Source organism: Arabidopsis lyrata (genome assembly GCF_000004255.2).
Source record: "Arabidopsis lyrata subsp. lyrata unplaced genomic scaffold ARALYscaffold_3, whole genome shotgun sequence".
NCBI lineage: Eukaryota > Viridiplantae > Streptophyta > Magnoliopsida > Brassicales > Brassicaceae > Arabidopsis > Arabidopsis lyrata.
The window spans coordinates 14,451,235-14,522,422 of NW_003302553.1; the positions used below are offsets into that span (position 1 = coordinate 14,451,235).

Here is a 71,188-nt window from a genome sequence, read left to right on the forward strand (position 1 = left end):
GTGAAGTTAGGACCAAGAAACGCGTACCTTAGCCCAACATGAAGTGGTTTGAGTTCAATCTTTGGAGCTTTCAACTCGCTCTAAACATCGTAGTCCTCTGTTGTAGAAATAACCATAGCTCTCTCTACCTCATTCCCTGTAAACTCTGCAACTGCTACCACTTTTGTCAAACATTCTAGCAAACCCGGTAGTCGCGTCTCCCGGGTACCCAAACTCACTCTCTTCCTTAATCAAGACATTCTAAAGAGGATCTTCTGTGTTCAACTCTTCTAGGAGCTCATCAGCTAGCTCATCCATGATATCTACCCAAAATATCTGACCCTCATTGGTGGGTTTAGACATCACTCTCTCCACGTTAAACTCTTGAAAAATGTCACCAATCTGCAACTTGATTCTACTCCTCCTCACATCTATCAGTACACCTGCAGTGTTCAGGAATAGTCTACCAAGAATGAGCAGATCTCTCGGTTCATCATCAAGCTCAATGATGACAAAGTTGGTCGGGATATGGACAGTGGCGGATCTAGCAATATATTTTACCGGTGGCAAAAAATTATATATAGATTAATTTCTATCTTTTAAAATCAATTAAGAAATAAAAAAACGAATAATTCATGTTAAATAAGAGAAAATGATTGCATTTTAATAAGGAAATATGAATTGACCTGTGAAAAAAGGAAACAAGATAGTTCTAAATGGCAAATAACATTCAGTTTTGAGCAATCATTATCTTAATGGGAGCAGAAATTATTTTTTAAAAGGGGCAATCTATTTACTTCTTAAATATCTATAAGGAAATTAGAAAATTTAAGGATGGCAACTGCCCCCTACTTACTATATATAGATCCGCCCCTGGATATGGAAGTTCCCAACTCAGATGTACACATCCTTAAACAGGGAATCAAACAGAACGATCCGCAAGTATCAACGACATCTTCGTTAGAGTGAATTTGGTGATACCTAGTTTCTTCGAAACCGATAGAGTCATCAAGCTTACACCTGCTCCTAAATCGCATAGACATCTACCAAAAGAGAAATCTCCAATCGTACCAGGCAACACAAAACTACATGGATCTTCTCTTTTCACAGGTATAATATTCTGGAGAATAGTACTGCACTCATGACTGATCAATACAGCCCCTTCTTCAAGAGTCCTCCTTTTAGTCAAAATGTCCTTCAGATGCTTCTTGTAGACCAGGGCATTATGGACTAACTCAAGAAATGGGAGATGAACCTGAAGCTGTTTCATAATCTTGTCAAACTGAGCATACTCTTTCTCCCTCTGAATCTTCCTCAAGCGGCCTGGGAATGGCAGCTTAGGCACATAAGGTGGCGTTACAACTTTCTCAACCTGCTTCTTCTCAGGAACTGTTTTTTCAGCTTCAACTTCTTCAACCAATGGCTCATCATCAGACTTCTTCCCAACATCATCCTTTTCTGAGTCATCAGAAATGGTCTTAGCCTTTTCCTTCTTCAGAATTAGGTTGAGTTCTTTGCCACTCCTCAGTGAGATGGTATTCACTTACTCCTTACCATTGTTGTCGTCTTTTAGGTTCGTGATCGGCTTACCAGGAAGAACCCCCATTGGTCTTATAGATACAGATGCTGTCTATGCTACTTAATTCTCAAGTGTCTTAACATGTGAAGCTAGTGACTCAAACTTTCCATGAAGATCACTTTACATGCTATCGACCTTGATATTAATATCTGTAGCATTCTTTTATTGTCCCTCAAGAAGCTGCTGTATCATAAGCTTCATCTCATTGCCTCCTGAAGAAGATGCAGAATTATTACCTGAAGGTACTTGGTAACTTCCCTGGAAGTAGTTAAACTGTGATTTATGCTGAAAACCTCCCTGATTGTACCCATTGATGTGCATCTTTGGCTTAGGCACGAACACCTTATTGTTGAAATTTCCCTGATCCTACGGATCCTCTTCGTTGGTGCTCCTGAAAGAAAGGTTAGGGTGATTTTTGTAGTTCTGGTTGAATCCCCTGTTCTGGTAGTTTCCCTAACCATTGATGTAGTTCTGCTTAGCCTGAACATCCTCTGAACCATCCCCAATGAACTCCTGGTACACCTGAGCTTCACCGCTATCATCACAGAAATTAATAACCCGCTGATCTCTCTTTAGGAGCTGCTCAACCTTAGCTGTCAACCCAGCAATCTGTTACGATTCTCCTCCTCCACCTCTATACGACCTATCATAGTCAACATTATGGTTACTGTTTCTGGCCGCAAAATTCTCAATAAGCTCTGTAGCTTCTTCCTCAGTCTTGGTCATAATATCTCCATTACTAGTAGTATCTAGTGCCATCTTGTAGTCTTTATCGACTCCCCTGTAGAAAGTATTGATCAAAGTGGCACGTGAAAAATCGTGGTGGGAGCATTCCGTGTAGTAGTCTTTGAATCGCTCTCAAGATTCATGGAACGATTCTGTACCAGTCTACTGAAAAGAAGAGATCTTATTCCTTAGAATGGATGTCCTGGACTGAGTAAAATACTGTGACAGAAATAAAGCCTTGTAATCTTCTCAGCTTCTCAAATTCTCAGCGTTCAAAGACTTTAACCAGCGATGGGCTTTGTCAGCCAAGAAGAATGTGAAAAGTCTGCATTTGATGAGATTATCTGGCACTCCATTCATTCTTCTTGTGCCGCATATGTCCTCAAAGTTATCCAAATGGTAGCCTGGATTCTCTAAGGAGAGACCGTGGAACTGATTCTGCTTCACCAGAGATAGCAACCCGGTCTTATCTCAAAATCATTTCTGTTGATTGGTAGATGTTGGCTCGACATTAGGAGCATCATGATCCCTTAGATTCTGTTGAGCAGGCGTAGGCGTAGCATTCGTTGCAGCTAAACGAGCGGCATTAGCAGCAGCCACACATTCAGCAGCTACACGGGCAGCGGCAGCATTTCCACCAGCAGCAGAAACATTATTGTTTCCAGGATGTGGGGTATCTTGAAACACTCCCTGATGATCTCCAGCAAGTGGGAGTCCATCTTCATTCAGAAGGTTTCCTACATCATCTTGTTCAGCCATTTCAGCTTCTCTTTGCTCAGCTAACTTCTTCTTTCTCTTATTTGCTCTTTCAAACTTTCTGATATCCTCTTAGTAATCTGCTAGATGTGACGAGCCTTGGCTGCGGGTCATACACCTAAAAACACCAAAGAGAAAACGAAAGCGAAAATCAGTAAAAGAAAATAATAATGTCTTAGACTAAAAACTAATCCTAAATCCTTAGGTAACGCAATTGGTCCCCGGAAACGGCGCCAACTTGATTGCTCGAGTAATTATCCGATACACTTAGCCGCAAGGCAGTATATGCGGGATCGATCCACAAGGACCAAAGATACTCTAAAGATATGCGAGACTCGTTCTTAGCTAAAACGCAATGGATGTTTGGTTTTGGGGTTATCAAGCAGAACAATAAAATAAACAACGAAACAAAGATTGATTAAACGATAAGATAAAAGCGCGGGTCTTAGGAATTTTCTCAGGGATTGAAGAACAAAGCGAAATCAATAAATCAAGGGTAATTATTTAAGAACCGTTCTAGAACATGGATCACAAAAATAGACTAATCCTCTCTCAAGGAATCAGTCCCGGTTACGGAAAATTTCTTCTTTTTCTCTTTGGTTTCAGAGCGACAAGGAAAAATTCTCAAGTTTTCTAGATGTATCATGTGCATACATAAAATAGGAGAGATACCTGTGATATCATCAAGAGAGTAGCCCAAGGCTTTTCTGTACTTTCTCAACTCACATAGTAACAGGGCACTCTCCACATTGTTCAGCTCAACATTAATTATCACAGGGTAGGTGAAGTTAGGACCAAGAAACGCGTACCTTAGCCCAACAGGAAGTGGTTTGAGTTCAATCTTTGGAGCTTTCAGCTCGCTCTAAACATCGTAGTCCTCTGTTGTAGAAATAACCATAGCTCTCTCTACCTCATTCCCTATTTTATGTATGCACATGGCGGTTCTCCATTTACACACTGAAAACTTTGATAGACTAATCAATCCTCTCTCAAAAATATAATTTATATTCTTAAATCAGCATTAAACCCATTCAAGATGAAGAAACCTACAGAGATTACCCAGTTTATAATCATTCAACCTAATTCAAGCATTAAACCCATTCAAGATGAAGAAACCTACAGAGATTACCCAGTTTATAATCATTCAATTTACCAATCCATCAATCCCCTTTATGAAATCCTTAAAACCCAACTAGATGACTACTCACTCATAGCAAAAGGAATAACACAAAGAGATGAAGAAGGCATAATTGAAGTGCAATAAATATAAAAGAAAAGGGATTAGAAATCTTCTCCAAAGTGTCAAAGAGGATGAATCTCCAATCTCTATAGTAGCTTACAGAAGAAAAGTCTCAAAAAATTGCAGAGAAAGAAGCGTAAAAACGAAATTAGGTTTCTGGGGTTTTTATACCCAAAAGTACAGAAAAAGGAAGACAAATCCGGTTCTGTTCGTAGAGAGGGTGGATCGATCGATCCCAAGTTGGCTGAATATGAATTCTTGATGGAAAAAGACCGGATCGATCGATCCCCAGTGTGCTGACTCCGGTTTTCAATTCCCGCGATCGTTTCTGGTCCGAATGAGCCCGATAATGTCCAAAAACATCCGCGTCCCGCTTAATCACCTAAAACCTGCAAAAGACTCAAAATGCAACCGAAAAGATGCAAAAGACAGACTACGACACGACAAATGACTCAAAACGCGGACTAAATAAAGACTCAAAACCGTCAAAAACACAACACATCACGGAGCTCCACCACCTTTAGTAGACGAGAAGAGCCTTTCCTCTTCGCGCTACTGTCACCATGTCGTAGTTATACAAAGAGAAGAAACCACCACCCAGCCGTGAAACCCAAGGATGGGAGACAAGCCTAAACTTTGCAAGGACTAGAACCGCCGCCTTGAATCTCCGACTGCCGGGAAAAGGAAACTCTTCTTGCCGCCACCACCAAAGTTTTCTCAAGCAGAGGACTCGTGTTGGAGAGGTTGAATGAAGAAACGTTAAATGCATCAAATTCTCCCACAGTTACCGTGCTCGAAGTTCAAATCGGCCAAATCAAAAAGGAGGGGATCCTTCTCTAATCACCGGCGAAGATTGTGTGAACAAAAGAGAAAGATTGGATTTTTTAGGGTTTGTTGCGGTTGGTAACTGGTAGAGAAAAAAAAAATTCCGCGTCGAATTCACGCGGAAAAATCCTCTACGTGATGACATTTGATTTTGTCGTAATTTCATGATATATTAGAAACGACAAAATTAGCAGTTCTTATTTCGTTGGAAACATTTTCTATAAATGTGACGAAATTATTTGGCACAAATCCTTGGAATTTGTATTGCCTTATTGCATGTTAATATTAAAAACAATCAACGGGTTTCTAAAGAGAGATAAGAATGTTTATAGGATCTCAATGTGTGGGAGTTGAGGAGTACTAGTGAAGCAAAATATTTGTTTAAAGACCAATGCTTCGGTTCACCTCTAGGGGTGAATCCTTTTATTCACTCCTTTTTATTTTAACCAATCAGAATTTACCACATAAGAAACAAATTAAACTCATTTAATTATTAAATCTAATTCCTAACCAATATTTTATAAACCCAAACTGATATATAATCTCGTCTAACTATAAAATCTAAACCTTAATTCTCTTTTGTAAACCCAAACTGACATTTAATCGTAAAAAACCTAAACCCTAATCATATTTACTTAATCCAAACCGATATTTAACCTCGTTTAATTGTAAAATCTAAATTCGTTTCTAAACCCAAACCGACATTTAATCTCGTTTAATCATAAAATCTAAACCCTAACCCTTTCTAATAAACCCAAACTGATACATAATTTCGTTTTAGTGATAAATTAGATTTTATAATTAAACAAAATTCTTTCCTTATTATTAGGTGGTAGATTCTGATTAACTGAAATAAAGGGGTGAATATAAACTTCAAATAATATTTTTTTTGTTTAAAACCATTAAGTATGGTTCAATTGTAGCTAGGTAGGTCCAACGCACGATCTTGTCGATTAATTCATTTTGAGGCTTTTGTTTTGCCCAAACATAATGAAGTAACATGATAGATGAGCAAAACATATTATGAGATTTTAGACCTGATCTGGGTTTCAATCCAAAAAATTAATTCAGATCTGGATTTGGATTTTTTTGACCGGGTTTCAATTTATAAATCTTTTTAACCTAAATTTGTCATCCGAAATTAATTGAAGCTCAAAAGAGTTATTCCTGAGGAATGGTGTTTACATATGTGATATGGAGAGGTTCTGTTCGAAATTGTCGTGCCAGATTATCTATTTTTAAATTAGCACTACGAAAAATTAAAGATAAATAAAAACTTGAGAATTTTTCCTTGTCGCTCTGAAATTCCTCCAAATACACTGAAAAAGCTGGTCATTCGGTTGGGGAAGACAACATCTTCACAAGGTCAGAACAGTCTGTAAAGAACGTTACCTCTTGATTATCTGCACCAATCATACACTTCATTGTCCAAAGAAGGGCCTCGACTTCTGCATGTAATGGAGATAGACTTCTACGGAGGTTGGCTGCTCCCATTGTTGGCGGTTCTCCATTTAGTGATGTACAATACCATCCTGTCCCAGAGAACTTGTCGCTTTCTTTCCATGATCCGTCCACAAAGCACCGGTATCCCGAATAGTTCGAATCAAGTGAGGCACTTCAGCAAAACTCTGATTTTCATTAGTAATCTCTAATTGAGTTGAATGCCACAATTGTGCCTCTTTTTCCGCTAACCATAATACCTCTATTGGATCATTATCTATATTTTCAAATATTTTCTCATTTCTTGATTTCCAAATATACCAGATAATCCATGGAAAAGCTGAAGAATCGAATTCTGCAGGTATTCTTCAGAATAAGTGATCTAGATTTGCAAAAATAGATTCCATGGGGAAATTCCCAAAATCTGTAGGAATCTGTGAAAGCGCCCAAATCTGCTGTGCCGGGTGGCATTGGAAGAAGTGTATGATTAATTGTTTCCTCTGGTATGCCACATCTGGCACATCCTCTATCACAGTCAATTCTTCTTTTCCGCAAATTTTCCGTAACCGATACACAGCCCGTCAAAATTTACCACAACAATGTCTTATCTTTGGAAGGCACTGCACTTGCCACGAATGTGCTTTTAACAGTGTGATGTTTGGGCCCATATAGGCTACATTGATTTCCAACTATTCTATCCGTGAAGTATGATATCCCGATTTAACAGTATATTTTCCTGATTTTGTAAAATACCAACCCAGAGTATCTTCCTTAGTTGGCGCACCCACAGGTAAGGCACTTATTAGCGTGATATCTTCTGGATCAAAGATCGCCTGTATTTAACCTAAATATATTTGTTGACCAGAAATGAAGATTTTTATTTATTTATTTTAAACTATGGTATTAAGCCTTACATATATAATTAGGATTCTTTATAAAATGCATTTATATATAAAAAAATTAACTAATATTTGTTTGGATTTTTTTACAAAACTAACTTTTTATATGACAAGACATTTTTATCCTTAATGGAAATTTTACATCTTTAATAAACTAAAAATTGCAAATAAACTAGTATTATTATTGTTTGAGATAAAGATATGTTATTGACTTAATATTTTTATTATCAAATGTTTTGGTATTTTCATTTTAAGTGTTGGATAAATTAGTAGTTATTAATTTTTAATGAGAATATCTTAGTAAATGAATACATGGAAAAGAGTAGATTTCAAAAAAATATTAAAATGGTGTATTTTTCTGAAATCAACAATAATTTAAAGTATTTTTACAAAATTCCTCAATATAATTTTCTTATTCAAAATTTTTTTTAAAACGACGTTGTTTTACGAAACAAAAATTTTATTTCGACCTACACGTGTCAGTTGAGTTAGCATTCGTAACGGTTGACCAATATATATTAAGGATGATTCTAGGGTACACACAAATTTGGGAATTGGAATATGTAATGTAAATTTTTTGGCGTTTGGATACAAATTAGTATTAAAATGCATTTTAAAAATCATAGGTGTCGAAAAGTGCTTTTTTCCCGGAAACTAGTAATGCATATGTTTATAATGGATCTGATTGGTAACCTAAAGCTGTACACAAAATTTAGCCGTAGCTGAAACGGTCAACCTTTACGGAATAGTAAAAAAACTGTAAGAAGTAGTACATAAAAATGTACAAAATAGCTGAGAATAACGCTTTTGATAACGCTTTTAGTAACGTCTTTATTATTAGTAATTGTCAAAGCGATATGTCATATACCACATCATGGTTCACAATCAAAGCCAATATAGGTTTTAACATCTCACTCTGCACCAAAATCCAATATATAAGATGAAGAAGTATATTTTCAGTGGCATCCTGACTTTATAAAAAATTAAGAAGAAATTGATAGAGAGATTGGAAGACAGACTAGAGAGTGTCAAATTCAATGATTGTGACCTTAGTGTTGCACTTTGATCTCATATATGCTCCAACCATCACTACTCCGTGTCTCACGCAATAGATTACAAATATAACAATCCACTTACTTATCTCTTTATGCACTTAGAAAATAAAAATAATTCGTTTGCTTTTATTTAATAAAAGTGAGATATCAAATACAAAAGAAACAAGACTAAAGAATCAAAGTATAGAGAATATATTTTTCCTTTTTAATGTGTACTTTCCATGGACACGACATAAACACACTTTTTTATTATTATTACATTAACACACATGTTTAGGACGATTAAGCTTTTGATAAAAAAAGTGATTCATACTGTGAAATTTTGGGCTTATTTCTTGGAACACCATATAAATATTTTCCAATACTTTTTATTTTATTTTCAAACTTCAGCTTGCTAATTTGTACACTTACTTTTGATATCAACTCGTACAAAAAACATTTTATGTGTTTCATGATTATGATTTAGAAAAATAATGTAAACATATATTTACGACATAGCATACACTATTAAACAAACATTCAATATTGATTCCCTTTAGCGGCAAAATAAAGATTTTTTTCATGGATTATGTTTTAGAAAAGAAACGTAAACATATATTTACATATGCCGCTAAATATAATATCGTATATCATATTTCGAATTCTATATTGATCTTAGCTTCGTAAATATAACGAACAAACAATTGGCTTCAGTTTCTCGTTTGTAAAAAAAAGAATAAAAACACTAATAAAGAGGTCATGGATTAGAGTCTACTTGGGAAAAGGAGCACTTTCAAAGGAAATGGCGTATAGCCTGACTATCGGCCTCGAGAGATTAGGAAGTTTTGATCCAAATTTTGCAGTTATCAAAAAAAAAAAAAGTATATTCTTACATGACCTTATTGTTTAAGTACGAGGAAGTTATATAAAGCATATTTGTAATCTTTAATTGGTCTAATTATCATCGCATATTAGGGCTACAATACGGTGGAAAAGTTCCATTTCAAGAATAATGTGTTTTTTTCGAGAAAGGGTTTCATGCCCAAGAACAACGATGTGTTGCTCAAACAAAGAATTGAGATGACAAGAAGATTCGACGGTCCTTTGATGTTCAGTCTTGTCAAATCATTGTTGTGTTCTAATTTATATTCCCAATAACTTTTGTTTCGAGTGTTATTTTTTGCTTGCACTGTTACATACCCAATTGTTGGACCACCTCTCTTTGAACTAAATGCACCCAATTTTGACAATCTCGATTATATGAACCATTTTCGATGTAAACTTCAGCTTGCTAAATTGAACACTTGCTTTGAAACTAACTCGAATACAAAAACTCTAAAGTTTCTTCATAGATTATGTTTTAGATAAACAATATTGTAAACATACATTTTCAATATATCACACCATTACAAATTGCAGAACTTTGGATATGAGCCCGGATAGAGTATATGGTATCATCTAGACAAACCCATTAAACAAAAGGCCTGCCAACTACTATGTTATGTTATTCTTTAACAAAAAAAAAAAAAAAAAAAAAAAAAAAACTACTATGTTATTTATACCATAATCAATATATATAATTTATTTTAACTATATATGAATTATGTTTTGGCATCCATCCAATATCCTAAGAAAGTTTTGAGAACTCGAAAAAAAATTTGACCACTCAGTTTTTATTTATATTCTTAAGCTAATTAAAATACAATAAGTTCTAATAACCTGGAAATAATACTAGAAACTAGAAAGTTTAGAATATAATTAATATCTTCATAAATTTTTAAATAATATATCAAAATTTTATATATTTAAATACTAATATATTAATATATTCTATTCCAGTATTGGCCCCTAATACAAGAAATAACATATTAGTATTCATCAGGTTTACAATTCAAGTAATGGTTATAAACATAAATTTTACGGTCAATTTTATTCCAATAAATAGTTGTATTACTAAGACTTCGCATAAAATGATAGTAATTTTAAATTAGCAAATGGGGATAGTGGGAGATTAGTAGGTAACTGGTAGAAAGTTCAGAGACTTTATACAATCGTTAGCTTATCTGTCAAATTGACTCTTACAAACAATGAAGATCAATATGGTCTCAGATATTTTTGTCTGCCCATTTATAAATATATAAACATGCACGCCTAATCTAGATATAAAACTATTATAAGAAACTAAATGCGCAAGCTGTATCCAAATGATTCAAAGTGATTGTTGGGGTCGGATTTCATCCCTTAGTACCGAGCCAGAATTTGAATACTTTAGAGCGCACCTCGGTACAACGTGCCAATCACCTCGGGGCCGTTTGGCAATCACATCGGGAAAGCATCGCAATCGCCTCGGAGGATACCGGGATCACCTCGGGAACGCTCAGGATTGCTTCGGGGTAAGATCTGTCAGATAGCTCGGGTACCCGAGCCCATCATCTCCGGGTACCCGAGCACAATCATCTCAAAGACGCCTCGGCTCGGGCTGTGTGTCACGACGTCGCCCTCCGAGCTACCTGAGATGAAGTTGTCAATCATCCGAGGCAAGGACTTAGTAGAATATTCACCTCCGAAGTACCATTTCCAAGCAAAGGATCATTTCCGACGAAGAAGGATCATTTTCGAAATGTTCGGAAATGATAAAGAAGAATCTCGTAGGATCAACTCGAATCAGGAAATCTTCCAAAAGACTCCGAAGAATAAGGAAAGTATCCTAATCCGCGATATTCTACGCCGACTTCAAGATAAATGGAAATCTTCCGAGAATATCGCTGGAGAGGCGATTTATCATCCCTATATAAAGAGACTCAAGGCTCTCACAGAAAAGGCAAGCAAAATCGCCCTAGATTTTAGACTACACAAAGCTTTTAAGCAAAAACACTTTTCTTTTACGATCTAATCCTCTGTACAATCAAAGTTACTTTATTCATCAATCATATCAAGAACACCATCTTTGGTTACCACTTGTTCTTTTGTTCTTTGAGAATTCTCGCAAATTGTACCCCTAAAATAAAACCTTAGACAAATCTCGATAATATACAACTACCGTAGATGCAATTCCCAAAAGACTTAAATTAACCATAATCATCAATAATATTAGATATACGTAATTAACACTCTAGAAATTTCTAAAATTGTATATGCATGCTAAATTGTGAAAACTAGAGTGATTGGAAATCGTCGATAAAAATAATGTAATTATCTTTCTTTCTTTTTTTTTTTTTGTCGTGAAACTGCAATATCCATGCCACTTAGCTTGATGCTATAAATGTGTTGGGGTGCTTTCACGTCCACGGCAGATGATTAGTCGTGATCTACAAATAATTCAAATGTGATGCAAAACTTGTAGAATAATTAATATCCACCTTATAAATCTCCATTATATTATTAGACGTGATTTACATATACTTTATGAGACTGATCCACTAGGTTGTGAGAAGACACAAAACTTTGAATACGAATAAAGCAAGAACTTCCATTGATTTTTTTTTCGTTAAGTCTTTATTCGATTTCTATGATACTTGTAAAGAGTTTCCACCACTTGAACTAAATCATGCATAGAAAGAATTCAATCATATATCAATGTTTCATTTTATAACTGGTGTTACGATACACAAAGATATCTTAATAGCCGTAAATTTTCGAAAAACATTTAGCCAGATTATTAAAAACGCATATATAATTGGTCCAATATGATACATCTTAAAAGAAAATACAATACCAAATATTTATTAAAAAGAGAGATCGGGCATTTTCCATTTAAGGAAACGAAGTACAAAAACGAGCGGTGAATAACGCGTCTTTCTTTAGACGACGAAATGTTGTTCATAAACAAAAGAATGTCACATTGGACCGCTCTTCTTGCTTTGATTTGATCGAACAAAACAAAACAAAAAGACTTTAAAAAAAAAGTAAACTCAAATTTTTCTCCCCAACGAAAAGACCATCTAATATTTTTCACAAAAAAAAATTATATATTTTACATTACGAAAGGACAAACGTATTAATTATTTACATTAGATTTAATTAAAAAAAAAAAGAATTTTAAGAGTAGGTGAGACTAGAAAATTCAGTACCGTTCCCCACCTGCCTCACTTCTCAACGGCGAATCCACTCCATTTCTCAATGTTCTCCGGTGGTTTTCTCTTGAATTCCTCGGCGACTTGGCCGTGGGAGATGGCGACTTGGTCGTCGGCGATGGAGACTTGGCCATTGGTGATGGTGACGACCGGGGATGATTACTTTGTTGTTGATGATGATGATTACTACTCTTACGTGGCTTATTACCAACACGACCTTCATCTTCTTTATTGTCCGAGACTGACTTGTCCGGAGTGTTTGGCACCGTGTAAGTGAATGTCCCCATAGGAATATCATTGTAGTCTTTAAGATCATTGAGTATAGAGACGACGGCACTCATACAAGGCCGGTTCTTGGGTCGGTGGCTTAAACATTGGTAAGCCAATGTTGCTGCTTTTCTTGCTCCTGTCTCTGAGTACTGACCTTCAAGTCTCGGGTCCATGATTCGACATAGTTTACGTGGGTCATTGAGCATTGGACGAGCCCAGTCCACTAAGTTCTGTTCCCTCGATGATCTCTTTTTGTCTACTGATCTCCGTCCAGTCAAAAGCTCGAGCAACACGACTCCGAAGCTGTACACGTCACTTCTTGCTGTTAAATGACCGGTCATGATGTATTCAGGAGCCGCGTAGCCTTGTGTGCCCATCACTCGCGTTGACACGTGAGTATCGTCTCCTTCTGGTCCGTCTTTGGCTAACCCGAAGTCAGAAAGTTTCGCCGTGTAATCCTGAAAACAAGATTTGAGATGAGAGCTTTTGTTAGAACTTTAGGAATTGAAAATTGAAAAATAAGTGATGAAGGAATAGTTGTTCTGTTTTTTTTTTTTGTTTGGTCAACAAGTAAAAATTAATTAAAACAAATACGTTTTTTGCTTACCGAATCTAACAAGATATTCGAGGCTTTGAAATCCCGATAGATAACGGGATTTTCGGCTTCGTGTAAGAATTGAAGTCCTGTTGCAGCTCCATGAGCGATCTTCATTCTTGTTGACCATGGAAGCGAGGCAGAGTATCCTGAAAATTTAAAAAAATTCTGTTAGGACAGGAATTCATAGGAAAGTTGTCATAAATTTAGTTCCAACAAATTTTTGTCTGAATAAGAAAACATAGAGAAAGAGAATGAGACTTACTTCTGAATAGTTGATTCTCTAAGCTTCCACGAGGCATGAACTCATAAACAAGAGTTCTATGTTCTTCCTCACAACAATAACCAATCAATTTCACCAAATTTTTGTGCTTCAATTGTCCTAAAAACATAACTTCCGTCTGAAACAAAGATTAAATTCATTATAAGAGAGAGACCCATCAAATCAAAAAGATAAATATTTAGGGGAAAAGACACTAACCAGCCATTCACGGTGACCTTGAAGACCTTCAAGATCAAGCAATTTAACAGCAACAGGCTGAGCTTTAAGACCAGGACGTAGCTTATCATCGATGAAACCCTTATGAACAGGACCAAACCCTCCTTCACCGAGGAAATTTGTCGATGAAAAGCTTTGTGTAATGACTTTAAGCTCAGCTAAGGTAAACACATGAAGATCTGATCCGGCCAAAGAAATCGATAGATCTTCTGATAAAGTGTTGGAACTTGGATTGCTCATATCAAGAATCGATAGTCTTTGAAAAGAGCTCTGTTTCTTGATGACGTCATCTTTTCTTTTAGGTTTCTTTGAAGAAGCCATTAGGGTTTCTGGATCTCCTAAACATCCAACGATTAATGATCTCCATGAAACTTTCTTCTTCACCGCCATTGTTGATTTGTGTTTCTTTTCTTCTTCTTCTTCTTCTTGTTCTTGCTTTTGGTTTGGAATGAGAGATGGAATGGTTTTTTAAAGAAAATGAGAAGAAGACTTTATAATATAAAGTTTTTGGTTATATTAACTCGGTTTCTAAAGGTCACGAGGAGGGAGAGAGAGGAAGAAGACTTTATAGATTACTAATTTCAATTCAAATTCACCTACTACTACTACTATTGCTACTATTTAAAACAAAAAAATCATTCTATTGGGGTGGCTTTATATTTGTCCTAACCGCGGTTTGACATTGTAAATTTTTTATAACACACGCTTATTTTATTCTTTATTGATAGTAGTTTCTAAGAAAATTATTAACGAGTTGATTTTTTTAGTCAGTAGTGGGTGCTTCCAAAATTGTAGACGATGACAGCTTTTGCCCTCTTTCTCTAACGTGTTATCTTTTTACGTCAATGGACCATAAACATGTGATTCTGATGCAATGACGCCAAAAAAGTTTCTGATAAAATAAAATTTTGTTTAGTATTTTTGGGAATATTTTAGATATTTGAGAGTTTGAGTATAAATTTAATAGAAACAATAATAAAGCTATTTTGTTTATTTGCTTCTATTTTGTTTTTGTCATTTCTAGTACAAGCTGGATAGGGTGGTGTGTCCTGGTCAAATTTGACTACTAGTTTTCGTTAATAATCACGATACCGTTTCGGTAAAATATTTAACATACTTTTGCTTTAGAAAATAAATATACATCTTAAATTCTGTTAAAATCTTGGATGGTATCAAATTAAAGAAACATCACATATTAATAATAATGGAATATCCTTTTAGTTTTCAAGCTTTATTTAAAAGATGTACAAAGCATTATCTCGATTCTAGAAAGGGATAGACGGATAGTGATTGAAATTTATTCTTTCCTATCAAACTGTTATTAACCTATTTCCAGTTGTACCAAAGAAACAGTAGTCTAGTGATAGTACAAGAGGAAATTGTTTTTTTTTTTTTGTACGCCAGATTAATTCTCTATTGATAAAAAGATTACTCACTTATTGTTTAAATCGGAGTATCTAAAATCTGTCTTCAGATATTGAGAAAAATTATGGACTAAAGCTCCAAAAGACCCATGATTAAGAAGAACTAAAAAAAGATCTTTATTTCCATTTTTCTTGCGTTTTAAACAAAGAAATAGTTCAAAAATATGAATGAAGAGACTATCTTTTGATTTAGTGTTCCTTCTCACTTTTTCGAAGTAGGCAATGACTATTTTCCAAATAGAGACTTTGAGAGAACATTTCTAGGGTTTTGTGAACTTTTTATGGTTTAAGGTTTTGCAGTCTTAGTTCATCATGAGGATGAACTACTAACAATCTAAACATATATTTCACATTTCTACAATAAGGTAACAACTAAAATCTTGATGTCATGCCTATCTACAAATAATTTGAGAACGATAATATTATTTAGAAAGAGTCAACTTAAAATATGACACTCCCTCTCTTGTCCTTCTTCTCCAAGCAACATAGTCAACAAAATAGTTTGGTCAAAACTAAGAAAACAAATGAAAAATACTCAGAAATTTACATTTCAACAAACACTCTTGAAAACAAAGATGAATAAGAGAGTTTGGTAGAAATGCAATATATATTATTATAGATAGACAAATGTGTCAATCTTCTAGAAACACATCGTTTTAGATGTCAATAATTAGAAGAAAAAATAATTATAATGAGAACAAAGGTGAAGAAAGATCTCAAACGCGTTGTCTGAAGACGGCGACTTATTCATCTCTGAACTATAAAATATTTTGAGAGATTCGCTTTGTTTCAGTTTAAGTTGACATTTACTTGGCCTCACGGAATGGGTCCCACTTCATCATATTTTGGATCAAGACTTAAACTCAAAATTTGTTTTAATCCAATCATCTATCATATCTAAAGTTGTGATTTCGGCCTAGTTCTTCTTTGCTGGTATAGTTTTTTGGAACTCTTGTTCTTTTCTTTTTTTTTTCCTTTTGTTCAACTGGAACTCTTGTTCAGTGACATAATCTTTATCTACTATTGGAAGAACCGTTTTCGGTTATTGTAGATTTTTTCGTCCTTTTCGGTTAGCCGCTATATCAAACTTTTTTTTATATGGTTTAGATGCGGTCGAGGTGGTTTTTAGTAGATTCTCGAATTTAGTGTTTGAACTCTTTGTATTAGTTTTGGATTTGGTCCCTTCTGGTTTTTGGCTTCCCTATTGCTCAGGGTACTGTAGATACTTTTTTTTTTGGACTTCTTCGAAAATATTCATCGACTTCATTTCTAAAGTAAAATCTATTCCGTTAACTGTGGGGTGTTGTAACTTTTCATTAATTTTCTAATCTATTTATTAGATAACAAAAAAAAAGAGCTATTATTTCTGTTTTAATTTTCATGTCTTCATCCGTACTATATATTCACAAATCATAACGACAAGTAGACAAAAATATGTATTTATATTCCCTTTTCTTTTGTTAATATAAGATATATCATATATGTTTATTCTTTCCGACCAAATTTCTTTTCTTTGTTAGATTTCTTTCTTTTATTTTTGTTTGATGGTGTGATTGGAGAGATACAATTGGATAGCAAATCAATTGTATAAACAATATATCAAGAATTGTTAGTTGTTATAGAAATTGTTAATTGTACAAATATTCAAATTAAGTTGTTTTTGTTTTGGGTCATATAAATGTAAAACCACAGAGGAGTAGATATTGTAAGATTTGGTAACAGAAATATGAGAATTAAATAAGTAGGAAAGAGAAAGAAATTAAAACCATACATATCCTTCTTATTTTGTTTAATTTACACAATATGCCACTACAAAAACACGGTTCAGTACGAGATACTGTACACGTGATACTGTTCATCAACCTCCTCACAAAACTATTCATTTGAATTCGGGAACACTATTTATCACCGGATTATACACAGTATTTTGTAATTTGTATGGATAACGATTTGATTAACATGTTAACTAATATAATATCACGATAGATTCGAATAACTATTTGATTAACATGTTAACTAGTATAGTATCTCGATAAATTCATATATTATTTGCTAAATGTATATTTATCGTGTTAAACCATTTAATATCATACAAATTAATAAAAAATCAAATATTATGAATTTTTTATTATTTTTAATAAAAATTATTAAAAGAGATTATTTATAATGATAGTGATAACAATAATATTAACGGACTACACATACTTGTAACGTGCTAAGATATTAAATACATCATTTTATAACAAGTTACCTATATTTTTAACTGTTAAAATACTTATTTATTCTTAATTTAGTTCGGTAACTCATATATAGTACAATATTATACTTGTTAATCGTTAAGTTATAACTTATCGTGTCCATTGATGTTTCTCTTGACGTGATATTCCACATATCATCTTCATCACCATCATCAGTAATATCTTTCCCGCCGCTGTTACGAGTCTTACCCTGAAATTGGAAACACCACCACTTACAAACTATTTTTACCAGTAAGAATTAACCACTATTTTGCCGAATATTGAAATCACTACTCGTCTTGGATTTTGTATTTTTCAAATTGAAAACAGTTCACCTTGATCTTCATTTTCGTTGAATCGAAATTACTATTAATGATCCCACCAAAGGAGACAAATCGATTTATTGACTATGGAGGAAGTGAGTAACATACCATCAAAGACAACATCGGAATGACACATGCAATTTTTCTTCATCGTCGAATCCAAACCACCAACGTACATAAGTCAACCTCACAACTCTTCAATTTTGCTTCTCCAACTAGATTCACTTATCTACAATTTTTATTTGATTTTATTATAATTTTGCAATTATTAAGCTTTTGTTTATTTTGTTTCATGTCGTAAGTGAAAAAAAACCAGAGAAAGAAAAGAGAAACATTAGGAAGAGAGAGAGTTTTAAGGGTAAAAATGTCCAAAAAATGATGATAGGGACGTATGTACAGTGAACAATTGGTCAAACTAATTATCAAGTTTTCCATGTATAAATAGTGGTAATACTCTTTTGTTTTTTGTGCACCAAGTCTTCATGTTCTTCCGGACCTTAGGAAGTTTCCAGAATTCAAATATTTATAGCGAAGACACTTCTACATTTTAGGATTAGAAAGAAAACCAACATATCATGGTTTAATAACATGATAAAGTTTAAAGATTCCATTATTTATAAAATGGGGCTGGATTGAAGCAATCCATAGTCTATAAAACAGCAAGAGTCGTGACACCCACATTAAGTAGTCTTGGTACTTGCCTAGCAGTAGCACAATATCAGCTCCAACATAATTTTACAATATTTTTATTTATTAATGAAACTGTATTTAATTTTTGGTTTTCTATTTTGTACATAACGCATAAATATATTATTTATTTATGTGGATGCGAAATTCAGATTTGTGTGTATTATGTTCATGAATAAATTTGATAACGCATACATCAAAATGAATTGACACCAAAATGAAAAATACATTAGCAAATGTATGTGTTTATTTTTGGTTATTTCAAAGAGGACATAAAGAAGATAATATCTAAGAGGACATAAAGAAGATAATATCTAATTACAGTTTTTTTATCCGTGAAAAAGACCCCTTCATGTTTCTCTTTTAATTTTTCTTATAACATGCATCACCTCTATTACCTCTAATTTACATGAACTTTTTATGATAAAAAGTATAATTTTACACGTGCATAAAACAGAAAAATGGGTAGAAAAACCCTCACTTTTCTTTAAAATATATATATATATATATATATATATATATATATATATATATATATAAAACTCTCAACTTTTTTGTGGGTTTTTAAACTCTCACTTTTTTATAAATGGTCAAATAAACAATTTAATGGGTAGAAAATATCAAACGACTTTCTTGCAATCCGTATTTTGGGATTTCAGGCATCTATTTTGGTTTTATAACACTTTTAATTCCTTCGATAAAGAAAAATGCTTAAAGTGTTTAAAGTGACATGTTGGATATACATATTTTAAACATCACAACTTCGAAATTAACCCTTGTAAAATAATTACTAATTAATAGAATTTTTGCATTATAATAAAAAATCTTACAATTGTATGCAAACAAAGTTCAAAATCTGTACTATTATTTTAGCTCATTTTCATGAATAAATAGAAGATTTTTGTGAAATTTATACTATCTTTAAAGAAATTTGATTTTCTTACAAGTTATACACCACCTTTAGACCGGAATTTAAATGCAACTGAAGAAACAGTAAAAAGTTAACAACTACTATTAGACTATGACATAATTTATTTATTTATTTATTTTCCTAAAGACAAGGTAAGCTATGGACGCTAAATAGATAGCAATACCTGCGAACCCAAGAATTCCACAGAAGATGACGGCGACAAGCATCATATGACTATGGAGAAGCAGCTTGATGAAACTGGTTACTATATAGTATATGTTTATTCCCATGATGAGTAATCCAATAATCCAAGTCAAAGCTGTGATCCAAATTGAGTTGACGTGTGAACCCATCTTGGTTTTGCAGCTTGTACATTTCAAGAGGGGAACCAGCGCGAACGGGAGCTCAAAGGACAAGATCACCGAGGCAATGATGATTAACTTTCCGGCTCCAGCAGAACCACCAATGAGAGAAACGATTAGACTCGGGATTATAGCTAAACATCGTGTTAGTAAGTTTCTGAGCCATGGCTTGAGTTTTAGGTCAAGAAATCTTTGCATTATGTATTGTCCGGCATAAGTTCCGGTTATCGTCGAGCTCTGACTATGACATAATTTAGTTTATAAAAATAAGACTAATTATAATTTTAAATCACATATAAATGTTAGGCAAAACAATAAAGGCAGCTTCAAGGCTCAACCTCACTCGTTGAACTAATCTATCTACCTTGCAATTTTAGTAATCAATTTAAGTTAGTGAAAACTGAAAAAAAAAACACAACGTGAGACTCATGCTGAATGGGCGACGCTGGAGAGAGCGGAAGAGGTGCAGATCAAACAGGAATCGAAGCAAAAAGAACCGAACCAAATCCAAACCGAAATTTTAAAATATTCAAACATATCCTAAATTGTAGAAACAAAATCACCAGAATCGAACTGAACCAAAATATTTTGATCACCCGAAATATAATTATATAGTCAAAAATATTAGTTATTTTTAGACTAAATAAACAAAAAATATCTTAACTACCAAAAAATATATGGAAAAAAACAAAAATACCCAAAAATATTCCTAAAATATCCGAAAATACATAAAAATATCTGAAATACCTCAAAATATCCGAAAACAATTACTCGAAAAAATCTTAAACTTCAGAACCGAAAGAACCGGAACTGAAACTGAACCCAAACCAAAAATTTTCCAATTCCTATATGGATCCTAAACTCTAGAACCGAAAATACCGGAACCGAATGGAATCAATCCGAATATCCAAACGTCCAGCCTACAACAGAGAATGACTCGTTTATTCTAAAGACTTGGCAAAAAAAAAATTATTGTAAAATTTTTAAGAAAGATTATAGAAAAGGTCTATCAGTGAATGAGCGTTTTGTAGATTGGACACATCTTGGTGAAAGATTATATCAATATGAACAAAGTAGAGATAATAAAGACTCCTTGGATTAAAGTAGAACATAGATTTTAGCAAATTAAAATTATAGAAAAAGCCACTCAAGAACATCTTACGAAATAAATTGAATATTAGAAAATAGTGTTATTTAGAATTACATTATTGTTATTATAAAGCTTATTGTAAAACATTCTTGGGCAATTTTGGAAACAATAAAAATACTCACCAGGTAAAGTCTAATGAAAAGAATGACTAAAACTCAGGAAGAACCATCAAACATCAAAGAAATCATTGGAGGAGGAAACACAATATGGCAAGGCTTCAATCTTGTGGTGGTGAGATCAAAGACAAATATATGGTCTGGATCTTTTCTGCCATATCTATATTGAAAAAGATTGAATTTCTTTTGAGCCCGAAGATGTCTTTAGCAACAACAATAATAGCTAGCCATATCTAAGATCAATGCCTCATCGACTAAAGAATCAATTATTTTCCAACGACGCTTGATATAGTTTATCTTGTAGATGCAAAAGATCCATCTTTTGGGCACTAGCTACTTTCAAGACTTCTCCAGATATAGTGAGTGCGATATTTAGCTTGTTGTCAACATACTCTTTTTTTTTTTTTTTTTTTTTTGCCAATCAAACACCATATATTAATTCACGGAATAAGACTCTCTTCTAGAGAGAGCCAATCAGGTACCGTCGAACTTACATGAGAAAAACAGAACCCGCGATTTCTTGCACATTTCGCAAGATAATCGGCGGAGGTATTACCACTACGAGGGATATGCTTAAGACTGAAAGTAGTAAAACGATCCCTGTAATAAGTAAAGTCCTTCAATTCTGTGGAAAACGTAGGCCACTCTTCCAGAGCACAGGTCATAGCCAAAAGATCGGAACAATCCGTCTGAATGAGGATACTCGTCATTGGGATCGCCAGTAAGCACTTCATCGTCCATATGAGAGTATTCAGCTCTGCATGAAGGAGAGAAAGACTTCTACGCGAGCCTTTTAAGCCTAAGTGTAGCAGTCGTCCTCCCTGAAGAACAAGCCACCCGTGTCCACTTCTAGTCTCCGTCCCGAGCCAAGACCCATCAATGAAGCATACCGGTCTGTCCTCTAGGGATGACGACTCTTGCGTACTAAGTACCAACTGAGACTGGGGGTCTTCTCTCTGATTTGCTCGTCTCCACGCTCCTTCCTCTTGAGTTGCAAGATCTAGCGTTTCCTGAGGTGGTACGCTCAAATTCTAGAAAATCTTTCGATTGCGCGCCTTCCAAATATACCACATAATCCATGGGAATACTCTAAGGCTCTCTTCATCCGCACCCGCCTCTTTAACCCGCCAATACAGATAATCTAAGTTATTGTAGAGCAACGCCGAGGGAAACAGCGCTGGGGAAGATGGGATGTTGGAGAGAGCCCAGACTTGTCTAGCAGGAAGACATTCAAAGAGCAAGTGGTTGATTGATTCTTCTTCTGCACCACATCTTGAACATCCTTTATATCTACCAATATGGCGATAAAATAGTCGTTGGCTTGAAGCCAAGCATCCAGTCACACATTGCCACACAAAATGTTTTAATTTTCGCGTAGTTTTTAATTTCCAAGCTTGCGCCTTTAGTGTCTTAACACTAGGTCCCTGAGAAGGGTGGTCACGAACAGGACGAGAAATACGTCTCGCGATCTTGTATCCAGATTTGACGGTATAATTACCAGACTTTGTCATTGTCCAACAATAACCATCACTCGAGACAATACGACTCGGTTTAATCCCTAATATAAGGGTAATTTCCTCCGGGGGAAACAATTCCCGGAGACAATTCATCTTCCACTGTTTAGATCCAAATTCAATCAAGGTATTGACGCAAGCGAAAGGGTCTCTCTCCACCGCTAACCCCTTAGGTGGGCGTGCCGGAGTATCTGGTATCCATGGGTCTGTCCAAATGTAGGTACCGAAGCCTGAGCCAATGGTCTTGCGGATACCATGACTAAGAACGTCCTTGCGGATACCATGGCGGCCTTTCTCGAATCCTATCTAAACCATTATTTTCGGGCCTGCTCTCAACAACTGGCGACAAAGGACGAGGGTGGAAACCATCGATCTCCCTCTCTTACCTTCTGCTCGCACTTCCACTGACGGATCTGATAGCCCAAATTCTTCTGGCTTTAAACTCTCAGTGCTCTGCCTCAAGCTTGGACCATGGCCACCGCGTGCTACCGCCGATCTTACTGTCATCGGTGAGGGTCTCTGCTACGCAAACCTTGCCGCAAATCTCGAACAGCCGCCGAACTCAACCACCACCTTGGTTAGCCAAAGAGAAACTAGGTTTTCCTTTGGTGGGCCTTGCATTCAATTTCGGCCCAACAAGCTTTAGAGGACCCAAGCCCATGAGATGTGAACCAACTTCATTGTTTAACAAGCCCAGGTCTGCTACTCTTTTCACTTTGTCGAGCCTTAAACAAGAGTCGTGTCGTTCTCTCACTGCGTATGGCCGAGGACACCATCGATTGGAGAAATCACTTCCATTGTTCGGGTTTTACTTTCAACATCTACAAATCCCGGTAACATCTTCATCTATGGGTGTGAATTCTAAAAGCTTAAGGAACTATGGTATTTTGATCCCGAATCTAAATTGTCGGAGGCTTGAAAGTGGTCTTGGAAGTTCTATACCGAAGTACCACTCTCCCACAATTTCATATATCGACCAGAAGCACTGCTAGAATTTTTTTTTGCTCACAAATTTTTGAAGTCTCATGATACATTAGCCATGAATTCAAACGGCCAACGGTTTGCTTATGGCCTTGGTAGCTCTTTGGCCAACAATCATTCCTTGACAATTCTATATAGCGACTTCAATCACCACCCTTTTGCCAACTCCTCGAATGCCTGGACCCTATCATGGTATGTTTATCTTCTTCATGTGTCAAACCTAAGACAAGCTTTGTGTGGAATGCTTAATCTCCATGGAAGGTATCCATGTGAGAGAGGATCCACCTGTTTCGTTACAGTTTTACACCTATCACTTTATGAATCATGGCTTTAACTTCACATGTCCCCATCACCTGGATCTTATGCTTCAAAGGTTATTCTGCGAATTCTCGAAGAGATCTAAACCTTATGCTTTGGTTGTAAAGCAATCCTCAATCGACTACATCACCATAGTCTTCCGAATCTTTGTTGTCGCGCTACTTTGGGTAGTTCATCTTGCTCCGGCGAGAATCAATGCATCGATTCTTTCATCAACGTCACAAAGTCTCATGACCGTGACCATTCTTTCGTCCTTCGAATCTTTCGAGGATGATCTCTCGATTAACCATGATCTCACATGTGTCAATGTGCTCCCAAGCTCTTGCCTCACAGCTCTCTTGGTTTCAAAATCGATGAACTTTATCTATCTTCTTATGGCATTGGGGAATGTCTTCTATTGTACCGCTTTAAAATTTGGATCACTTAAATCCTTTTCTTTGTACTTGTTCTTGTTTGGATGAATGAAAGCAAGTGTTTTGACAAAAAAAAAAAAAGATATAATTATTCTTCGTTTTTTTCTATCAAAGAGAAAGTCTTGAAAAACAAACTCAATTGGAGCATAATCTTCAAAAATACCTTGTAGATCCTCTCCAGAGAAACACCAGATCCTTTACGTATACTTAAAATATATATAGAGCTTATGAGTCTTGTGGGGGTAAACCATTGGTTCTCTTGACAATTCTTTTTAAGTAGGAAAAACATGTCGACGCCACATGTGTTTACCTTTCTTGTTATAGACTAAAATTTGCCAGGTTCCACATGTACCACTATATAATCTTTTGTTTTTTCGTCAATCGAGGACAAGCTATGCTAGATTTCAACTTTGGTATCAAATTAGGTAGTGAATAGTAACCCTCTATGTGCGGAATTCAAAGTGGTTTTCCCAAAACCACTTTTATTACACCACTCATAACTTTTTTCAACATTTGCGTTTTTAGATTAAAATAAAAAGTAAAAACGCATACGAAAATCGAAGCAGTGATATTACCCAATGAATTATGAACCACAGTTTAAAATCATTTCACGGGTAATAACCAGCGGTCCATCAAATAACGCCCTGGATAATATTTTTTTTTAATGCTTTCTGCTTATAAAAATGGGTATTGCACACCATATTTTTTCATACATCCATTCATAGTTCTAAATGCTTTGAAAAATGCAGATTTTTTTTTCTTTATCTCTAAGAATCAAGTTATTTTTTAATTTAAAATTATCTTACAAAAGAGTTAACTTATGCATATAAAATTAAGTAAAAATATAATTAATTTATTTCATACAAATTTTGAGATAAAGTATAAGTAATAATCTAATTTAGTAAGCTTCACAAAAACTTATTAAAGTATATTTAGTTACCTAATACCATATAATTTAAGGAGACTTAGATATATTTCTTCATTTTTTTTTATAATAAAATTAGATTAGTAATAATTGAACTCTTTAACTGATTTAGCAATATGTATGTATAAAAAACTAAGTTTTTGCTTTAAATCAATTTAGATAGTTAAGATTCATGAATGTACGAAAATATTTCTTTATTAACACAAACAACAATAATTACAATTATATTAATTATCAATATATTTATTTATAATATGTAATCCGTAATGTTTTTTACTATTTTACCATTCGTAAATATTATTGTGTACCGCAAGTAATTGTTCACCAATCAAACATTATTCTGTTCCGCTTATTTTGTATAAACCGCACTTGTCCCGCAAATACATTTTTCCCGCACATACCGTAGTTGAACTGTACCGCATTATAAAACTGCTTTTCCCGCATAACCAAATACGCTGTTACCATTCGGACCCTTAGGGTGTGAATGGTAACACTAAAAAAGGCGTTTTTTTTTACCTTTTTCAGCAAATCCGTCAATTGGTCACCATTCACCATTTTTGAACAGATTTGCGTTTTTCAAAAAAAAAAAAAAAAATTTGCGGAATTGTCCAGCGGTTAAAGCCTTGGACCGCCTTTTAAAAAATTTCTGGTCATTATCCAGCGGTTTTCAAAACTGCAGCAACAAATAATACAACGGATAATAAAACTTGCTTTTGCATTTTAAATAATTAAAACTACTAGTACATATACAGCTTTTTCCCCTTTTTTTTGTTTAACAAAATACATATACATGTTAAAACACAAACATGTTTCATTTTTTTTATACACAAACACAAACATTTTAATATCTTTCATAACAAATACAAACTTCTCTTTTATACACAAATGCAAACTTTAACATTTTTTTTTGATAATTTTTCTTTAAAAATTTATTCTCAAGTCTCCCACATTTTCAGGTAATATTTTAATTTATAAATGGTGACTCTTTGCCCAAAAAAAAATGGTGACTCTAATATTTTGTGTCCATTTAAAAAAGTGATGCAACTATTTTCATCATTTGTTATTATTGATGTTAATTTGTGTCATTTGAAAAAAAAAAAAATTAAAATTTTGCATTAATCAATGTAAATGATGTTAATATTTAAATAGGTTATGATAAATAATAGGGAGACTCACAAAAATGCCCCTTTTTCAATACCCCTTTTCAAAAATGCCCCATTTGGCTGTCCATTTTTAAAAATACCCCTTTTTATGTACAAAATGACTAAATTACCCTTCTTTTAATAAAAGATATCACAAATATATAAGAAAATATAACAAAATTAGGTCCACAAAATACAAAATATTTTTTGGCGGGAAAAGAAATCCCGCAATTTTTCCCGCCAAAACACTTGTAAAAAGTTGTAAAACCTTTAAAGTACCTTGTAAAATTTTCCCGTAAGAATTTTTCCCGCCAAAAAAAGTTTTTTGCGGAAAAATTGATTCCGCAATTTTTTTGGCGTTAAATTTTTGGCGGGAAAAATTTACAAGGTATTTTAAAGGTTTTTTACTGGATATTTATAAGGTTTTACAATGTATTTTAAAAGGTTTTACAACGTATTTATAAGGTTTTACAAGTTATAAGGTTTTACAAGTTTTTTATAAGGTTTTATAAGTTATAAATACCTTATAAAACCTTATAAGTACCTTGTAAAACCTTTTAAAATACATTGTAAAACCTTACAAAACACTTGTAAATACTCCGTAAAACCTTTAAAATACCTTGTAAATTTTTCCCGCCAAAAAAATTTCGCCAAAAAAATTGTTGAATCACTTTTCCCGCAAAAAAACATTTTTTGCGGTAAAATTTTACAAGGTATTTTAAAGGTTTTTACAAGTGTTTTGGCGGGAAAATTGCGGGATCACTTTTCCCGCCAAAAAATATTTTGTATTTTATGAACTTAATTTTGTTTCAAATAAGGGTAAAATGGTCATTAAAAATTAAAAGAGGGCAAACTTAAAAATGGACTCTCAAAGGGGGTATTTTTGAAAAGGGGTATTGAAAAAGGGGCATTTTTAACAATTTCTCTAAATAATATGAATTATTGTGTATCTTTTGTAAATGATTTAAATATATATATCATTTATGAAATAACCGATGATATAGAATATATGAGATAATATAGAATAGATGACATAGAAGCTACTTGTAAATGATTTAAATATAGAATAGATGACATAGAAGCAACGGAGATAAGAGATGGAGAATATATGAAGCAAATAAGAGATAATATTGCAAATATGTTATGGGAAAATCAAAGTAATAGATAATATTTTTTAATGTGTTGTACTTTTTTTTATGATAAAATTATTCAACGGATTCAACAATATGTATGTTTAAAAATTAAATTTATATTTTGATCAATTTGTGTATTAATGGTTTATAAATATCTGTTATTGTTTATTTATTAACAAAAAAAAAAATTAATTATTAATTTATATATATATATTTATATATAAAACTGCACTTATCCCGCAAATAGCTTTTTTCACCAATCAAATATTATTTCGTACCGCTTATTTTATACAAACCGTACTTGTCCCGCAAATATATTTCTCCCGCACGTCCCGCAGTTGAACCGTACCGCACTATAATACCGCACTTCTCTCACACCGTAAAACGCGGTTACCATTCGGAGCCTTAATATTAAAGTAAACCATGTAGGTCGATCTCTGTAAGTGGTAGATTAATTCTCTCGCTGGTTAAATGATTAAAAATATTGAGATTGCAGACGGTCCATCTTTAGAAGCCATCAACTGTAAGTAGCTAGACAACTACTATGCAAAAAGCCAACACCAAGATCTTTGGTTTTGTAAAATCTATCTCTATCGTTGGAACAAACAACACACAACTCTTGTTGTTATTATTGGTGTTGTTACGGAAAGAGAATTAGCCATAAAATCTGATTGTGGTGGGACGTGATGTCTCGAAGTAGAATGCCACGACGAACAAACTGATTTACCTCAATTAAGATCTGAGAAACTCAATTGTTTGAAAACACAGCAAAGCACGTCTGGACAAAGGTCTGACCAATTAGCTTCCTTCTTTGTTTCGCTCACTAATCCCAAATTTGTTTTTGAAATTTTGTAAGAAACAAAGAGACCCACAAAACTAGTGTTGATTTTTTAAATTTTGATGAAATATACAATATTTATAGAGCCAAAGTAAATCCCAATCTCTTAAAAGAAAATCTTAAACTTGAATATATAATTTAAGCATTAATGAATGATTGTATATTTTTTTCGAATTATTTCATATATATATATATATATATATATATATACTTTGGAAAGGGTAACTAAACTTAATAGTTATAATTAGTTTGTAAGTTTGATTATTAGCTAATGATGATTGATGAATAAATTAAAAATTTAATAATTTACTCTAACGTCATATGTTTAAAATTAAAATAAAAAATTTATGCCTTGAAGAAAGGTACTCCTCTATTGACAAAAAAGCTACTCTTATATTAGGGCAGTGAAGGGAAGAATGGGTAAGTAGTGGACCGTCCTTTGGTATAGATAGGGGTGTCAAGTTGGTTAAACCAAACCAATCCAATCCATATCCATATGAATTTAGTGTCTAATGGATAATGAGTTAATCCAATTCATTTAGTAAATGGTTTGGATGAAACCATAACTCATTTGAATTGTTGGATTCATGGATTAAATGAGTTTATCCATTTGATAATTTTTCTATAATCTAAATAATTATCATAATTAATAATTAATAACTATGATACTATAATCATCATCATCATCATACCATCATCATTTCATCATCATCATCATCATCATCATCATCATCATCATCATCATCATCATCATCATCATCATCATCATCATCATCATCATCATCATCATCATCATCATCATCATCATCATCATCATCAAAATAAGCAAGAGACTTGCAAGAATGTGGAAGGAAGCAAATGAAGCAAGTGAGGGCTGGTAACTATTCACAAAGAGCATTCAAATCGGTAACAAAGGAAGCAAATGAAGCAAGTAACGTTACAAATACGTTCATTTAAACTGAGTCACACGATTGAAGCAAGTAACGTTACAAATGAAGCCGAGTCACACGATTGCTTTTGACAATGATTTCGGTTTCAAATCGGTTTAGACATTCGGTTTATACATTTGATTTAAAATGTTTAATTTCTATTGGTTTGATTATGAGTAACCACTAATCCATTCTAATCAAAACCATTTCAATCCAATTCATTAAACTCATTATCCATCTAATCCATTAATTCATTAAGATCCAAAATTTTCATCCATTAGATCCATGGATTGGATTGGTTTGGATTGATCCATCAGTTTCAATCCATTTTGACACCCCTAGATATAGTGTGTGATAAACTTAATTATTCTTCCATTCACCAAATAAAAAGTAAAATATGTGGCTCGTCACTTAAAAAAAAATGATTTTACATTATATTAGTGATCCGCATGTAACATTATAATATCCTCAATTTTGAGGTGTTACATATATGGTTCATCTTTTTTTTTTTTCTATTTTAATATTAAAATATGTTTTTTATTGTTAAATTACAAACACTGTTCACTCAAAACATTAGACAATTTTGTCTTACATCAATTAATGAAACATAAGATAATGATTATACGTAATAAAAGTATACAAACTGAATGTTCTAAGGGAAAAATACCCGGAACCAAACCGAATCGACCTTAAATGAGAATCAAACTGAACGGAACCTAGAGTTGAAATACCTGAACAGATCTTAAATTTATATATATGAACAACCGTGACGGAACCGAATTTGAACAAAATTGAAGACCGAATGGGTACACAAAATATAATTATATATCCAAAATATTAATTATATATAAATTTGATATAACCCAATTACCCAAAATTACAATTATAAATGCGAAACAAATTCTAGAAATATTTTTACATAGAATTTTGAAACAATTACATGTTTTATAAAAATGGAAAAAATATAGTAATTTTAGTTTAGTATATTTTATCGTGCTCTGTAAAATATTTTTTTTAAATTAACATTTTTATAATATAAATATTTCAACCACACTGCCTGTAAAATATTTCAACACATATTTAAAGCGTTCAAACCGTTTGATCTGTATTTGTACCGCTAGATCTGCTTGATCTGCTTTTGTTTTGATACGTTTGATCAGCTCGATCCTTTCTCTCCATTACGCTTTTTCCATTCGGAGCTTATGTTTTTGCATCAATAAGTAAATTATCTTAGATTATGTTATGTTTTGTCCCAAACTTTACATGAAAAATTATATAGAATTTGAACATAAAAATGTGGGTGAATTGATGGAATAACACATGAATCTACTTAACATTTTTGAAGTATATATTTGTTCAAGGTAATCAGGTCGGGTTTTAATTGATTTTGACCCAAAAATCTTTGATTCGGATCCTTCCAAAATTGAGTCAACCGGATATTCAATTTTGGATTTATTATTCCTACCAAAAAGGAAAACAAAATTATTAAATTGATTTTGGAAAGATATTCATCGTATATGTAGTTATAACAAACAAATATTTGCTAATCAAATGGTTTCTTATTTTAATGTACGGATTTTATTGCATTTAACATTTGTTTCCTAAATAAAATGAATTATATAAATTTGATATTCAATCCAATTAAACGAATTGGAAATCCAATTGATACACATCAACATCATATAATATTTACTATTTTTTTTATTAAATATCATAAAATTATTGATAAATATTTATCTGTTATGAATCTCGTGATTCTATTATTAATGAATGGGGTTACAACTTATATATATACATAATAGGGAAGACAAATCCCAATTGGACTAGGAAACCCTAAAGCCCAAAGCCCACTAAGACTAACATAAACCGTCATTGGGCGAGTCTTCTAGAAGCTAGACATGGGCCTTCTAGAACATGGACATGGGCCTTCTAGAACATGGACATGGGCCACGGTTATGGAGTCCATCCGTTATGTGGTTTACAACACTCCCCCTTGGATGACATAACCGTGTAGATGCCAAAGGATCTCAGTAATACGCTTGGGGATGCTGCCTCATTAAAACCTTACCAGGAAAACCCATTGGGACAAAACCACGGTGAAGGAAAAAGAGTACAGCACGTATTACTCCCCCTTTTTTGGTCATCTCTGAAAGTCCTTAAGTCTCCGCATTCCAATTTGATGCGTGAGCTTCCTCAATGTTGACATTGGTAATGCCTTGGTGAAGAGGTCGGCTGAGTTGTCACTTGACCAAACTTGTATCACTCGAACTTCTCCATCCCTTTGCAAGTCATGTGCTTTGTCCGATCTCCCTTGATGTAGCCGTCCTTGAGCTGAGCGATACAGGCTGTGTTGTCTCCTCATATGATGGTCTTTGATGTTGTAGTAGCTGCGCCTTGAAGAAGGCTGCCTACGTACCCTTGGAAGGGATCAAGCCACACGTAGTTCCTATTTATTGACCATGCCATAATCTGATCTTACCTGCATTAGCAAAACAAACTAAACCAAAGCAAACTAGACCTTCTTTGGTTAGATCAGTATAGAATAAAACCCAAATAAACAAACATAGGAAGAATAGACTTTAAAATTTAACCAAACCTTCCTTCAAACCTTTCTAGTGCCTTTGGGTTGATCATGAACTAAATTTAGACAAAGGAAGTTCACGACAAAACATATGTCTGGTCTAGTGTGGCTAGCCAAGTACATTAACGCTCCTATGGCACTGAGGTATGGCAGTTCAGGACCGAGAACTTCTTCCTCGTCCTTCTTTGGACCGAATGGATCACTATCCAATCCAAGGCTTCTCACTACCATTGGGCCTGGTCAATGGGCGGGCCTGGTCCTTATTAAATATCCTTGAGTACTTTTTAATATATGTCTTTTGATGCACAAGGATTCCATTATTCACGTACTCAGGTTGTAATCCCAAACAGAACTTAATTATTGCCTAGGTCTTTCATTTCATATTCTTTCTCAACTGGTTGGTTGATTACCCAGAGGTTTAAATTATTCATATACACTGCTATGATTACAAATCCTTTGTTTGCAAACCTCTTTATGAAAATACATGGACTAATGGGATCATTTATAACATTCCATACGCCCATTTGGTTTAAGTCCATAAAAGGATTTGTCCAGCCTTATGCAGTGATATTCTCGAGAATCTTTCTTATCTTTGAGCTCAATACCCTCTGGTAATCTCATATATTATCCAGTGGACTTATATAAATATGCAGGCATTACATCCATTAGCCGCAAATCAAATCTTTTCCTTTATATAGCCAGACTTATCATCCACCACAGGGGAGTATGTTTCTTTATAATCTATCCCCGGTCTTTGTGAGAATCTTTGTGCTATAAGCCGTGCCTTATGTCTCACGATTTCATTATTCTCATTTCTCTTCTTCACAAAGACCCATTTGTGTCCTACTGGTTTTTACATCGAATGGTGTCCTTTTCTTAATGATTCTTAGCTCTACGTTTTATGGTCTTGTACCATTTAATCAATCAAGTCTTTGAGTGCACTCTAGTATAGACGTGGGCTCCTGATCCTCATTTATATTCATAAATTCAAGTGCTACCTTGCATGCAAAATCATCTTATGTCGACATTTCTTATATGTTCCATTATGTTCCAAACATGATATAATCGATTTGAGATTTATTATGGTCAGGACCTTTAATACTTTGCAGCTTGGCGTCCCAAGCTACATTATATGGTACCTGTACCTTAGAGCCGGCCGGCCTTATCTGCATGTCTGGGATGGTTTCCTTAGTAACCTCGGATTCCTATTGCACCTTTCTTTAATTTCCGAGGGTTTTTATCATTGGAACTTATTGGTCTACCACGTTTCTTACGTTTTCTAGACTCTGTAGCAACTTGATTGTGTTCCTTGTGAACATCAATACGTACTGGTGCATTACAAGCTGGTATGTACGCTTTTATAACTTTCTTTGGGTCATCAAAGGAATCTGGCAATTCATTAGCTAGCTTTTGCAAATTTATTATCTTATGGACCTCTGAATCACACATCAGAGTCCGAGGATCTTGCCAATTTAAGGATGTTTGATTCCATGATATTTCTTTGACCAGCTTGTTTGTCTCTCCACCTAAAGTAGGAAATTCGGATTCATTAAAATGACAATCCGCGTATCTAGCCTTAAATAGATCACCCGTAGTTGGCTCTAGATACTTAATAATGGTGGGAGAATCAAATCCAACATATATTCCCATCCTCCTTTGAGGTCCCATCTTTGTTCTATGTGGTGGAGCAATCGGTACATATACGGCACACCCGAATGTCTTTAGATGGGATATGTCTGGCTTATGACCCGTTAATAATTGGGATGGCGAATATTTATGTTCACTAGATGGCCTTATGCGTATAAGCTCTGATGCATGTAAAACAGCATGTCCCCAAGCGGCTACTGGAAGCTTCGACCTCATGAGTAATGGTCGAGCTATCAATTGAATTCGTTTAATGAAGGATTCCGCTAATCCATTTTGTGTATGTACATGTGTCACGGGATGTTCCACACTTACCCCCATGGACATACAGTAGTCATTAAACGCTTGGGAAGTTAATTCACCGGCATTATCTAGACGTATAGTCTTAAGCAGAAAATCTGGAAAATGGGCTCTCAGTCTTATGATCTGGGCCAACAACCTAGCAAACGCTTGGTTTCTAGAGGATAATAAACAAACATGTGACCATCTTGTCGATGCATCAATGAGGACCATGTAATATCTAAATGTCCCACATGGTGGGTGTATTGGTCCACATATATCCCCTTGTATCCTTTCCAGAAAGTTTAAGGTTTATATATTTACCTTAGCCGGTGATGGCCTTATAATGACTTTCCCTTGTGAACATGCTTCACACGTGAGATTCTTAGGGATAACTCTTTTCTCTTTTAGGGTGTGCCCCTTTGAATTAGTTATTAGTTTACGCATCATACTATGACCCGGATGGCCAAGCCGATCATGCCATAAAGTGAATTTCTCGATGAACTCTTTGTTCATTGCCAGTTTCAATATGGAAACAATTCAATCTTATATCTTTGAAACTTAATAAGCTCCTCTTCGAGCTGTGTGAATATAGGGCATCGCTTATTTCAAGATGCGTGCCCTTTGATAAAAGTATATGGGCTTGACCGTGGCCCTCAATAAGACTAGCTATACCCGCTATGGTGCTAATATTGGCATTTTTCATTATGAGATTTAGAAACTATCTCTTGTCTTTTAAGATCATGTGGCTTGATCCACTATCAACCACAAGTATCTTCTTGTCCTTAGTCATTTCTTATATGGACAAGAATCATGTTTTAAACATAAAATAATATAAAATAAATTCAAGGACATAACAATCAATGAACACATAAAATGCAAAGAAAAACATAGAGGTTTTGATGTCGAAGTAAGATTTATCAACTTGATTCTTTTATGCAATCAGAAGTTTCATACTCTATTAGATCATCTTGATCATGTTCACCATCTTTATATACCAAATGGGCTTTAGGATTCTTCCCTTTTACACTCTCTTGATAGAGGTCACAACGATGTTTGGAAGTCCTACATATCTTAGCCCAATGGTTTCCCATTCCATATCTATGGCATACTCATTTGGTCGAGTGTTGTGGTTTGGAAATACCACATCGTCCTCGCCCTCGACCACGGCCGGAATTGGGTCTACATCCACGGTTATAGTGGTTCCCACGGCCGGATGAGTTATAGTGGCCACAACCACGTCCTTTCCATCCACCACGGTCACGGCCGTGTGGTCTATCACTTTAGACGTGGTTAGATTCTTTGGATTCTTTCTTATCCTCTGCAACCTTATTGGCATCAGGTAATGGGGTTAATCTATGAGGTCGTAATTCACTGTTTTTATCAGTAAGTCATTATTTTGCTCATCTAGCAATAGACTCATCCACGGACTTATAGTCTTGGATTATGAGACTCTCAATAAGATGGTGGCTAATATTGCCTTGTATCTATCTTTCTCTCTTGGCATTATTGCCTTATTAGATACATTCACCAAGTCCTTTTGACTTTAGGATAATCTTAGTATCCATTGCCCATTTTAAATAATTATCTCCTAAGAGATTTAGGGCAGTAAAATACAAGTTGTAATTCGACATCTACAAGGAAAAATTTTGAGTCAAAATCATGTAATCGTTAGTGTCATGCGGTATTTGAGACCGAACCATGAATCGATTTACTTAGGGATTTGACTTTTCCTTTTTTCTTTAGAATTAACTTTTCCTTTTCCTTTTAGGATTAAATTTCCTCTTTTGCTTAGGATTAGGGTTTTCCTATTTCACTTAGGATTTAAGATTTTTTTTTAAGATTTCCTTTTTGATTAGGATTTAGAAATTTTTCTATTTCTTAAGGTTTTCCTATCTTGAATAGGTTTTAGGAAGTTCCTAATTTAATTAGGATTTTAGGGTTTTAAGATTTCCTATTTTAATTAGGATTATCTTTTCTAAGGTTTCTAGGGTTCATGCGATTTTAGTTTTAGGGTTTCTAACAACTTATGCATGTAATCAATCAAAGAAACAATCAAACTAAAAACGCCCTAAGCAAGTAATTTGCGTAACCCATGTAATTTGCGTAACCCATGTAATTTGCGTAACCCATGTAATTTGCGTAACCCATGTAATTTGCGTAACCTCAACCAAACGTGATTTAGAATTTAGGGTTTTGATCCGATTAGAGTGTTTTTCAATTTAGGGTTTATGTCTTTTAGGGTTTCGGATTCTAGGTTAAGATGTTTTCGATTTGCGAGTTTAGGATAAGCAATAACAAACTTTCTAGCAACCTAAACAAGTCAAGCAATCGAGCAAACAAACAATCGGACCAAGCAATCAAATCGCAAACACTTATCAACCATTCGTTTTAGGGTTTTAGTTGTTCGTTAGATTCAAGTTCAATGGTTGGTCCTTTAAGCTTAAAACGTATGGCGATTTTACCTTTCACCTTTGGGGTTGTATGGACTAGAACCGGGAGCTAAAGACCTCGGTAACTCACGCTGCTGCAACGAACCGCAAACAGTACCACGATGAACAGTGCCGCGATGAACAGTGTCGCGATGAACAGTACCGCGATGAACAGTACCGGCGTGAACAGTATTTTGCGATTTTTAGGGTTAGGGTTGTTAAGAGCAAACTCGTGCTGATAACGTGTTATGAATCTCGTGATTCTATTATTAATGAATGGGGTTACAACTTATATATATACATAATAGGGAAGACAAATCCCAATTGGACTAGGAAACCCTAAAGCCCAAAGCCCACTAAGTCTAACATAAACCGTCATTGGGCGAGTCTTCTAGAAGCTAGACATGGGCCTTCTAGAACATGAACATGGGCCACGGTTATGGAGTCCATCCGTTATGTGGTTTACAACATTATCATATTTAATTTTATCAAAAAGAAAAGAAAAACAAATTTTAAGAGTTCATGATGCTGATTTCACTAATGTCCCATGCACGGGTCAATTTACTAAATTCTGTAAATGTGAATTTTATATCCAAATTCTGATTTCACTAATGTCCCACAGGTCAATCTCTAAATGTATAATTGAATTACTAAATTACATATGTTTTACGGGTTACATCTTAAAAACCAAAAATCATATAACTATAATACTAGAAAAAATTTATTGCAAATTTTATATATATAATAAGTTTTTATAAGTCTTAATCTCCTTCTAAATATTTATTTGCAATACTAAGTTATTCAATTATATATGTTATACATGTTAAATCTAAAAATACCAAAAGTTTAACTCATATAACTTTAATATTAAATAACAAAATACCAAAATCTAAAAATATTTTTTATATAAATAACATATTGTCCCTGTTAAATTCTAGATTTTTGAAAAATTTACATATAAAAAGGAGCCCAAAAATAACGTACAAAATAAATACGACAAATTCATCAACTTAACTAAAAAGGTTTTTTGCAAAACAACCCTCGAAGTCAATTTCGTTTGCAACTTTACTTTTCAAGTCCGAATTATGCAAGTCAACCCTACAATCTCAAAAGTCACCCGCAATATTATCCTTCCGTGTAGTCATGACGTGACACTCGATAACTTCGTTTGAAAATATAAGGGGTTTTTGCAAAAAAAAACCTCTATGCAATTTTTTTGGCAAGACAAACCTCCATGTCAAATAAATGCAAGTCAAACCACAATCTTAAAAGTTACCCGTAATATAGCTCTTTCGTATATCGATGACGTGCAAATTGATAACTCATTTTCGGAACAAAAATTTCAAAAAACGGTTTAAAGTTAACCGGAATTTCCGGTTTTTATAACAAAACCGATCGGTTTGAAACTGAGACGAAAACTTCTGATATCACTTACTTCACAGAACAACACCTCGATCTCATCGAAGCTCCTCTCTCTTACATATCATCACTTCACATCAACCAAACCTACTTCTGTCTCCCTCTCTCTATCTCTTACGCTCTAACAGGTTTTTTTCTCTCTCTATCTCTCTTGTTCTCCATTTGAATCTCTGTTTGTTTGATGAGTTTCTGAATGTAAAATGCAGATGTGTTTTGGGTTTTTGTCGAAGTTTTTATATCTCTGTTGATTGAGTTTTCCTCTGATGTTGGGCTGCGAAAAAATCGAAACTTGTGTTATTTCTTGGTTAGGTTTGGTTCGTGTTTGTGTTCTCTGGATTGATCTGATTCTTTATTCTGTTAAACTATATCCTCGTATGTGAAAAATGTGAACTTTGTTTGTGAATTCTAATAGAAAAATGCAGATGGGTTTTAGTCCTTTTCATTATATAGATTGAGATTTCTCTGTTGTTGTGCTTGAAATTTTGAAATTAGAGTTCTTTTTCTCATCTTAGCATTGTTATGAGGCTCAGGTAGTGAACTTATGAGAACTCGTGCTTTAGGTTTGATCTGTTTCTTAAATTTTGTGTGACAATATAAATTGAATTGAAACTCATCATTAGAGAAAAAGCTCATTTGTCTTTCTTACAATGTTCAAACATTTTTCGATTTTTTCGGTTTTTGATTTGTTGTTTTACATTTTTGATTAGAAAAAATTAGAAAGGTTGTGAGAATGGCGGCTACAGCAGCTTCAAGCTTGCAAATTGCTACACGAAGGCCGAGCATTTCTTCGCCTTGCAAAGTTCTCAAAGCAGGGACCTACATTGTTGGTGCCAATCCTGGAAACGCTTCATGGGATAAACTTTCATGCACTCGCCATTTATCGAACCTTGGATGTATGAGAAACAACACTGCTGTTCCAACTTCTAGAAGACCCTTTTCTTTTTCCACAAAGGCGATGTCGGAATCCAGTGAAAATAAGGCTCCTTCAGGGCTTCCAATTGATTTGAGAGGTTGGCATATCTTTCTTTGTATTCTTTTTAGTCATCATGTTTCTAGTACTACTAGGTTATTAAATATGCTATTAAAAGCCTTGTGTCTTAAGACTTGGGCTATTTGAACTAAGCAAGGGTAAATGGTACAGGGAAAAGAGCTTTCATTGCTGGTATAGCTGATGATAATGGATATGGTTGGGCCATAGCAAAATCTCTTGCTGCTGCTGGAGCTGAAATATTGGTTGGGACATGGGTTCCTGTAAGTGATTTGTAATCATTTTTGTTTCAGCTGCCTTTAGTGTCCTCAATTCTTAATTATACTAACCTAGGAATGGTCTACCAGGCACTTAATATTTTTGAGACAAGCTTGAGACGTGGAAAATTCGACCAGTCACGAGTGTAAGGACTTATGAATTGATGAAATCTGGTTTCTCTGTTGGAATATACATCTTTCATAATGGGACATTAATTTTCCATATATCTATATTCAGGTTGCCAGACGGGTCATTGATGGAGATTAAGAAGGTTTACGCTTTGGATGCTGTGTTTGACAATCCTGAAGATGTGCCTGAAGATGTAAGGGGATTAAGTGTATAGATTTCTCATCATATGGGACTGTTAGTATCAAAATTACTTCTTATCTTCTAAACTGTATGATTCATTTTCAGGTGAAAACGAATAAGCGATATGCAGGATCATCAAACTGGACCGTACAGGTATAGATTAGAGATACACAATCGGTCCTTGTTTCTCTTAGCGAGTGCGGCTTATTACCTCATCTGGTTTTTGTTGCTTAAATTAGGAAGCTGCTGAATGTGTGAGAAAAGATTTTGGAAGCATCGACATTCTTGTTCATTCGCTTGCAAATGGGCCAGAGGTAGAGAACTCGCATGTTTTTATTGATCATTGATTACAGTAAGTGCATTGTGTACAACTTTTTCCTAATGGTTGCACATGAGGTTTAGGTTAGCAAACCTCTTTTGGAGACATCGAGGAAAGGCTATCTCGCTGCTATCTCTGCTTCGAGTTACTCCTTTGTTTCCTTGCTTAGGCATTTTCTGCCAATTATGAACCCAGGCATGTAACAAATATCTTATCTCTCTTATTCAGTTACTCCTTATAACTATGTTTTCTTATTTGTTTCTCTATGATGATTCAGGAGGTGCTTCGATATCTCTTACTTACATTGCCTCTGAAAGGATCATTCCTGGGTAAGGGTTCTACTGGGCTCCATGGCTTCTTCACATGTTTTTCAAGGAAACAAACTAATGCGCACACACAACAATGGCCACGCATTCACTGTGTACACCGAGTTTTATTTCTCACAGGCTCATATGTATCTCTTTAATTCTGTGCAGGTATGGTGGAGGCATGAGTTCTGCCAAAGCTGCACTAGAGAGTGATACAAGGGTGAGTTTTCAGTTCTGGTAAAATAGTATTTGTAAACTAAAAGATATATCGATTAGATAGGCTCTTAGTCCAAACTGCATGTTCAACATAGGTGCTTGCATATGAAGCCGGAAGGAAATCAAACATTAGGGTCAACACAATCTCTGCAGGTAATTCATCTTCTACTCTTACAAGCCTAGTCATACAAATATTCAGGCTTTTTAATTATAAAATTTTTGGGTTTCAGGTCCTTTGGGAAGCCGAGCAGCAAAAGCCATTGGGTTCATAGACACCATGATTGAGTATTCCTACAATAATGGGCCTATTCAGAAAACATTGACCGCAGGTTCTTTTCATTCAAACCAGCGTCTCTATTTTGCATTTTAAAACTTGTTTTTCTTTGAATCTTACAGTTTATAAATGGCAATGATGCAGATGAAGTCGGGAATGCAGCAGCCTTCTTGGCATCACCACTGGCCTCTGCCATAACCGGTGCAACCATCTATGTGGACAATGGCTTGAATGCAATGGGCGTTGCACTAGACAGCCCGGTGTTCAAAGACCTCAACAGCAAGAATTAGGGTCTTGATCGGCGACTGAACTCAAGAAATTCCATTTCGTGAGCTTGCTTGTTTGTCTTTATGAGTTAGTATGTACGGCATATGATCCCCATCGGCTGACTTTCTTTTTTTAAGAGAATAAATTATGGTTCTAGGTTTGTTATTTAGCAACTATATGTAGTGATGGATTTATTATTCCTCTTATGATTGAAAATTTGCAAGTGAGAAAACTATCATGTTTCCTCTAAGTTTCTAATTTAGTGCTGCAGCCGACAATTCTTGAATTTGGAACCATTGAAGAAGCTCGTTTGCGTTTTGAGTGTAGCAGAGAAACATCTTTGTTTTAATGAAAAGGGTATATTATGAAGAGACTTTATATCTACATATACATTTTTACCGGGGATTTTTGCAAAAAGTCTTTTGGATCCGGGTTTTACCCGGGTTTAACTCTATTCGGATCTAGAATAAGAAATTTAAGGAAGTTTGTAATAAAAACGACATTAATTCTTAATTAACACCTAAATTAGAAATATATATAATATATCTAAACTAACCATATTTGTTATTTACCTTAACTACTTCTAACCATAATTATTTAACTATTTATTTCTATATAGAAAGAATATGTGATTAAAATAAATATTTTGTAAAAGATTGATTTGGGGAAAAATTGTTATTACGAAAATAATTTGTTTTGTTATAAAAATTAATATTTGTTATTTGTAATTAAATTACATAAATAGTAATAATAATTTGTCTACACCATCAAATGAAAATAGTTAGTTATTTATTTTTTTATTTAATATTACGTCATTTTTAAAAAATAAATTCAACAATATAATGTCAATGAGTTTAATTCTAAAGATTTGAAAATATTAAAAAGATACTAACCAAACATTATCTATCCTAATTTGTTTCTAACAATTTCGACACAAATCTTTCGAAAATTTAATGTGATCACAGTTTGTTACTAAAATCTCGATTATATGCCTAAAATCTCGAGAAGATCTTCCTTTAAATCCGCAAATTATAATTTTTGAATTAAATAAACTAACAATACGAATATTCCTAATATATTCGAGTACTAATAATCCTTATTATAGTATATTCCTTATCTAAATACTAAATCTTTTATTTTTAATTCTAATCAAAATTTATGAAATCGGAAATCAATCATGATTTCTTAAACATCCTTAAATTTCGAAATAATCAACAATTCGAATATGCTGAAAAATCATAACGAAATATCTTTATTTACTTAAATGTTTTAGTAATCGTTATAGCAAAAAAATCAATTCCAGCGCTATTGGTTCTTTAAACTTTTTGATTTACATAGATATTTTGTATTCAATAATTAACTCATTAAATTCTTTGATTTAAATAACTACAATGTGAAAATTAGTATATGTAATAAATATAACATATAATATTTACGAGATTTTCATATACTTGATCCCCAACCCAAATTGGCGAATATATTATTTCTCATAAAATATCTTTAAAAGATTTTTTTTGTTTCGTTTAGATATTATTCAACAAACTTCCTAAAACAAATGGAAATATCTTTAATTAGCTTTCCTCATTCATAAATCCCACCATGCATATAGACGTTATTCAGTTGATAATACAAAATCGAATATATTAGGAATCAAATATTTAATTTTCCAATATTTGCAAAATTGTTTTAATTTTTAGATCAAACCTAAACTTCTCGAGTACTTTTCATTCATCTATATAAAAAAGATCTTTTCAACCATTGATCCACAATACTAAACGTTTTCGTAATAGAGATTTATATGGCTTCTTTTAAACAATGTTCTTAGTACATTTTATATTTCACGTTTGTTTTCTTTTAAAAAATTAATTGTCACCTACTTTTCTTATGTTGCAGCTTTCGATTTTAAGATCTTTGGAAATTATGGACATCATCAACTCCGTCTCCAAAGAAACTATCAAATAAGGTATGCATTAAAAGGTTAGTTAGTCCTTCTTCTTATCTTCAGATACGAATTTTTTTTAATGTCCAGTATTTTTTTACATTTTCATAATTTCATGTTCCTCATAATGTTTGTAAATGATTTTCTTTTATAGGCTAACATAACAAGTCCATTCTATTAAAATCTTTTTCTTTAACGTAAAAAGGAAATGAATTTGTTAATAAAATAAAGTTCTTATTCTTAATTTTCATTATTCTAATGTTATGTATTTTAATTGATTTTATGATATATACTTTTACTAAAACCTGTGGATCCGAGTTTTGGTTGGTAAGTGTAATTTTTCTAATCTTTTAAAACCTTTTACAACAATTACATGTTTTATATGGTTAACAATCACATCATATATATTTTATTTTCTTATCCAATGTATTTCATGTTTAATGTTTTCTAATATTTTTTATTGAAACTTTTAAATAGTTTCAAATTATTATAAACATTTAAACTTTATTAAAAGTAAAATATTATAATTATTTAAACATTTAAAAAAGTTTATTTTTATAAAACGTTTTAAATATTTATAATATTAGGAATTTTATAAAGTTTCAAATATTAAATAGTTGAATTTTATAATAATTTATAAGAAATTTAAACATTATAAATATTAACAAAAGATATTAATCGGGACGGTATATTACGGGTGAAATCCTAGATATAACAATCAAAATACTATTATGAATTTTGGGTCGATATTAAATGAAGTTTCGAATATTAGAAATATTTGAATTTTATTGGAAAATGACAAAATGATGTAGATTTCACGGGACATAGTTATATGGTCGGACGGATTTGGGGTCGATATTAATACAGTATGATATACTACAGGTGAAATCCTATAATTAACAATCAAAATATAACTATACAATCTTAAACACTAAACAAAACTAAACAAATAATATTAACAAAACAAATAAAACTTCAAATTTTAAATCTTTAGTTATAAAATATCGTGTGTACCATACATTTAAATCAAACAAAACAATAGCATATATCTATAGATCATCTTAAAAAAAAATTAATTTTATTATTATTTAATAAAATTATAGACCCGCGGTGTACCGCGGGTTAATATCTAGTTAATGTTATAATTTGTGACAAGACAAACCATAACCAAAGATATATATATTTCTCTCCTCCAGTCTCCAATCTGGTTCCCTCCAAAAAAAAGTCGGATAACCAGTTCTTATCCTAGGGCAGAACTTAAGATCTAACTCTGCTAGTTTTTCGCGAGGTCCTTCGTTCAGGCAGTTTTTCCTCACCTGGTTTTGACTTGGAACTGTGCAGCCTTTTGGATATTTGCCGGTATTGCCAAAGACATGCAGAGCAACCTCATAGTTCTTACCCTGCAAATCTTAAAGAAGAGGATTCAAAATGGCAACGGTTTCTTATCAAAAAAAAAGAAAAGAAACAACATGCCACAGATGAAGCAATTATCTTCTATCTCAAACATGTGAACTTCAAAGTTCTCAAATAGCCTCTCTTAAATCTTTCACAAGCTCGATTATCCTTTACTTGGTCATATCTAGATGTCACAATTGGAAAAGCAACCAAGGAAAAAGCTCCTAGGAGTAAGAAATATAGGGATTCTAAATCTATTTATACATATTTTTCTAACTTTTAAGAAATTGAATATCCCTGTTCTTGCAGATAAGCTATTTTGGTTTCATTCTCAGCAGTTTACAGTGACTTGTGATCTCTGGAAGTAGAATAGCCTGAATAAGAGATTAAATTGACACAACAAGCATCAGAAGCCTGCAGAATGCGAACTGGCTAACTAAGAGTGATATAAGCATCATATTACAAAGTTATATTTATGCAATTACACTTTAGTTCAGTCATCAAAATAGAATTAGGATCTAGTGAATCTACCAGAGCAATTGAAAGGAATGTGAAGAGATGCTTACTGTGAGTTTTTGTCTGTTTGTTTGCCCTGCTTCCAGCTGCGCCTAACATGTGTAGAGACTGTATGGTGGTAGAAAGGCCAATGCACAGAGATATTATATCGAAAGTCTAGCAGGCAGCCAGAGTCACATTTGCTGTTTTCGTCTCTAGAGGTGCCCCATCATTAATTTGGCCTTTATGTGCTATCTGGTTTAGGTGATAGGCCTCCTTAGCCATACCGGCCTTAAGAAGACAAGATAACAAAGAACTCACTGTAATCTTATCCGGTGAACAACCTATTGCCACCATTTTGTGGAAAATGCTGACTGCTTCAAACATCCTTCCTTTCATGCAATGTCCAATTATAAGAATCGTAAATGTGATCTTATCTGGTTTGCATTTCTTCTTCTCCATCTCTTCCACAATAACAATTGCCTCATTGACCTTTCCAGCTTTACAAAACCCATCAATGACAGGGTTGTACATAAATGGTTGTGGAATAATATCCTTACTAGCTAACTGCCCCAAAAGTTCACGAGCCTTGAGAAGCCTATTCTCTTTACAGAGTGCATTGATAAGAATAGAATAGGTAAATGCATTAGGAAACATTCCTCTGGCATTCATTTCTTCCCAAAGTCTAAACCCTTGGTTCACTTGTCCTACTCTACAATATCCATCAATTAAGGAAGTGAAGGTCACAACGTCTGGGAAACAGCCAAAAGAAATCATTTTCCCACGAATTTCTTCAGCAGTATGCATCTCACCAGCTTTCGCATAACCATCCACGAGAACATTAAAAGTAACATTAGTTGGGTATATTCCCAAACGAAGCATGTCATCTAACAAAACCGATGCTTCTTGCATCTTTCCAGCTTTGCAGTACCCTGAGATCATCGACGTATACGTAACAACATCTGGTGAGCAACCACTACTCGACTTAACATCGTCAAACATCTCATTTGCTTTCTTTAGCTCATTACTCTTGCAAAACCCCTTAATAAGAGTATTATACGTAACAATGTCCGGTAAACAACCAAAACCACTCATCCCACCCAAAAGCTCTACCGCTTTCTCTGCTTTTCCTACGCCACACAAACCCCGAATCAAAATGTTAAAGGTCTTAGTATCATTACAAGACTGAAATCTCAAATGTTCCTCAAAAAGCTTCATCGCATCTTCCACACGATCCAACTTCACTAAAGTATTCAACAAACTATTCACCACCATACAACATCCTTCAACCTCATAGGACTGTAGAAGCAATGCAGTAGCACAATGTAGCTTACCTTTTTCAGCAAATGAAGACACCAAAAAACCTAATAACCGACTATTCGGAGAAATCCCATCACTCTTCATACACTCAAACATCTGACCCGCTAAATCGTGCATACCGGCTTTACAAAGCGATCTCGTAAGCAAATTATAAGTCCAAAACGAATGACGAATATTCAATTTGAATCTACTAAACTCCCAAAATCGAAACCCTATGTGAGGATTATTATCCAATTTCTTCACAACCTCAAAGGAGATAAACGGATTCAGATTCTTGCTTAAGTAACAGAAACAGAGATCTGAATCTGGAACTCTGTAGACGAACAAAGTAGATACGATTTTGACTAACCAAGCTTCAGGACAATGGATTTTTTCTCGCGTATTGTTCTGTATAGGACGAGCTTGAGCTCCTCCATGAGAATGGGTGTGGAAATGAGCGATGGCGGTGGCGAATGTTGTTCGAATCATAACGGCGTGAGAAAATCGGCGGCGGAGCTTAAGCTAGGGCTTGTTTTCGTCAATCTCATCTGTATTTTTTTTGTTTTTTTTTTGCAGATGAGTGTGTGAAAGTGAAACGTTTACGAAGGAACAATAGAACCTTCTAGAGGAGCTAGAGGCTTTTAAAAGTTAAAACCCGCTAGATGATTCAGAGTCTTTGGACCTTTTCTTTAAATAAACTAGGTTGTTTAGCCGCGATACTCCCAGCTTGTTGCATAATTCTTATGTTTTGTGTAAACAATAAAAAGATTTTAGAAAATATAAAAATGAGACAAAATTACATATTATACAATATTTTCAATACAAACATTGGTATCACATATCTTTTACATTTTTAACAACAAAACTAAAATATAACTTTTATTTTTTTCTCTCTTTTTTCATATTTCACACAATTTAAGTTATAGTAATAGGTTTATGTTTTTTTAATACTAATTCGGATTACGAATTATATAACTAAATTTTTTCCAAAATCTAGGATATTTAGGATATTTTTGTTATTTGCTATAAAATTACAATTAAATATAACTAATATTTTTGGATATATAATTTTTATTTCCGGTTTTCGGATATCCTTTCGGTTTTCGGTTCGGATCGGGTTCGGTTCGGGTAATTCGGATAGGAGAATTCATTATCCGTTCGGATTTTGTGACTATTCGGTTCAGATTCGGTTCCGGATTTTTCGGATCGGTTTCGGATCGGTTTTCGGATTTCGGGTTTTATGCCCAGGCCTAATTAGAACCATACAAATAGAAAGTAGAAATAAAAAAACGTACCTACACTCTTTGTGGGATTAATCATTCTGAGTATTAGTATTCTCAATATCGATTATTTTCACTTAAGCATAATAAATTCAGAATATAAGAACTGTCGTCCCTACACTCTCTGTGGGATCGATCCTTAAATACTACTCTGATTACTGTGCACTTGCAGTTTAACGTGTAGTCTTTCGGGTAAAAGTTCTAAAGTGAAATTCTACGCACATCATTTTGCAAACATATACTTTATACTCTCTTCTCTAATGTGGATAGAACCTTCCATGTCTCATTAGCTTCTTCAATTTAGCTGCATATGTGTAGCAGTACATCTATATGTGACCATGACGACCAAATGAGTAACATTCATACCCAGTCACTGCTCTGTGATAATGGTTCTGATTCTGAGGCAAACATCTTGCTGGAACAGCGCCAATGTAGTTTTGAAATACATACTGGTAACGACGTGCATGTACACCCTATCTTGGAACAAAATTTGTCTTCCCACTTGTCTCACCTCCATGATAGCCTAATCTAAAATTAGATTTTCCAACTCTCCTAGATCCTAAGTGTAACGCCCCGACCGCCACCTCTTTTAATGGGCCCCACGTCCTCTCTCGGCCTATGGGCCCACTATCTTCCGACGGTCGGTTCGCTACGTTCGAGAGGCTTTAAAGACTTGTTTACCGACCCTACAAATCACCACATGATCTTTCCATGTGTTTCCTCCTCCAAACCACACTTTTGAGTCAACTCACTGTTCTTCTTAATTTCCAGAGCTAGGCTTCCTTTGAGCTTCTCCTTCTAATCTTGAAGTGTTAACTTTTCTTTCATCCATGAGACCTTCTCCTTACTTAGTTAGAAAAAGTTGTCATACAGTATTCTAAACTGTCCATCGATGTCCACATCGTTCACAGTGTCTGATTCATCATCTGTTGAGCTGACTCCATTTCAATTAATTTTTTTGCTTTACTTTTAGAGCTTTCATCTTCGTTCTTCTTGGATCTAGAACCCACACAGTCAAATTTTGAGTGTATAATACCTTTGCACTCAAAGCATTTATGTTTTTTTCTCTTTAGGGAGGGACACTAAACTTTGACATGTACATATCCTTGACATTCATGACATTGAATATCGTTTCTCTTTCCATTTCTATCCATGTCTCTGTCTCTTTCTTTTTCAACTCTCTGATTCTTTACAAAACCTTTCTTCTCAATTCTTCTCAAGGCGCGTACGAATGGAATCATCGAGATAAATGAAAAGTTTCCAACATTCTTCTTTTATATTTAGATAAATATATTCTACCAAATGATCCCATATAAAACTACAAATGATATACGTGCATTCTTAAAGACCAAATCTTTAAGATCGAAGAATAATTCTACCATCTCATTTAACGAAGCAATGCACATAAATCTCGTTAACTTTGACTTTGATCCTCCTTTGAAGTATTTAAGAATTTCTGTATTTCATTTAATACAAAAAACACTCATGAAAGTTATTAAAACGACGCTTGATAGAAGCACTAATACAACTTTCACACCCATCAAGTTATAGCTAGAGTATTATGCTCTATGTTTACCATCGTAACATCAAGTTTTAACCCTCTCAAGTAACTTACATTGAATGTTAACCCCTTTTTCTTCTGTTTTTTTTTTCATATCAGTGAACACAAATCTACGGGAAAAAAGAGAGTCAATCTTTAGATAATGATTATCAATGACATTTTTATTAAATGATTCTAATTTTTAATAAAGATTAACATTTATATTTGGCATTATCATAATCCTTATAAAAATTAATATAACTTAAAATTGTTTAATTGTTTTACTACTTAATAATGATATTACGATGTTGCTATTTTTATTTCCTATAAAATAGAACTAAATTGAGCAAAATAGTTTTTTAACCCATCTGTATTTCTATTACACACAAATTAATTTTTTTTTTTTTTAACAAAAAGAAACATACATTTGTTAATTAAATAATTTTAAAATTAAAATTACAATACAATAATGCGAGAGATAATATGCCAATGGATTTCTTGTTATCTCTACAAAGGAAAATTATAAAATACACACAAAAAAGTTGAAACTTATAATAAAGGAAGGTTAAGTCATTACGATATACTATCAAAATAAATTTGGTTTACTTCCTCAATAAACTATTTATTCTATTATCGTTAGTAATTAATATGACCAATAATAAAATTATATTTATTTATAAACTAAAGATCAAAACAAAGATTATATCACAAAAATTATTATGGACTCCGTTTAATAATGGACAATAAACTATTTATTAAAATATCGCACAACTCATAACAAAACAAAAACAAAAGTAAAACAATGCACAACATGTCTTACTCGGATACCAGCCAAAGTTCATATTCGTACACGTATTCGAAGATGTCTTCTCCAAATAAGTCCTCGTATGTGTATAACGGTGTCTAGTTCATACGTAGCTAATTAATATAATCATTTCATCAATCTCTTCTCCTATCAAATGACCTTTATCGTTCGTTATTGTAATTGACTGTGACGTCTTTGGAACTTTGTCTTTGACGTTCACCTGCAGAATCCCATTTGCGTCCACTTCGAAAGTCACCTCCATTTGTGGCACCCCAAAAACTGTTCCTTGCATCTTTAAAAAACCAAGAACCGAAATGGTTTAGTAGCCAATATTGAATTAGAGAGTTTACCTAGGTGCAGGAAGAAGGCCGGTGAGGTGAAAATTTCCGAGCTCGGGGTTATCTTTCGTCATGCTTATCTCTTCATAGACGTTGATAGTCACAGTAGTTTGCTGATCTTGGTAAGTAGTGAACACCTGAGACTTCTTCGTTGGGATTCGAGGAATAATGTGTGTCATCACGCCTCCGACAGTGTCAATACCGAGGCGCAAAGGTGCAACATCAAGTAGCAGAATATCTGTTTTCAATAAATTTAGGTTTTCTGCAACTCAAATACAATGACTAACATGAAAACACTATAGATGGTCTAAACTATTGTCATAAAGAGAGTTAAAAAAATAAAAAGAGTCACTTACTTTCCGTTTCTTCTCCACCTTCACCACTTAATACTCCACCTTGGATGGCGGTTGTATAGGCCAAAACCTCATCAGGGTTAGTTCCTTTGTTGGGTTCCTTGCCATCGAAGAAATCCTTTAACATCTACTGAACTTTTGGGATTCGAGTGCTTCCTCCAAATAAGAATCACAAAAGAAACCTTTGATACCCAAATGAAACAAACCCTAATATTTTTGGAGAATTTATTCATGAAATGATGTGTGCTTGACTAAAAGGAGAAGAATACCACGTTTACAAACTTTTAAAGAGGGAAACATTGGAACCCTAATCTAAATTATAAATCCATATGAAAATATTAATTACCTATCCAACCGGTTCATAAAAAATTAGGGTTTCCACACATCCAAACTGCTCTTGACATGTTTGTTGGAACATGGCGATGATCAACGAAACAACGATGTCAACAATCTTGGACATATCCTTCAAAACAATAAAATTTAATATTAAATAATACCAGATCTAAAATAACAAATAGACTACAACACAAATCCTACCAAAAGATCGTGGAGATTCATATCCAGACTGATCCATGGTGTCTTCCAGCACCGGAGGAACACCACCATACGAAGTTGACATCAAAGTGAACATCTTCAAAATAACCTGGTCACCGGATTTCACATCCTCTAAAATTATTTCTAAAACTTTAATTCTTCAAATAAAAATCCATTGGTTATCCTCTACATCATAAAATCTTCGAATTTCTTACCTAATATACGTACCTTTGCTTCTTAATTATCAATACCTTTTTGAGAAATCCCAAAGATCCTTGACCAAAACAAAAGAGACAGTTTTTCTGAAAACCGAATAGGTGAGACAAAAACCTTAAAAACAGAAGCAGTTAACATATATGATATATATATATTTTAACATATATGAGAATTATCATGCATATAAAACCAAACAGCTACGAAAATCAAAACATGTAATCGACCAAGATATAAACCTCGCGTAATCAACTCATCACAAATTGGCAAAGATCTTTGAGATCTTACTTTCCAAGTGACCATAACATAAAAAGAGGAAAAGAAACTGATGACGATGCATCATAGAAATGACCAAATTTGAGGTACAAAAAAGAACTATAAACCATAATTGCTATGCATAAAAAGCCAGCCGTGATGTTTGATTTTCAAGAGAGGAATCCTATATTTATAGGAATTTCCAGCATAAGGTTTTAGGGTTTTACATATGATGGTGTAAAACATACCGGGCTTTTTTCCGTAAAAATATAAGCCCAATAAGCGAATAAACGAATTAGGGTTAAAGAAACGAAAACAGTATGTTTCCTTTGTTTAAAATTTCCATTTTTTTTTATTAACAAAATGGAAATTTCACTAATTTAATCTAATTAAAGGAGGGGGGGGGGGGGCAAAAACGACTGCTCATATTCTGAGAGCGAACGTAAGCACTTTCGACTTCTCCTTTAATATATAAGATTTCATTATCATAGATGTTTATCTATTAATTAACCAGATTTTAACCTGCGGTACACCGCTGGATGATTTATTTTTAAAGTTAGTATAATTTTTTTTTGTAAATTGTATCTTCTTAGAAAATATTTATTTATATTATAGTTTACAATTGTTATTAAGTAACGATATACCACGAGTCCACGAGACAATTGTTAATAAACTGAGGATTTAACCCGTATTAAAGCGGCATGTTAATGATATTTATAAATATTGATTCAAATTCGTCCGCCATATAAATCCGTTCCGAAATATAACCCGTTCCGTAATTTCTTAACCCGTCCCGTGATTTGTTTTTATTTTAAAATTTAATGATTATTTATTATATATAAAAGCTTACAAATCATATCATTCTCTAAGTCATTTATATTTTAATAAACTGAAGATTTAATCTGTATTAAAGCGGCATGTTAATGATATGTTAAAATTTTATAAATATTGATTCAAACTCGTCCACCATATAATTCGTTCCGAAATATAACTCGTCCTGTAACTTCTTAACCCGTCCCGTGATTTGTTTTCTAAAAGTAGTAATTTTTAAAATTTAACGATTATTTATTATATATAAAAATTTACAAATTGTATCATTTTCTAAGATATTTATATTTTATAGTTTACAATTTTTATTAAATAATATTATACCACGGAAAATTTTTTGGTTTTATACAATCTTTTCTAAATGAAATTCATTTAATCTGTCTAATATTGGTGGTACTAAAAAAATTAAAGATTTAATCCGTATTGAAGCGGCGGATTAATGATATTTTATTTTTTTTATTATTGTTGATTCAAAAACCCGTCCCGCCAAACCCGTCAGGCCAAAAACTCATTTATTTTATTAATGTTGATCTTATTTATGATATGATTCTGAATCATTGTCTAAATATTTTATCGTTGTAGAACGTTGAACACACAGTTTCGTCAATTGGATAATGATGCAGCATAGAATTAGGATAATTCTCATTTATTTATATTTTAATTATATTATTTATTTTAGTCTTTATCTTTAGGGGGGTGTATTGGACTAAACATTTGGTATGATTTGGTGGAATTTAGATTTGGAGGAATATTAGTAGGATTTAAGGAAATTGTAGGTGATATAATTCAAAATCCAAAATCCTTTGTCATTGTAAGTATAGACTTTTCTATAATTACAAAAAACAAAGTTTAGTGATTTGGTGAGATTTATCATTATAGATGATATTGGTGTTGTGTGTGATAATTTTGCTCTCGTCACCTCCAAAATCTCAAGTCGATCATTTGTTAAGTAAAAAACTGTATTCTTATTAACAATCAAATAATCGATACACCGTTTATGAGAAGAACCATCATAAGTATCACATATGTCACTTTTTACAACAAACAATGCATAAAACCTAACAAATGAGAAAACTATTCTTATCTACGAGTCATTATTCACACGTGCCAACATTAGTTTCTTCAAGCTTCTTCTCTCACGTCTGGCTTCCTCTGCTTTCTTCATTCATTCTATACACATTCAGTGGCTTATCAATCTTCCGTGCCAGCTTGATCACATGGTTTCCATTATCTCATGATATTATCTTTATTGGAAAGTTTGGACAAAGATAGGACTTAGGTAAACACCTCATTGTCATAAAGTCACGATGGCTAATATCACCATAAATTCCATCAATAGCAAAGGACAAGCAGTAGTTAAAACTTTCAAACATATTCGCCTAAGCGAAGCATCCAACCCCACTCTTATAGCTAGTAGGAACGAAACTGCAGCGTTAAAGACTCGAGAGAGAAAACAGAAAATCAATCACAAGATTCTCGGATGAACAATTAAACAGCTCTTGATTTATAGCAATACTTCCGTCTTGAACTTAAGTTTGTATATGTCATGTTGTGCTCTTAATTCATGGCTCAAGCTTTATCTACATGACCACCATACCACTAGAATGTACTCAGCCATCTTTTTAATCATGGACGTCGATGTTCATGTGAAGAATCTGTGACGAGCAGCATTACGAGAATCGCTCTGACCTGACACAACGAATCGCAACCCCAAATTAATTAGTTCCTTCTTCAATTTGGCATATTTACGATGGAGGTCGTTTCAACCATATCTATCATCAATTCATAATCACATGTCGTTGTTATCCTCAAATATGAAGAAGATCAAAAATTAGAGAAAAGGTCTTCCTTTAAGATGTGTAAGCTCATGGCATCGTCGTCTTCCGCAAAAAAATTTCATGGATTAGAATCTTCAATCAATCCCCTAGATAATTTACAAACTTTTAATTTTAGACACAAAGAAAAAAAAAGAACTAATCGATGATCGATCATTGAAAACAGAGAAGTAGTCAAAGCCATGTGGAGGAGAAGAAGAAGATACAGGGAGGCTTTTGTTTTCACTTTTCAGCAATTTTTTACATAAACGTTATTTTAAAATTTATGTGAAGTCTCTCAAATCCCACCTCTATAGGTGTGATTTTCTTGGCCTCTATTTTCAACTATAAATGTATGTAAAGTCTCCTACAATCTTTTTAGAAATCTTTTATTAAAATTCTTGGTAATTTTTAAATAACAGTAGATTTGATATGAGTTTTACGAATCATTGATTGAATAACTAGGGATTTTAGAAGATTTTGAATGATTTTACATAAATTTCATTTCCAATAACATAGGATTTTGAAAGGCATTTAAAAATCATTAGTTGAATAACAGGTGATTTATAGAAAAAACAACACTCTTCTAAAATTCCTATTCCAATACACCCCCTTAGTGTTTCTAGAATATTCTAGGGTTTTCTTATGTTTTATTATAAATAAGCCGTTAAGACCTCCTTTTGTACACAGTTGATTGATTAATAAAATTAAAGAGCTTTTAGCTTTTCAGAGAAGAGTATTCTCTAATCTTTGTTTTCGGTAGATCTCGAGAGATCTCAACGATTATAAGAAGACGTAGGATTCGGTATTCGCGGAGAATCAACGAATTCCTCACGTTCTCTCGTTTCTGGTATTCCGAAGAATCAACATATCCGAGAAACCCTAGTTTTCCGGTATTCCGAGGAATCAACGGATCTCTAGTTCTATCCTTAGAAGCTTCTGCTCCTTCAGTTGGTATCAGAGCTGCGTCTCTTTCATTTCTCAATCGAAGAACGATTCTGGTGATCATGTTGAGTGGTAACTTTTATCCTTTTGCAGAAGAAAGTTTGTTTGAAGATAGTTATAGAGAAATCTACGGTGGTCCTATCTACGATATCTATGAAGATGATGTCTTGGTTATTGATCATGTAGATTTTGTGTTCAACGATGGTGCGTTCGAGAAAATCTGTGCAGAATTTGTGCAAGATATTCATCGTGCAAAATTTGGGTCAAATCGTGTTCGTGCAAAATTCGTGTCATACCAGATTCGTGCGAAAATCGGGTCTGACGAGATTCGTGCAAAAATTGGGAAAAATCAAGAGATGGAGATAAAGATGGATCTGCGAAGATCTCCTATGCTGAAAACTTTGTTGAAGATTCGAGGGCGAATCTTTCTTGGCCTGCGAGAGCTGATGCAGCGCAGATACAAGATTCGAGGACGAATCTTTTCTTGGCCGGCGAGACCTGATGCAGCGTAGAATTAGGATAATTCTCGTTTATTTATATTTTAATTATATTATTTATTTTATTCTTTATCTTTAGTGTTTCTAGAATATTCTAGGGTTTTCTTATGATTTATTATAAATAACCCGTTAAGGCCTCCTTTTGTACACAGTTGATTGATTAATCATATATATAAAAGTTGGCTAACTCTCTCCATATGAGTGACACGTCAGCACTTAAGAGAGTGCCACATGTCCAAATAGAATTTAAAGATGAAAGCCGGTGTTTTCACGTCCGATCCGAACCGTCCGGTCCGATCGGTTAATGCGTGACCCGGACACTTCTCCGGTTTAGGATTAGTATTAACATCCGCCAATTTTAAAACCGGAAAACCCCATAAAAACACGCTATTAACCCGCTATCCGGTGAACTAGTTGAACCGGCCGAGCATGGGTTAACAAAATTCATTTGATATTGTTTTTTTTGGAATAAATATAAAGTTTTAGTCTTTTAGTGTATTCACTATTTAATTATTTTAAGAACGTTTTTAATTCTTTGGATATTCTCAAACGGTTTTTGTTGGATTTAAAAATTTAAATCACTCTATTATTATTGTTAGACTTTATATTTTGTTAAACATGGTATGATTAATTTTATTTTTATATTTATAAAACTATATAATCTCTAGAAATATTAAATACATTAACTAAGTTTGAATCAATTGACCCGTGGTCGAACCCGGTTGACCCGATGACTCTGTGAGTCAGAAGGTAGTCCGGTTCACCGTCCGGGTCGGGTTTAAAAATATAAAGTTCAGTTTTACCTTCCATTAATCAATAATCAATACACTTTTACCACTTACATTTCATATTATCATGACCCTTAAATTTCTACTCTATCATTTTAAAACATCGACTCTTCATAAGCCATCATTCTCAAAGCTAAATCAGTTTTTATACTCCATCACCAAATAGTTAAAGGTAAGTTTATGAAGGAGTTTGTAAGGTTATTATAAACGTTTATATCTACATTGTTTTACTAACATTAATATTTTTCTACCACTTACCTGAGCAAAATGCACAAGGAAAAAAGGAAAACATGAATAGAATAAGCACACAACGTCATTCATTTTTGTTCTTACAACTTCTTATCCATACAAAATGCAAAATTGTGTGTATGTTTGTTGTAGTTAAATTGAATAAAGTGATTGATTGTAGGTTCTATGTGGCAAATAGTAGTTTCATGAATTGGCTTGCATACATGAAGCTGAGTTCTTGGGTTTAGAGACAAAGTTAGCAGAAGGTTTAATAGAAACACAACCCATGAACAATATTATTCTTCTTTCTGGTTATAGATGAGGTTCAAATTATTTTGGTGAAAGAGAAAACTCGTGATGTTGATTTACCTCAAACTAAAGCGCACAAGTAAAAAAACAAATCCTTTGACGAATGGCAATATTGACAATATGATGATAAGCACATATCTCACATTCATGACCTTTTATTTATTTTCAATTCTCTTAATACTCTCACAAACTTAAGAACTCTATTTTCATCTATAATTTGGACTTGTGAATTTTACAAAATTTATTAATTATACAATATAATATTTAATAGTTTCATACTTTCATATGAAAATAATTTTAAAAATCTACAAATTTTTAGAATGAATGAAAAAGAAAAGATAATACTGTAAACCATCATAGCTAAACATAAGTCCGCGCTTAGGAACTCACCTAGTAAAATTAAAGAGCTTTTAGTTTTTCAGAGAAGAGTATTCTCTAATCCTTGTTTTCGGTAGATCTCGAGAGATCTCAACGATTATAAGAAGACGTAGGATTCGGTATTCGCAGAGAATCAACGAATTCCTCACGTTCTCTCGTTTCTGGTATTCCGAGGAATCAACATATCCGAGAAACCCTAGTTTTCCGGTATTCCGAGGAATCAACGGATCTCTGGTTCTATCCTTAGAAGCTTCCGCTACTTCAGATAATATATGTTCGATTTTAAAATTTCGAATCATAGCATATGCAGAAAAAAATTTGATTTTTTTCTTCTACTTTATGTATTATATGATGATTCAAAATAGTTAAAAACAAATCAAACAAAGATCATAGGAGAATCATAATTCTAAATCTTAATCAAATCTTCTAAATATCTAAATTATTAAATATGGAATATCCTTAGCTTATGTATGAGTTGGGTTAAATATAATCCGACCCAACAAACTTTTTATGACCAAAATTTGTAAACGGGTCGGGTATCTAAAGTATCCGAGAACAATTTTATCCACCTGACTCAAAAGTGATTGCAAAAATACTAGTATAGATATTACAAATTATTTTCGAAAAAATCATCTAGAAACAGTGGCTTCCATATATGGTAACAAATTGATTTTGTTTCTAAATTTGATTAATGGCTAATTTTCTAAAACATCTCTACCTAATTTAAACATTAATATATGATTCTTCTTTCATTTTTATATAATCTATATTTAATTTATTTTGAATTTATATTAAATACATATACAGTAAAACTTCTATAAATTAAGGAGCATTTGCAAAAATACCCTTTTTTCTATGTCATTCTACAAAAATACCTCTTCTTATTGTCTATTTTTTAAAATACCCTTTTTATGTGTTAAATGTCTAAATTACCCTTCTTTATTGAGAGAAGGTAATGAGATAGTCAAAATTTATTTTTTCCGCCAAAAAATTTTCCGAATGAAAATTATAAAACCCTTGTAAAACTTTTTAAAATCCTTACAAAATCTTTTGAAAACTTTGGTAAATCTTTTAAGACTTTTGTAAATCTTTTTTAAAACCCTTATAAAATCTTTTTAAAACCATAGTAAACCCTTGCAAATCCTATAAAAATATTTTTAAAATCTTTTAAAACCCTTTTGAACCTTAAACTCTTTAAAAATCCTTATAAATCAATTAAAATCCTTAAAACCCTTATAAATCATTTTAAAACCTTTTGAAAACACTTGTAAATCCTTTTAAAACCCTTTAAAAACTCTTGTAAATCTTTAAAAGCCTTTGTAAACCCTTTAAAACCTTTTAAAACTCCTTATAAAATCCTTTTAAAACCCTTGTAAATCCTTTTAAATACTTTTAAAATCCCTTAAAAGCACTTATAAACCTTTTTTTAAAACCCTTTCAAAACACTTATAAATTCTTTAAAAACCCTTTTCAAATCCTTGTAAATCTTTTAAAACCCTTGTAAACCCTTTTAAAACCATAATAAAATCCTTTTAAAACCTTTGTAAATATTTTTAAGTCCTTTAAAATCCTTGAAAAGCACTTATAAACCATTTAAAAACCCTTTCAAAACATTTGTAAATCATTTTAATACCCTTTCAAAACCCGTGTAAATCTTTTAAAACCTTTGTAATTCCTTTTAAATCCTTGTAAACCCTTATAAAATCCTTGTATTTTTTTGGCGGGAAAAGTTTTTTGTCGGAATTTTTTTTTGGCGGGAAATTTTTTTCGGAAATATTTTTGGCGGAAAATTCAATTTTTGAAAAGGGATATCAAAGAAAGGGTATTTCTAACAATTTCTAATAAATTAATAATGTTGAGACCGTAAAATTCTATTAATTTACAGTGATATAAATTTATCAATAAATTAATAAATATTAATTTATAGGGAGATTTTATTAATTTCGTAACTTTTTTTATTTTCTTTAAAATATAGATTTCTTTCATTATATAAAATATCTTTGTAGAACCAATTACAATAAAAAAACAATTATCATGTCTAGAAACAATACCGAAAGTTTTTGATACATTAAAAATATTAGAATTAAATTCAAACAAGAACTAATGCGAATTTCAGCAAAAAAAAAAACAATACTAGAATTATATTTCTTTGAAGTTTCTTACATAATATATATATATATATATAATTGATATATTTATACAATTATTAATTTCTGATATTGATGGGAACATATGTTTACATAGGATTTTTAAAACAATTATTATCTTATTAATTTATCGATTTGTGTCACTTTTTACACTGGTCCCAACTCGGAACCGGAAGAATTTATTAATTATACAGATTATTAATTTATCGAGTATTAATTTATATAAGTTTTAGTGTAATTGATAAAATAATAATTTTTGGGGCTTTTGCAAAAATGCCACTTTTTCAATGCCACATTTCAAAAATACCTCATTTTTAAAACCTTATAAAAAATGCTCTTAAAAATATAAGATTTACCCAAATATGTATGTAATATTATTAAAACATACACAAACTACATTTTTATGTATCTAAAATCTTATAAATACTTTATAAATACCTTATAAATGCATTTTAAATACCTTTAAAAACCTTTAAAATATCTTGTAAAACCTTTGAAAAAACCTTAAAAATCCTTTAAAACTTGTAAAACCTTTAAAAACACCTTATAAAACCTTATAAATATTTGGATCGAGTCTTCAAGTAGTAGTTACAATCCATAAGTACCTTATAAACCTAATAAAACTTTATAAAAATTTCAGATTTAAAAAGGAGCATTTTTGAAAATGGAAATCTAAAAGGGGCATTTTGAAAAAGGGGCACACCAAAAGGGGTATTTTTAACAATTTCCCTAGATTTTTTCTGCATATAATGTAATTCACATTATTGAAATTACTCAATCTATGAACAAAAAATATGTGTACAATGTCCGAAATTGCTTAAAAAATTAGGCAATGCTTCAGACTCATACTATAAAAAGGACCAAAATAATTCTGAATACAAATGAGCAGGAACCTTGATTTATCAAGTGTCCAAAATTAAAATTGTTATCCGGTTTACTCCGGTTCTTTATTTTAAAGAATATATAACTTTTAAAAAGCTTCAAAATATTTAAATATTTAAACTTTATTAAAATTTTAATATTATTAATATTAAAACTTTTTATAAAGTTAAAATTTATAAAAAATTTTAAATATTTAAAAAACTAAAACTTTTATGAAGTTTCAAATATTTTAAATATTTGAACCTTATAAGAATTTATAAGAAGTTTAAACATTATAAATATTTAAGCTTTATAAAACGTTTAGGGTATTTATAATATTTAAGTTCTATAAAAAGTTTATAATATTTGAACTCTATAACAATTACAAAAATATATATATATATATATATATTATGAGAATCGTTTAAAACAAACTTTTAAATTAACTCTAATTATATGTTTTTTAGATAAAATATTATTAAAAAGAAAAATAACTAAATGCTGTTTAATTTTACGGGACGAGATTATTTGGTGGGACATGTTTGAGTCGATATTAATACGGAATGGTATACCACGAGCGAATCCTAGAATTAAAAAAATAAAATAAAATTATAATTATATAATCTTAAACACTAAACAAACCAAACAATATTAACAAAACAAATATAATTTAAAATTTAAAATTTTTAATTTAGAAAAATCGTTCCGCAATGTACGGTAGGATAAAAATTTTTGATACTAAATAATATCAAATTATCATAATAGTCCATGATTATAAATGCTTACCAATATGAACACGTTATCATTTCTACACCCAAATCTTCTAAGTATATCAATACAATTTAACACATTTAAGTAACATGACGGAGAAAAAAAAAAAACACATTTAAGTAACAAATACAACAACTCAAAAACAATATTTATATATTAATACCATTATTACAATTTTATATATCCATTACTAAATACATTCCTTTGAAACTTAGAGATATAAACATGCTTTATTTGTATTATTGTAGAACGTTTGAATCATTTGATATCCTATATACTAAAGGTCAAATGATATAATCTAACGTTTTTTGAATTATAGTCTACACAAATCTAATTTTTAAAATACTTTAAATTAGAAATACAAATGTTTAAGACTAAAATTGGATCTCTGTTATTAAAATAAGTCATCAAGACTAAAAACACATACATTATAACCTTCTATACTATTAAAAAATGGAATACATTTTAAAACTCAAACACTATACTAACATCAACATACATTATAGAATTATACTCAAATACTACAATAAAATCATTATTTGATAAATTCATATATTCTAACAAATAACAATTTAAGAAACATAGGACCCGGACGAAGCACGGATTATCAATCTAATTAATACTATATCACTTCTACACCTACAAATCTTTTAAGTATATCAATACAAATTAACACATTAAGGTAACAAATATAACAACAATTATCATGAAACAAAATTTAAATCCTAAAACGACAACTAAATTGAAACGGAGGGAGTATAACATAATATTCAATGGTTTTCTTAATCTGTGTAAAAAACTTTAAACGATAACTAAAACGAAACAGAAAGAGTATAATTCTGTGATGCGGTGTACTGCGGATTAAATCCTAATTTTTTTACAAAACAATTATATAATTTATAATGAACATCTCAATTAAAAGGGATTTATCATTTATCAGACAAACAAATAAAAAAAATATGTTTCCTGCCGGTAAAATTTGTCTCCATTCGACTTCTGATCAAAATTTCATATTTTTCTTTTGACATAAATCTCAGATCGAGTTTATTAGTTTGATCGGAGAAATTTCACAAATTAAGCGTCGGAGATGTCAACGGAGAGACGTTCTTCGTCAAATCCGATGACCAACGAAGAGAACGCTATGTATTTCCTTTTGCTTATTTACTCTCTTCTTTAAATCAATATTTCGATTTGGGTTTGTGATTACCTTTCATTTTCATGCAAATCTGTATTAAAAACGCTTCCTTTATTCAGTTTCCTGCTATGAACCAAAAAAGTTTACATTTTTACCAATGTAATTTGATTTTACTTGTGTTATTGTAGGTTCCTTGACATATTGCATGAAGCACCATTATTTGGTCACAGGAAATCTAGAAGTCTTGTTGGAAGTTACCTCTATATCGTTCTATTGGCAAGTTATTCCATTCTTTTGATTAAGTTCATATGCATTTTAATGTTGCCTTTGATAGTTTTTGCCTTTTACATTAGGCAGGTTATGCTATTTTAGCTGCAGGAGCTCCTTTGATATTTCACCGAGTCGAACAGTTGACTCCTTCGTTGCTCTGCTGCTGCGATGTTGCGCTTTTGGTTGTCACAGGTTTTGAACTTTTCTCCTAGATTTGGTTTTACTAGTGTTTAAAGCTATGGAGAACACATGAGTGATTGTGCTCTTTCACACTTAACATTTAATATATGTTTCTATATTCATACGCACACATGTAGTACTATATATATTGATCTGTCTCGCCCTCTCATTAGCCCCTGTTATTCATTAGTTGCATACCTGTATAACCAGTTTTCATTACGGACTCATATTCTGTTGTTAGTTGGCTTGGCTCTATATTCCTATAAGTTAATTTCCATGTGGCCTATCCCAGGTATCTTTCAACAATACTTTGTTTATCAAGTCCAGAAAATACGTCTCCAGGTACAAAAACTCGATAGCTTAAGTGTTTACTACTTTCTTGGTTTTAAAGATTAGATTTAGGTATGAGGTGTTAATTTCTTCTACTAGTGTTTTCGACTTCCTTGCACACTGTGGCATTTACTATAGTAATAGACTGATTAATATGAGAATTGTCTGCAGGGTTATTACAGTTTCAGTCAAAAGTTGAAGCATGTTGTTCGTCTGCCATTTGCAATCGCTGCATATGGTATTTTACCATCCAAGTGCTTTTTCTTGTTCTTTTTGCTTCTACTATTGATTCTACTATTGAAGATGTATGTCAGTTATGTTATTTCATGAGAATGAACATATGACTGGCTTCACATTTTGTTTCTATAATTGGGACCAAACACTTGTTAATTGAAACAGAAGCAAATATAAAACCAAGCAAGGTGTTTCGTCATTACTGACCTCGTCTCCAAGTTGTTTTGAGGCCACATGTTATTTCCTTCATGATTAATTCAATACCTTTGATATATTACCAGGGACAGCTGCAATGCTTCTTGTGATAGTGTGGAGGCCTCAATTCCACATTCTTTCTATTTCTTCTTTACAACGGTTGGTAGTTCATTGTTCGCACGTTGAGTATCTTAGTGAAACTTACCTTGATTGCATTGTTAATAAATTTTGAAAAAGTGATATCTAAAAAATATTACACTTTGCAGATTGCAGCTTATTAACTATTGACAATTTTCTATAAATTCCACAATAGAACTATGAAACAAGAGCAGCTCTTGATAGGTTGGAGGAAAACTATTTTTAACCATGATTATATATGATCTGCAGGATCATCATGTTGGTTGAAGCAGTGTGCGCTGGCTTCTTCATGGGTTTATACATCGGTGAGTGGCTTATTCTTCTATATCGTCGCCAATTTTTCATAATCCAGAATGTTACAGAGTCAATCTTGACGTAACCTTATTATGTAAAAGTTAACTGTGTGTTGCCTAAAATCAAAACACTGAATGACAATGCTTACAATTGGTTAGTAAGGAAAAAAACCACTGGACTGAATGTTAAATGTTAATGTAGAACTAAATTCTAAACCGATAGTTTTACCGAAGTACTAAGTGGTGCTTTGTATATTGATAAATGCTGTGTGATTTCAGGTTATGTGCACCAATACAATTCCGTTAATTCCCGGCCAGATGTCTTGAAGTCATTATATTCTCCTCTTCAGCCGTCAAGTTCTATGGAAGGTTTGAGGTACTGAATGTCCTTAATGTATCTGATTTTATAAATTTATGCTGGTTCAGAAAATAATGCACAAGTTTTCTTCTTTTTCTTTGTTTGGTATGAAAGGTATTATGAAGGCCGGCTTTCTGATCAACAAACGGCTTTGTTACAATATCAGCGCGAAAATCTCCATTTTCTAAGCGAGGAGGTAAGTGATGCTAAAGATACAAACACTCTTCTTAAAACATTTTCCATCAACGTTGGCCGTTGCTTGATTTTCTTTGGCCTTTACTGTTTTCTGAGCCACTATATTATCTTTAGTAACTTTGTATTTGTTATTTGTGTTTTTCAAGATTCTGTCCTTGCAAGAGAAACTTAGCAAATATGAACAATCTGATGATGGAAGCACACCTCAGGTGAGGATTTGTTCTGGTTTCCTTTATAATATCAAATAGCTGAATACATGATTGGTTCATTTAAATGTATAATAATGCTTGATAGGTTGATCTCGCACATCTTTTAGCTGCTCGAGATCAAGAGCTAAGGACACTTTCAGCTGAGGTAATACATTATTCTGAAGCTCCATCTCTATTATATTATGAAACAAAAACTCTATAAATGAGTAAATCTCAACAATACAACGTTTTTCCTTGCAGATGAATCAGCTTCAGTCTGAGCTACGGCTTGCTCGTTCTTTGATAGCGGAGAGAGATGCAGAGGTGCAGCGTGTCAACAGTACCAACAATCAGGTTTTTCACAAACCGGCATTGTAGGAAAAAATCTTAAGATTTTAGTCAAGATTCTAAGTAATCTTGTTTGTGGTGGTGCAGTATATTGAAGAAAACGAAAGGCTACGTGCAATCTTGAGCGAATGGAGCATGCGGGCAGCAAATGTAATCTTAAGAAACAAAGCTTTGATCATTAGTAGTAGTAGACAAGTTAGATAAACTGAATCAGTTTTTGTTTATAATATCAGCTTGAGAGAGCTTTGGAAGTAGAGCGGATGTCGAACTCAGAACTACAGAAGGAAGTAGCCGGCGGACGTAGAAAGCAGATGCTTGAGACAACAACATCTGAGCAACCTTAATTGTAAAATGGGAAACAATGCTTATAGGTTTTTAACATATCTCAGGAGTTTGATGGTGTTAACTAAAAAGATCATGGAATCTCTCTACTGAAAAAAGTTTGTGTAGTGAAAAGCTTGAAATAGCTTTGTTTTGGTTGGGATCTGCAGCAGCAAAAGAGCTCTTACTTGTATACAATCCTCTCTTTTTTTTTGGTCAAAATTGTTAAATTTGATAAAATGAGATGATTATGTTCCTATATTTTGGACGAAAATGAATAAAGATTGACTTGTTCAAATCTCTGGTTATCTGTAAACCGGGATGAAAATCAACTTGTACCGTACCAGAACCGAACCGGTTATTTATGAGTTGGGTTTAAAGACAAAATCCTCAAATCACTGTTTGTTTTGTTGGGATAAAGTTGAGCGGTGGATTTTGTATGGAGCCGCCGAGTTCGAGACCGGAGGAACCTCCGTCATGGGAGGACCTTTACAAAATCAATCTAATGCCGTCGGAGTTATTCCTTAAGTTCCGCAAAGAGCTTCAAGGCCTTCGTGTCGGCGTCAATCTTGAGGTCCTTCCTTCTCTCTCTGTCTTTCGCATCTATGTTCAACAAAACTTTGAATTTCTTCTTACATGGGCTTCAAGTTGTAAAGTTTGAAACTTTTGAGGATTATGGATTTGAATGTCGGAGCTAAGTGTTCGGTTTATTAGGCATAAGTTACATCTATTGATGCATTAACTTTTGCATCCAAAGAGACTTGTTTTGTGTTGTTGATTGAGTCATGAGATGTTATCACTGTCTTTTTTTCGACTGTGCTGTTATGTAACGAACCCGAGAATGATTACTACGCAAAGCTTGTCTTGAAGTTATAAAGTTTGGAACTTTATGGATAATGGATTTGAGTGTGGACTGTGAAGCTAAGTATAGATGGTTTGTCTATTCATGCATTCTTGCTTATGTTCTTGTGCTTTTTGAGCCATGAGATGTGTCATCATTGTCACATTTTTTTTGAATTTTCCAGTTATGTAACGAACCCACAAATGATTACATTGCAAAGCTTGTTTTGAAGTTGTAAAGTTTGAAAATTTATGGATTATGGATTTGAGTGTTGGAGCTAATTATTTGGTTTTATTAGAGATGGTTCATCTATTGATGCACTCGCATATTTTTTGTGCTGTTTGAGCTATGAGATGTCTCATCATTATCTTGTTTTGGACTTGTACAGTTATATAACGAACCCACGAATGATTACCATGCGAAGCTTGTTTTGAAGCCTCTATGTCCAGAAAGGAAGTGGAAGTTTATATATGAGCCGCTACACCAAGAAGTTCGTGTTCAATCAAAGAAGATTCCTGTCACCAGATTTCTAAACCTCCAGGTTTTTTGTTGTATGCCTATGCCATCTCTTGTGTCTCTATGTGGAACCTTTTTATACATATGTTGTAATCTCATCATCTGCAGGTTGGTGTTGGACATAATTTTCAAATGAATGCAATTGGTTGGAAATGGAAGCTTACTTCATGTTTGGGTGGAGATGGTGTGTCTCGGATTCGAAACAAAACTACTCTTGGTCTTAGTCCTGGTATTGATTTCCGGTTTGGATGGAGAGCTGACTTTGTACTCCCAGAGGTTACTGGGCAAGTCACAAACTTTCATGTATTCAGTATATTCAAAACAAACACTATGGCCTTCTGTTTTGGTCACAATGCTTAGCTGATGAATGAAACAGGGCCCTTGGTACTGAAGAACCGTTATTCAACATGAGCTCCGGGCGTTTAGAGGCATCACTAGACAGAGTAGAGGCCATTGTAACCCATTCAGATTATCTTTAGCCAATCCGTAAGTGTAGATCTTATGTGGTTTCTTTCAAACTAGTTACTCGATCTGACAAATTGTTAGCGTAACTCTTTTTTTTTTTTGTTACATTCAGGTACTCCTCGTGTTGGGCATACTTGAAAGAACATACATTGCGCAAACGAGGACGAGATCTTGACAATATCAGAAGGCAAACATGTGAAAGCACAAGCACTTTGGTGTTTACAATCAAAACCTAAGAATATCCATAAGATTTTGCTTTAAAGATATGCTGAAAGCACAAGCACTTGTGGGTAGTTTCATGTCAGTTATACGATTTGGTAATCACTAGTTTGATAGACGTTCATGCAATGGATCTAAAGAAATGTATAATCGTTGGATCTTTGATAAAAGTTAGGTAGATATATGAGTTTGTCTAAACAAAATAAATCCTTGGGTTTGCAGGTTTGTAGATGGTTCCTAAAGGATCAAATGTATTTTACTTAGAGAAATGGAATTAAATTGCAATGAAAGTAAGGTAAATTAGATGTTTGAGAGTGAATCTTATTTCTTATAGTATAAAATAATTTATGGGAATATATAAAACTCAGTGTAGCTAAATACTAAACTTATATTAACATGTAACTAGATCCTGATCCGCACGTACGTGTGGGGTTTCATTTTTTAAAAGAATTTCTAACAAATTTTAATTTAATATAGATTATTTTGTTGTCTTTATTATATATATTTTAGTGTATTAGATCTGGATCCACACGTACGTTTAGAGATATTATTCTAAAAATTGTTATATAGATTTTAAAACTATAAAATATTTTGTTGTGTTAGTGAACTTCGTAATAGTATAGATATTATAAAGTTAGAGTAATGAATGAAATTCAGTTTCGTTAGTGCATAATTATATTTTAAGATCCGAACTAATTTAGTTGTAAAAGTTAAGTGATGTTACGTTCTTATTTTCTAAACTAATCAAAACATTTCTAATAGTTTGATTACAGATGTTAAATAGTATATGGATTCGGTTTTAGTTTGGGTTATTTTATGTATATTAGCTAGGCGTAACTATTTTGGAACGGGAAACGTATCTCGTCCTGTATATGTCATAAATTTTTTGTCCCATAACCTGTCATGTATACGTGAAATAAAAATAATATGGTCCGTATCCGTCATAAATAGAATATGTGTAACTGAAAACGTACGTACAAGGTTATGTGTAAACAAATTTATTTTATACAGTGCTCATAAGCCGAACTCTTACCAGTTGGGTATTTAGTTTGATTTTTAATTTATGTTCTCCTCCCATCCCGTCTCGTAATTCCTATTCCCATTTCATTCCATTAAAATCATGTTCCAAATTCTTGTTTGCTTACCTTTAAATTCCATACAATATATATTGTGAGTTATGCGGATTAATATGTATGCTGTTAAAGTTACAAATATATTTTAACAAATTTATTAGTGTTTCTTTCTTTGCTAATTTTTTCATATTTTTCTTTTCATTGTTTAATGATATTTAATTCGATTTTTTGGACTAAAAATAAAAATTTGAGATACATCTATAAAAGGGATATACTATTGCTGCATAATTTGTTCTGAATGAAAAATATATAATTAGTTCACATTATTTTGAAAACTGTGTGCAATATATTATGGATTTATTTAAAGAAGATCCGGTTGAAAAAGAAAAATAAGACACAAAATATTTCGAAATTAATATGTACAATCTATTGTTTAGATATTTCTGAAATTTACTCTAAACGAATGTCATAATGATAATTACTTTAAATTTATCATTATTTGAGTTTATTTCATAGTAAATATAAATATTTGTTAATATCTAATATCGTTTTTTAGAAATTGTGAAGTAAAATTTTGTTTTCTATTTCAAAATTTGTAAAAATCTATATATACATTTTTGGAGTACACTTAGCAAATAAATCCTAGAGTTTCTAAGCTAAGTATTTACAAAGAATGTCATTGGCATTTATTATTTACTTTTACAAAATTTAAATAAAAGATATTAACTAAACAATATCTTGCCTAATTTGTTTCTAAAAATCTCTATACAATCTTTCCATATATCTTCAAAAAACTTTTATAGCAAATATTTATATTAACATTTTGCATAGTAATAAAAATACTAATTTATAATAATCAAAATATTCACATAGAAAAATCATATACACATATAAGAAAAAAAAACTATATCTGTCATCATTTAAGCCGTTGCTTTATTTAAATAAAATAAAAACACAAAAACGTGAAATCATATATTTTATATGATAAATTTAAAATACATGTTAGTAGTATAAATTTAAAATCATTCAAAGAACGGTATACCACGGGTGAGATCCTAAAATTATTGGATTTTATTACAATAATAATTTATTTCTTGGATTTTATAACACTTAGCTAACAGGATAATAGACGGGTTTGGATCGATATTAATAAATAACTGTATATCACGGATGAAAACCTAAAATTAACAATCAAAATACAATTATACAATCTTAAACACAAAACAAAAGAAAAAATATTAACAAAACAAATACAACTTAAAAATTTTAGTTATAAAAAACCCGACCCACGGTATACTTCGGAGTCAAATATTCAAAATTTTAAAATCCACCATACATCGTTACTTAAAAAAAATGTATGTTTTCGTATCTATACTTTAAAAATTGAAACCTAAACAATAGTAATCATACACTAAATAATACATAGATAGATATCTATATTTAAAAATACAAATTAATATGATATATCTTCAGTTAAACTTAAAAAAATAACATTATATATATTTTTTTTAAATATAGTCCCGCGGTGTACCGCGGGTTAAATTCTAATCTATATATACATTTTTGGAACACTTTTAGCAAATAAATCCTGGGGTTGGGAAGTATTTACGGATGAATGCTACTTAATTCTCTTCAAATGGCTGCTACTTTTGCATTTTTCCGAGATGTTTCAACCCTACAATCTTCTCCGATGAAGTGGTGAGAAACAATTACGTCAGTTGTGCTACGTTAGTTGCTTGAACGACGATGATTCAAGACAATTAGATCTGATATGTGGTAAAGCTAAGTTGGTTTTTGTAAGTGATATTAGAGAGAGAATGGACGAGATTTTTTCTCCGGTGGATGAAAAACCATTCTCATCAAGTAAAAGATGGTAATGAGCCGGTCTTGAAGTTCCCTGAGGCATAAATTTGGTGATGGGACAAAGAAAAGTGGAAAGAAGGAAAGAAAGAGAGAAGAAGGGAACAAACGGTGCCATTGACGGTGTAGCCACCAAGGAGCAAAAACTTGACAATCCAAGACACTATATAGCGAGAGCTCCGGTGACGCAAGCCACCTTCACTATTAAAATGATAAATAATGTCATAGTTATGGTTACATACAGTTCGATACTCTAATTTTAAATTTGCATTCAAAGATGGGTAAATATAATTACGCAGAGAAACTGGAAAATTTATAACTTTGAAATAAACAATTACCTTTGCTTTTAGTACCTCGATTCCCACTTTCATCGATGAGAGATTCTTCTACTACTCCCTAATTAAGGACAAATATTCAATTTCATAAGTATGAACAATTATTAGCTAATACTCATCGATTAAAGATTCAGTTGTAGAAGAAGGAAAATAGTCTAATACCTGGAGATCTATATTTCATCACCGTCTCAAAGAAGGAACTTATTAGGAAGATGCAATTGAATCGATGCTTTAAGAAATGGTAGGTGTAATTGGATGCAAATTTCTGAATCGATTCTCTGTGTTTAACGAGATCAACCGATTCTGTTAAAGATTTGATTCCAAAGTTTTTGGATGATATAAATCATAATTTGAAGAATTGCTAGAAGGTCTGATTTTTTTTACCGACAATAAAAGAATAATACACTAACCAACCATATATCTCTAAATTATTCTACAAAACAGAATAATTTTAGAATTTTATATTTTATCCAATAACAAATTTAATATTATAAAATAAACACATTTTAATTTATTAACTATAAGTATAAAACATAAGAAAAAAACATGTGTTTCGTACCACGGGTTCAAACAAAATGATAAATTAGTTAGACAAATTATAAATAATTGAAAATTTAAAAACCAAATATACTGATAATTATTATCTAAAATACAATAACTAAAAGTTTGTCATACGGTGTACTGTCGGTTAAAATTCCGTGATTTTGATGGGTCAAGTAAAAATTTTAAACTATAAATATATAGCCATATAAATCCAAATAATACTACTTTAACTATAAAAGCTACATTTTATTAAAAAGGGGCTTTTGCAAAAATGCCACTTTTCAAAAATACCCATTTTTTTAAAACCTTATAAAAAATGCTCTTAAAAATATAAGATTTACCCAAATATGTATGTAACATTATTAAAAAATACACAAACTACATTTCTATGTATCTAAAATCTTATAAATACTTTATAAATGCATTTTAAATACCTTTAAAATATCTTGTAAAACCTTTGAAAAACTTTAAAAATCCTTTAAAATAACTTGTAAAACCTTTAAAAACACCTTATAAAACCTTATAAAT

The 71,188-nt window shown here is 32.8% G+C and overlaps 7 protein-coding genes across 10 annotated transcripts; 4 read left to right on the forward strand and 3 right to left on the reverse strand.

The window, feature by feature from the left end:
- Window positions 1–12,199: 12,199 nt before the first annotated feature.
- LOC9321874 (serine/threonine-protein kinase RIPK) lies at window positions 12,200–14,534 on the reverse strand. The gene is made up of 4 exons (XM_002885762.2): window positions 13,898–14,534; window positions 13,682–13,817; window positions 13,429–13,565; window positions 12,200–13,279 (listed from the first exon to the last, which is right to left on the reverse strand). Exons 1-4 carry the CDS (start codon window positions 14,303–14,305, stop codon window positions 12,542–12,544), a joined length of 1,419 nt encoding a protein of 472 aa, XP_002885808.1. The 5' UTR covers window positions 14,306–14,534; the 3' UTR covers window positions 12,200–12,541.
- A 5,198-nt stretch (window positions 14,535–19,732) lies between these two features.
- On the forward strand, window positions 19,733–24,399 carry LOC9319789. Its single transcript, XM_002883676.2, has 5 exons — window positions 19,733–19,768; window positions 19,863–20,007; window positions 23,088–23,215; window positions 23,660–23,811; window positions 23,993–24,399. The coding sequence occupies exons 1-5, from the start codon at window positions 19,733–19,735 to the stop codon at window positions 24,396–24,398; spliced, it is 867 nt and encodes a 288-aa protein (XP_002883722.2). The 3' UTR covers window position 24,399.
- Window positions 24,400–37,693: 13,294 nt separating this feature from the next.
- On the forward strand, window positions 37,694–40,861 carry LOC9319790 (enoyl-[acyl-carrier-protein] reductase [NADH], chloroplastic). Its single transcript, XM_002883677.2, has 13 exons — window positions 37,694–37,800; window positions 38,380–38,682; window positions 38,814–38,923; window positions 39,008–39,063; window positions 39,156–39,240; window positions 39,333–39,380; window positions 39,467–39,541; window positions 39,630–39,741; window positions 39,824–39,875; window positions 40,023–40,074; window positions 40,166–40,223; window positions 40,301–40,399; window positions 40,489–40,861. The coding sequence occupies exons 2-13, from the start codon at window positions 38,403–38,405 to the stop codon at window positions 40,632–40,634; spliced, it is 1,173 nt and encodes a 390-aa protein (XP_002883723.1). The 5' UTR covers window positions 37,694–37,800; window positions 38,380–38,402; the 3' UTR covers window positions 40,635–40,861.
- Window positions 40,862–43,614: 2,753 nt separating this feature from the next.
- Window positions 43,615–46,335, reverse strand: LOC9319791 (pentatricopeptide repeat-containing protein At2g06000). 3 transcript variants are annotated; one of them, XM_021031546.1, is made up of 2 exons: window positions 44,512–46,335; window positions 43,615–43,950 (listed from the first exon to the last, which is right to left on the reverse strand). In XM_021031546.1, exon 1 carries the CDS (start codon window positions 46,226–46,228, stop codon window positions 44,618–44,620), a length of 1,611 nt encoding a protein of 536 aa, XP_020887205.1. In that variant the 5' UTR covers window positions 46,229–46,335; the 3' UTR covers window positions 43,615–43,950; window positions 44,512–44,617. The 3 variants fall into 3 exon arrangements, with proteins under 3 accessions (XP_020887205.1, XP_002885810.1, XP_020887204.1); XM_002885764.2 differs by having other exon boundaries at window positions 43,615–43,958; XM_021031545.1 differs by lacking the exon at window positions 43,615–43,950 and adding an exon at window positions 44,030–44,319.
- A 2,973-nt stretch (window positions 46,336–49,308) lies between these two features.
- LOC9321877 (probable mediator of RNA polymerase II transcription subunit 37b) lies at window positions 49,309–50,957 on the reverse strand. The gene is made up of 2 exons (XM_021033372.1): window positions 50,059–50,957; window positions 49,309–49,940 (listed from the first exon to the last, which is right to left on the reverse strand). The coding sequence occupies exons 1-2, from the start codon at window positions 50,180–50,182 to the stop codon at window positions 49,711–49,713; spliced, it is 354 nt and encodes a 117-aa protein (XP_020889031.1). The 5' UTR covers window positions 50,183–50,957; the 3' UTR covers window positions 49,309–49,710.
- Window positions 50,958–61,574: 10,617 nt separating this feature from the next.
- Window positions 61,575–65,067, forward strand: LOC9321878. Of its 2 annotated transcripts, XM_021032775.1 has the most exons (14): window positions 61,575–61,766; window positions 61,947–62,034; window positions 62,112–62,220; window positions 62,501–62,550; window positions 62,710–62,776; window positions 63,054–63,126; window positions 63,355–63,410; window positions 63,678–63,774; window positions 63,871–63,952; window positions 64,098–64,160; window positions 64,246–64,305; window positions 64,401–64,493; window positions 64,575–64,637; window positions 64,721–65,067. In XM_021032775.1, the coding sequence occupies exons 1-14, from the start codon at window positions 61,711–61,713 to the stop codon at window positions 64,829–64,831; spliced, it is 1,068 nt and encodes a 355-aa protein (XP_020888434.1). In that variant the 5' UTR covers window positions 61,575–61,710; the 3' UTR covers window positions 64,832–65,067. The 2 variants fall into 2 exon arrangements, with proteins under 2 accessions (XP_020888434.1, XP_020888435.1); XM_021032776.1 differs by lacking the exon at window positions 63,054–63,126 and having other exon boundaries at window positions 62,116–62,220.
- A 134-nt stretch (window positions 65,068–65,201) lies between these two features.
- Window positions 65,202–67,149, forward strand: LOC9319792. Its single transcript, XM_021032777.1, has 5 exons — window positions 65,202–65,382; window positions 66,038–66,190; window positions 66,274–66,449; window positions 66,542–66,651; window positions 66,743–67,149. Exons 1-4 carry the CDS (start codon window positions 65,248–65,250, stop codon window positions 66,642–66,644), a joined length of 567 nt encoding a protein of 188 aa, XP_020888436.1. The 5' UTR covers window positions 65,202–65,247; the 3' UTR covers window positions 66,645–66,651; window positions 66,743–67,149.
- The last annotated feature ends 4,039 nt before the right edge of the window (window positions 67,150–71,188 follow it).

What these genes read in the sequence shown, in the direction of transcription:
- LOC9319792 (XM_021032777.1), top strand. Translation starts at nt 65,248, where the DNA reads ATGGAGCCGCCGAGTTCGAGACCGGAGGAACCTCCGTCATGGGAGGAC. An exon ending in GTGTCGGCGTCAATCTTGAG is followed by an intron (nt 65,383 to 66,037) that starts GTCCTTCCTTCT and finishes GGACTTGTACAG; the next exon opens with TTATATAACGAACCCACGAA. An exon ending in CCAGATTTCTAAACCTCCAG is followed by an intron (nt 66,191 to 66,273) that starts GTTTTTTGTTGT and finishes CATCATCTGCAG; the next exon opens with GTTGGTGTTGGACATAATTT.
- LOC9321874 (XM_002885762.2), bottom strand. Translation starts at nt 14,305, where the DNA reads ATGGCGGTGAAGAAGAAAGTTTCATGGAGATCATTAATCGTTGGATGT. An exon ending in AGAGAATCAACTATTCAGAA is followed by an intron (nt 13,566 to 13,681) that starts GTAAGTCTCATT and finishes TTAAATTTTCAG; the next exon opens with GATACTCTGCCTCGCTTCCA. An exon ending in CGAATATCTTGTTAGATTCG is followed by an intron (nt 13,280 to 13,428) that starts GTAAGCAAAAAA and finishes TCTTGTTTTCAG; the next exon opens with GATTACACGGCGAAACTTTC.
- LOC9319791 (XM_021031546.1), bottom strand. Translation starts at nt 46,228, where the DNA reads ATGATTCGAACAACATTCGCCACCGCCATCGCTCATTTCCACACCCAT.
- LOC9321877 (XM_021033372.1), bottom strand. Translation starts at nt 50,182, where the DNA reads ATGTTAAAGGATTTCTTCGATGGCAAGGAACCCAACAAAGGAACTAAC. An exon ending in AGGTGGAGAAGAAACGGAAA is followed by an intron (nt 49,941 to 50,058) that starts GTAAGTGACTCT and finishes TATTGAAAACAG; the next exon opens with ATATTCTGCTACTTGATGTT.
- LOC9321878 (XM_021032775.1), top strand. Translation starts at nt 61,711, where the DNA reads ATGTCAACGGAGAGACGTTCTTCGTCAAATCCGATGACCAACGAAGAG. An exon ending in ACCTCTATATCGTTCTATTG is followed by an intron (nt 62,035 to 62,111) that starts GCAAGTTATTCC and finishes CTTTTACATTAG; the next exon opens with GCAGGTTATGCTATTTTAGC. An exon ending in ATTTGCAATCGCTGCATATG is followed by an intron (nt 62,777 to 63,053) that starts GTATTTTACCAT and finishes ATATATTACCAG; the next exon opens with GGACAGCTGCAATGCTTCTT.
- LOC9319789 (XM_002883676.2), top strand. Translation starts at nt 19,733, where the DNA reads ATGGAGAAGCAGCTTGATGAAACTGGTTACTATATA. An exon ending in ATGAAACTGGTTACTATATA is followed by an intron (nt 19,769 to 19,862) that starts GTATATGTTTAT and finishes TTGGTTTTGCAG; the next exon opens with CTTGTACATTTCAAGAGGGG. An exon ending in AATGCCTGGACCCTATCATG is followed by an intron (nt 23,812 to 23,992) that starts GTATGTTTATCT and finishes TATGCTTCAAAG; the next exon opens with GTTATTCTGCGAATTCTCGA.
- LOC9319790 (XM_002883677.2), top strand. Translation starts at nt 38,403, where the DNA reads ATGGCGGCTACAGCAGCTTCAAGCTTGCAAATTGCTACACGAAGGCCG. An exon ending in CACTAGAGAGTGATACAAGG is followed by an intron (nt 40,075 to 40,165) that starts GTGAGTTTTCAG and finishes TGTTCAACATAG; the next exon opens with GTGCTTGCATATGAAGCCGG. An exon ending in TCAGAAAACATTGACCGCAG is followed by an intron (nt 40,400 to 40,488) that starts GTTCTTTTCATT and finishes GCAATGATGCAG; the next exon opens with ATGAAGTCGGGAATGCAGCA.